The 72,089-nt window shown below is 35.1% G+C and overlaps 1 non-coding gene across 1 annotated transcript; it reads right to left on the reverse strand.

Annotated features, from left to right (window-relative positions):
- Nucleotides 1–9,747: 9,747 nt before the first annotated feature.
- On the reverse strand, nucleotides 9,748–9,854 carry LOC141722276 (small nucleolar RNA R71). The gene has a single exon (XR_012575295.1). It is a non-coding gene; the product is annotated as a small nucleolar RNA R71 (small nucleolar RNA).
- Between the last annotated feature and the right edge of the window lie 62,235 nt (nucleotides 9,855–72,089).

Genomic DNA, 72,089 nt, shown 5'->3' on the forward strand with positions numbered 1-72,089 from the left:
CATACATACGGAGCTAAATTACTCTTCCTGGTTATACACATATAAACATCTTATGAACTCTTTATACCCGTGGCGATAAAGCCAACTCATTCACAATCCTTGTACCTATCTTAGATCCAAACGTGAAAGTTTAAGTCCTCATTACAAGGAACAACCTCCAACAATTAGTTTTAGGAAATTACATCAATAACATATCTAAAACATGCCTCAAACTTTCCATTTTCTAACAGCCGATCATCTAATTGCTTCTGAGATGTATCCAGATTTCATATGCTTAATGAGAACTTACTATTGTCTCGACCAGATTTGAGGTCATTTTACCCGCTTCAACCCTAATGGATCCTTATCCGGGTTTGTCCCCCTCCTGACTCCAATTATCAAATCTATTATAAATAAATATTAATTTATATATGTATATTTGTTAAATAATTATGAATTATGAATCAATATAATGTATATGCATTCTTAAAACTTATTTTTTTATTAATTTTTTTATTATACAAATTTTCATAATAGAATATGATATAATAAAACAAATTCAATTTTATCTTTAATTATAAATACATTTAAATTTGAATTCATATTTATGATATGATGTTAAATTTAAAACATATTTATGTATTTTTAATTCTTAACAATCAACCAAAGTGATTTGTGAAAGGGTGGTTGAATACAAATCACAAATTTGTTTTTTCTTTTTTAATTTTTCTAATCTGCAAGAACATAATGCTTAAATACATAGATTAAAAATACAAATATTTAAAATTTTAGCTAGTTTGTTTGAGTTTACCACCCGAGATAAATATTGAAAAATAATTTGCGTAGATTACAAAGTAATTTCACAACTACTACCCCCGTCCCACTGAATTCTTTATATACTTTTTCTCATACTTGACACGCATTTTAAGACTACTATAAAATATAGTTCTATATTTTTTTTAGAATTTTCTTTTTCTTTTAAATAAAAAAACAAATATAGTTCTATAATTTTTTTTAGAATTTTCTTTCTCTTTATAAAAGTTTAAACATTGTTTTTTTATTTAAAAGAAAAAATTAATTAAAAATTATGTAAGGAATCCTGTTGCTAATATGTTGTAGACTTGATGATAACTTACCAAAACACTCTAAGTAGATAAGTTAAATGATTTTGTAGCTTTCAACGGATGACCACTTTATTTAACCGTTGAAAGAGTAGCTTATATGAATAAGTTTGTAGCACATTCAGTATACTACAATAGCTAGGGGATTTGGGAGTTTTAGTTATTTCCAAGTCATGTTGACTACTAGCAAGATATAAAAAATAGGAGGGTTAATTGTAAATATAAAATGCCTTGTAATTTTGTATAAGTGAAGAGTATCAATTGCTATGGAAACAACTTTAACTGCTAATCTACAAAGCTTCAATGGATGAGCTAGTCAAGTTCAACGGATGACATACGAAGATTCAACGGATAACTCCTACGAAGTCTCAACGGATGATCAACCAAAATAGCAGTTGAAATGGACTTGACAGTGACTTGACAGTCACATGGGTTGATTGTATGTAAAAGGAATGTGCCAGCCTTATTGTAGGTGTTAGAAAAAAATGAAGTATTTCCATTTTCATGCAAAATATGGACATTCAAAGATGCAATATCTAACTGAATTGCATTAGATAAAGAAATGAAGAAATATGTGATTGGACCTAGCTGATAGGTTTTATGTTTTGTCTTATTTAACATGTAACTTGGTGATATATAAACCAAGAGTAGCAAGTGTTTAGAAGTTAAGAATTACATTTTAATTTAGAACAAAAAGAGCAAGTAAGTTGTATTCTTAGACTCCTGAGTTCAAATTTGTAAACACTTGTAAGCAGCTGTGTGCTATTGGCATCACAGGGTTATCTTCACAATATATATCTCTGGTGGAAATATCAATCCACCAGAAAGTTTTTAAACACCTGTTTATTTACTCTGTGTTCTTGAATACTATTATTGTTTATCCGCACTTAAGCATATTCAAACACAGTTATATATTTTTGTAAGAAATTTCAAAGTTTCAAAAAAAAAATAGAATTCCATTTAACCCCCCTATTTTAATTCTGTTATTAGATTGTTAGGGAATAACAATTGGTATCAGCGCAAGCTCTTGACACACAAAGAGTTTAAAGATCAAGCAATCTAACAACATGAGTAGGAAGGACGTTGGTGCAAAGATTCCAATTCTGGACAAAGACAACTATCATCACTGGAAAGTGAAGATGCATCTTCATCTACTCTCTTAAGATGAAAGATATGTTGACTGCATAAAGAAAAGACATCATGTTCTTCATAGGACTGTAATATATGTTGAAGGATCTGTTGGAAATGAACAAACAGTCCCAAAGCCAAGGTCTGAATAGAGAGATGAAGATATTGAGAAAGTTCATAAAGACAAAAGGCCATAAACATTCTGTTTAATGGTCCTGATGGAGATATGTTTGATAATGTCATTAACTGCAGTACTGCTAAGAAAATTTGGGATCGAATTCAAGTGCTATGTGAGGGAACTGAGCAAGTTAGAGAAAACAAAATGTAACTTCTCATACAAGAATATGAACATTTTCACTATGAAGATGGTGAGTCACAAAGTGAAATTTTCAGTAGGTTTTAAAATCTACTTAATGGCTTAAAGTTATATGTGAGGGTCTACCAAATTAAAGATTCAAATATGCAATTCCTAAGGTCTATACCAAAAGAATGAAAGCCAATGACAGTCTCTCTCAGAAATTCTCAAGAGTATAAAGACTTTACTCTAGAGAGACTGTATGGTATCTTAAAAACCTATGAGCTCAAAATAGAGCAGGATGAGTAGTTAGAGAAAGGAAGAAAGAAGGGTGGATTTGTTGCATTGGTAGTTGAACAAGAGAGAGAAAAAAAGATGAAGGTTGAAGTTGTTGAATCTGCACCAAACACAAGTGTTTGTGAAGGCAAGGGCAAAGGGTTGATGACTGAAGATGAGTACTGCACAAGCGAGGATGAAATGGATAATATTGATGAGCATCTGGCCTTTCTGTCAAAAAGGTTTGCAAAACTCAAATTCAAGAGAAACTTTGGAGCTGAAAAATTCAACAGAAACATGGTTGATAAAGCTAAATTCAAATATTTCAAATGTGGCATGAATGGTCACTTTGACAATGAGTGCAGAAAGCCAAGTTCAGAAAAGAGGAAGTTTGAGCCTGTGGATTATAAGAAGAAATATTTGGATTGCTCAATCAAAAAGAAAAGGCTTTTATTACTTAACAAAGTGACTGGGCAGCTGATGGTGAGGATGCAGATGAAGATATGAATTATGTCAACCTAGTTCTAATGGCCAAGTCAGATTAAACATAAGTTAGTTCATCAAGAAATCAGGGAAATAGAAAGAATCTTTGGTATCTAGACAGTGGTTGCTCAAGGCACATGACTAGAGATTCTACCCTGCTCAATGAGTTTAAGGAGAGAGTTGGCCCAAGCATTACCTTCGGAGGTGACAGTAAAGGATATACTATGGGATATGGCTTGATTTCAAGAAAGAATGTCATCATTGAAGAATTTGCTCTAGTTGATGGACTCAAACAAAATCTTTTGAGTGTCAGTCAACAATGTGATAAAGGCAACTCTGTTACTTTCACAACTGAAGCCTGTGTTGTCACATGCAAGAAAAAAACAAAGTGGTCCTTATTGGAGTGAGGAAAGGAAATGTGTACCTAGCTGATTTTAACTCAATAAATGCAGATTCTATTACTTGTCTTTTCAGCAAAGCAAGTCAAGATGAAAGTTGGCTATGGAACAAGAAGCTGTCTCATTTGAACTTCAAGACCATGAATGAATTGGCCAGGAAAGACCTTGTTAAAGGCATTCCTCAAGTTGAGTTCTCAAAAGATGGACTGTGTGGTTCTTGTCAAAAAGGAAAATAACTGAAATCATCATTCAAAAGGAAGCTTAAATCAACAATTAATGAACCTCTACAACTGTTGCACATGGATTTGTTTGGATCAGTCAATGTATTGTCAATCTCAAATATGAAGTATTGTCTAGTGATTGTGGATGATTTTTCAAAGTACTCATGGACATATTTTCTTGGATCTAAAGATGAAGCTAGTGAAATAATTATCAATCATATAAGGCAAGTCAACAATCATCCTGATCTCAAAGTAAGAAGAATTAGGAGTGACAATGGAACTGAGTTTTAACATTCTACTATAAGGTTATTCTATGAAGAAAATAGAATCATGCATGAGTTCTCAGCTGCAATAATACCACAACAAAATGGAGTGGTTGAGAGAAAAAATAGATCATTGATTAAAGAAACTAGAACCATGCTATAAGAATCAAAGTTACCAACTTATTTTTGGGTTGAGGCTGTAAACACTACATGCTATACTAAGAATATTTCTTTGATTAATCAAGCCAAGTGCATGACTCCTTATCAATTGTTCAAGAATATGAACCCACCACTAAACTTTTTTCATGTTTTTGATGCAAATCCTATATTCTAAGAAATCAAACTGATCAACATGGAAAGTTTGATGCAAAAATGATGAAGTTATCTTTGTTGGATATATTGTTGGGAAAGCATATAGAGTCTACAATCTAAGAAAAATATTGTTATGGAATTTGTACATGTTGTGTTTGATGATAAAAAGATTGAAGGACTGATAGAAGAAGGTTTCCATAAAAGCCTCAATTTTGATAATATTGAGATATATTGTGATGATAGTGATGATGAAAGTGATCTAGAAGTAATGATAAAATAATATTCAAAGTTATCTACAAATGAAGGAACAACAGTTGATGTACAGAGTGCTGCATCTGTTGAAAGACAAAGTGCAACATCCGCTGAAATATAAGATACTGCATTTGTTGAAAGACAAAGTGCAACATTCATTGAGGGACACAGTGCATCATCCGTTGAAAGACATAATTCAGTATTTGTTGATAATAATTCTAAATCATTATTTGACAGAACCCCATCTTCAAATCAAATATCCACAAACTCAGGGGGAGTGTCATCTCTTCAACACTCAATTACACATCAAGACACTAATGAGGCCACTTCATCTAGAGCGACTCTACCACCTCAAAGGAAATGGACAAGAGATCACCCTTTTGAACTGATCATTGGTGAGGCAACATCTAGAGTGCAAACAAGGAAAGAAACTCAAGATGAATGTCTGTATAGTAGCTTTTTATCACAAGAAGAACCAAAGAAGATAAAATAAGCTTTGATAGATCCTGATTGGGTTTTAGATATGCAGGAAGAGCTAAACCAATTTGAAAGAAATAAAGTATGGAAGTTGGTACCCAAACCTAAAGGAAAGAATTCTATTGACACCAAATGGGTATTCATAAACAAGATGGATGAAAATGGAATAGTCATAAGAAATAAAGCTAGATTGTTTGCTAAGGGCTACTGTCAATAAGAATGAATAGATTTTGATGAAACATTTGCTCCAGTTACAAGACTTGAGGCAATCAGAATCTTTCTGACCTATGCAGCCCATGCCAATTTCAAAGTCTATCAAATGAATGTCAAAAGTGCATTTCTAAATGGAGATTTGGAGGAGGAAGTCTATGTCAGTCAACCTCCAGGTTTTGAAGACCCTAACTTTCTAAATTATGTTTACTATCTTTTGAAAGCACTTTATGGATTGAAGCAAACACCTAGAACCTGGTATGATACTTTGTCAAAGTTCCTTTTAGAAAATCATTTCACAAAAGGTACTGTTTACAAAAATCTTTTCTTTAGAAATGTTAATGGCTCTAGTATACTTGATTAGATTTATGTAGATGATATTATATTTGGCTCCACAGATGATAAACTTTGCAAAAAGTTTGCCAAATTGATGCAAAGTAAATATGAAATGAGCATGATGGGAGAACTAACTTACTTTTTTGGTTTACATGTTAAGCAAGTTAATAATGGAATATTCATTAGTCAAACTAAATATATTCTTGATCTTTTAAAGAAGTTTGACTTAATGGATTGCATATCAATAAAAACTCTCATGGCCACTGCCACTAAACTTGAATTGAACACTACTGAAAAGTCTGTGGACATTTCAAACTATAGGGGCATGGTTAGCTCACTTTTATATTTAACAGCTAGTAGGCCAGATATAATATTTGCTACTTGTCTTTGTGCTAGATTTCAGGTTGATCCTAGATAATCTCATTTAGTAGCTATTAAGATAATTTTCAGATATCTCAAGGGCACACCAAAACTTGGCATTTGGTACCCTAAAGATTCTGGCTTTGATCTAATTGGTTATTCAGATGCAGATTATGCAGGGTGCAAAATAGACAGAAAAAGAACAACTGACACATGTCAATTTCTAGGAAACAAGCTTGTGTCCTGGTTGAGTAAGAAACAAAATTCAGTATCTACTTCCACAGCTGAGGCTGAATATATTGATGCTGGTAACTGTTGTGCACATATTTTATGGATGAGAAATAAACTATTGGATTATGGTCTACATGTGGACAAGATTCCAATTTTCTGCGATAACACAAGTTCCATTGTTATCACTGAAAATCCTGTGCAATATTCAAGGACAAAGCACATTGACATCAAATACCACTTCATAAGAGAACATTTTATGAATGGTACCGTGGAACTTCATTTTGTTCCACGTGAGCAGCAACTTGCAGACATATTTACCAAACCACTTGATGAATCAACCTTCACTAGGTTGGTAAGAGAGTTAGGTATGTTAAAATATTCTTAAATTTCAATTATTGATGTCTATGCAATTTGTAAGGCAGCCAAAAATTAATTTGATTTTCTTGAAAGAGTTCAACTTTAGTTAAGTCAAAATTACTTTCTCAACGGATAATCTTTGTCCGTTGAAAGTCAAATATATTTCTGGACACATTATCCTTCAACGAATGATGATGTATTGGATATCCATTGAACAATCATAACCGTTTAATCTATATATTTATCCGTCGAAATATACTTACAGTCTGTAAGTATACGTTGATAGATTATTTTTAGAATTTCTACAGTTTACTTTAATTCTAAATGGTTATTTTTGGCAATTATAATTGGGTATTTATCTTTATTTTTAATCATTTGTTTGTCTTTTTCTAGGAAAGTATAAAATCCTATTTCAATTATAGATCTCACTTTTATCTTTCTCTAAATTCACAAGGCAAATTTACTCTCTTTGCCTCCAAAACTCCTTTTCTCTCTATAATTTCAAAAGCAAACAAAAATGGCACCTGTTGTGAAAATCATGTCTCAGAATGGGTACGTTTATGAGAAGAACAACATCACAGCACTGATGGACAAGAGTGTTGCACATGAGAACTACCACAAGATGATAAAGTTTATTAGCAACTGCAAACTCAAGTACTATATGCTCGAGTCACCAGTCATATATTGTGAAGTGGTGGAAGAAGTATGGATAACTGATGTGTTTGACTCCAAGAATATGACTATTAACTTTACTCTCAAAGTTACAAATTACTGTGTTAATTGTGATGCTATGCAGTCATGATTTAAATTGCCTGAAAATAACACAAATGCTCCATACACTGACACTGATGTGGTTAATATTCTCAATTCCAAGGTTTACTCTCTAGATACTTCTATTTTAGGTAGTATTAAGATGAGAGTGATAAGTGGCATTTTATACCACTTAGAACGTCTTAAAATGGCTTAAATTGGTGTCTTGAAATCAAGTATTTTGTGTATTTGATGCGTTTTTCTAGTGTTTATGCATTTCAGGGTATTAGTTACATTTCAGAGGAGGAATCATCAAGAATAAGCCTTGGCATGTGTTCACCATTGCGAGAGGAAAAAAACGGGCAGATTACGGCGAAGAAACGGAGCAAACCTGGAATTTTTCCAGTAGGGTCCTGCGCGCCCGCGCAGCAATACTGAGCGGCCGCGCAGCAGCCTTGCGCGCCCGCGCAGAAATGCTGAGCGGCCGCGCAGGGTCGGGGAAAAAGATGAATTATTTTAGACTTCTACTTCTGTTTGGCTTCCAACTTCTATGTAATCTGAGTTTTATGGGACTATTATATAAGTAGATTTGAGACGTTTTCATAGAGAATAAGAAGGAGATTGTGTTTTAGATTGTGTTTTGCATAAGAAGCGAAGGAGATAAGGAAGAAGACCGATTTAGCACACTGCAGCGAAGAGGAAGCATATATTCTTGTGATTCTTGTTTCGTTGTAACGTTGGATGCTAGTTTTCTTGCTTTGACTTATTTACTCTTGTGACGTACTCTGTTTTAATATAATTAGTTAGTTATTATTTTCTTGTGTTGTTTATCATGATTTCATATGAACCCATGATGGCGATAAGTTCTATTATGGGCTAATCGTGATCATGGGGTTGCAACGGATTTATTATGGAATTCTTTAGTTAATTGTTTAATACTGTAGTGTGTGATGATTGCATGATATCTAGTATTGGTTGTACGTCTTCGTCTTATGTGCGTCGCGAACATATAAGATAGGATGTTAATCTCTTGTGAAGCGACGGTGGATCTTGAGATTTAGAACTTGCCATGCTAGCATAGGTTCATGTAAGTTGTGCATGATTAGTGGGTAATTCTAACAGTTTTATTTGCCCTATGTAATCAAAAGGGATAACTTGTGCTTAAATCGTTGTGTTGTCAATTTCTATAGACATATAGGAACTCAACATAATTGATGACTATTCAACTTCTATCTTAATTGTGGATGCTTGGTAGAATGGTATTAGTACAATGAAAGTTGGCTTTTATCAGTTTCGTGTTATTCGATTAATGTCATCACTGTCACATGCTAAAGGTATTAACAATGGCTATAGAAGGAAGTAATAATGAAGTTGTGATCTCATGAGTGTTTTATTATTGATAAACTGAAGTGTTAGTTAAGTGGTTAGTTAAGTAGTTAATTATAGTTAATATTTAATCAACAATTTTAAGTGTTATTATCTTAACATTGAGAAGTAATCATACATTGGTGAGTGAGTTTAATTAGACAATAACTTAGTCTGAGTCTCTGAGGGAACGAACTAGAAAGTATTCTATATTACTTGCGAACGCGTATACTTGCGTGAATATTAGTGCATGTTTTCGCCCTAACAAGTTTTTGGCGCCGCTGTCGGGGACTCGGCGTATTTGTTTAGTTTATGTACTTACCATCATTGGTCATTAGGACTCAGTGATTAGGACGTAGTATTTAATTACTCTTTTCGGTTGTGTTTCAGGTACTTTAGCAAGTGTTTATGCAAACTCGTTCTTGTGCTCGCAAGAGGACCTTAGATACAGCTGAGGAGAAAGACGAAGTTCTTGATACTCCGGAGAAGTTAGATTTTGAGGATTCGGATTCAGGAACTGAGCAGAAAGAACCAGTAAACATGGGAGATCGCATTGTTCAAGCTGATCCAGCTCTTATGGATTTTTCTCGGCCTAAAATTGATGACATTCAGTCAAGCATCCTTCATCCGGCTATTCAAGCTAACACCTTTGAAATCAAGCCGGGCACTATTCAGATGGTGCAGAATTCTGTTTCTTTTGGAGGAGCGGCCACTGAAGACCCCAACATGCACATAAGGAATTTTGTCGAGATCTGTAGCACTTTTAAGTATAATGGCGTGACTGATGAGGCTATCAAGTTGAGGCTTTTCCCATTCTCACTGAGGGATAAGGCTAAAGACTGGTTACATTCTGAACCAGCTGGGTCCATCACTACGTGGCAAGATCTTGCGCAAAAGTTTCTGGTGAAGTTTTATCCAATGGCAAAGACTGCTGCTATGAGGAGTGCTCTTACTCAGTTTGCGCAGCAACCTACAGAATCTATGTGCGAGGCTTGGGAACGCTACAAGGAAATGTTGAGAAAATGTCCACATCATGGAATGCCGGATTGGATGGTAATCACTGGTTTTTATAATGGTTTGGGGGCCCAATCTCGGCCCATGCTCGATGCAGCAGCTGGAGGCGCCTTATGGGCTAAAAGCTATACTGAGGCGTATAATCTTATAGAGACAATGGCTGCAAACGAGCATCAAAACCTAACTCAGAGGATGACGTCAGGCAAGGTAGCAGGTATTCTGGAAGTTGATGCAGCCACCGCTATTGCAGCCCAGCTCCAAGCGCTATCAATGAAGGTTGATTCTTTGGCTACGTATGGAGTTAATCAAATAGCTATGGTTTGTGAGCTTTGTGCAGGTTCTCATGCTACGGATCAGTGTTCTCTTGTCAACGAATCTGTTCAGTATGTGAATAATTATCAGCGACAACAGCAGCCTGTGCCAGCGACCTATCATCCTAACAACAGAAATCATCCAAATTTCAGCTGGGGGAATAATCAGAATGCTATTCAGCCAACATATCAGCAAGGAGTAAGTAAACAGTTTAACCCACCTGGATTCCAGCAACCACAGCAGTATGCTACAAGGCAATCATATCCTCAACAGGGAAGTGCAGCTGCACCTACTAGTGCTGATTTTGAGGAACTTAAGCTGTTGTGCAAGAGTCAGGCGGTTTCTATCAAGACCTTGGAAAATCAAATCGGTCAATTAGCTAATGCAGTGCTCAATCGTCAACCTGGCACTCTTCCCAGTGACACGGAAGTACCAGGCAGGAAGGAAGCTAAAGAGCAAGTCAAGGCTATTACCTTAAGGTCTGGAAAAGTGGCTGATGCTGAAAAGGCAAAAGAAGTCAAAGCTGAAGTTAGAGATGAAGAATCTAAGCAAAAGGAGAAAGTGGCGGAACCAAGGAAGACTACTGTTGAACACACTCTGCCTGAGGCTAATACAGGGGAGAAACAGCTCTATCCTCCACCACCTTTTCCTAAGAGATTGCAGCAACAAAAGCTGGATAGATAGTTCGGGAAGTTTCTGGAGGTGTTCAAGAAACTTCACATCAATATACCTTTCGCTGAGGCGCTGGAACAAATGCCTAGTTATGCAAAGTTTATGAAGACTATTCTTTCAAGGAAGGTGAAACTGGATGACCTTGAAACCGTTGCTCTCACGGAAGAATGCAGCGCGGTTCTGCAACAAAAGTTACCACCAAAACTGAAAGATCCAGGAAGCTTCACCATTCTTTGCACCATTGGCAATCTAACTTTTGACAAGTGCCTTTGTGATTTGGGAGCAAGCATTAATCTGATGCCGTTGTCGATCTTTAAAAAGCTGGATCTGCCTGATCCAAAACCCACATACATGTCACTACAATTGGCGGACCGTTCCATTACTTACCCAAGGGGCATAGTTGAGGATGTGCTCGTCAAGGTGGATAAGCTCTTCTTTCCTGCTGATTTTGTTATTCTGGATTTTGAGGAAGATAAGAAGATTCCCATAATCTTGGGGAGGCCTTTCTTGGCTACTGGCCGTACCTTAATAGATGTGCAAAAAGGGGAACTTACTATGCGGGTCCAAGATCAGGATGCGACCTTCAACGTATTTAAGGCAATGAAATTCCCTACAGAAGATGAGGAGTGCTTAAAAGTAGATGTGATTGATTCTGCGGTTACTTCGGAACTCGATCACATGCTAATGTCTGATGCATTGGAAAAGGCCTTAGTGGGGGATTTTGACAGCGTTGATGAAGATAGCAATGAGCAATTACAATATCTGAATGCTTCTCCATGGAAGCGAAAGCTCGACATACCATTTGAATCTCTTGGTACTTCTGACCTTAAGAATGCTGAAGGGAAGCTCAAACCATCAATAGAGGAAGCACCTACCTTGGAGCTCAAACCATTACCTGAACACTTGAGGTATGCTTTTTTAGGTGATTCATCTACGTTACCTGTTATTATTTCAGCTGACCTTTCAGGTAGTGAGGAAGACAAGCTCTTAAGGATTTTGAGAGAATTCAAATCGGCTATAGGATGGACCATAGCAGATATCAAGGGGATAAGTCCTTCATATTGTATGCATAAAAATCTGTTAGAGGAAGGTAGTAAGCCAACTGTGGAACAGCAGCGAAGACTGAACCCGATCATGAAGGAGGTGGTGAAGAAAGAAATTCTGAAATGGCTAGATGCAGGCATCATTTATCCTATTTCCGACAGCTCGTGGGTGAGCCCCGTGCAATGTGTACCTAAGAAAGGAGGTATCACTGTGGTCGCAAATGAAAAGAATGAGCTCATCCCTACTCGAACAGTTACAGGATGGAGAGTATGCATGGATTATAGAAAATTGAACAAAGCCACAAGGAAGGATCACTTCCCTCTCCCATTCATTGATCAAATGCTCGACAGATTGGCGGGACATGAGTATTTTTGTCTTCTGGATGGTTATTCCGGGTATAATCAGATTTGTATTGCACCAAAGGATCAGGAAAAGACTACCTTCACTTGTCCATTTGGCACATTTGCTTTTCGAAGAGTTTCGTTTGGGTTATGTGGCGCCCCGGCCACCTTTCAGAGATGTATGATGGCTATATTCTCTGACATGATTGGAAATAACGTCGAAGTGTTCATGGATGACTTCTCCGTCTTTGGACACTCATATGATGAATGTTTGAATAATCTGCGCGCCGTACTCAAAAGATGCGTGGAAACTAATTTGGTGCTTAATTGGGAGAAATGTCATTTTATGGTGCGTGAAGGCATTATCCTTGGGCATAAGGTCTCTAGCAAAGGTCTGGAGGTGGACAAGGCCAAGGTGGGAGTCATTGAAAATCTTCCCCCACCCAATTCGGTGAAAGGAATCCGTAGTTTTCTCGGTCATGCGGGTTTTTATCGGCGATTCATCAAGGACTTTTCAAAGATATCTAAGCCGTTGTGCAATTTACTTGAGAAAGATGTGCCTTTTAAATTTGATGATGAATGTTTGGCAGCATTCGAGACTCTCAAGGAGAGCTTGATCACGGCACCAGTTATTACAGCACCAGAGTGGACAGAACCGTTTGAGATGATGTGTGATGCGAGTGACTATGCGGTAGGTGCAGTTCTGGGATAGCTCAAGAAAAATCTCTTCCATGTGGTCTACTATGCGAGTAAGACTTTAAATGGGGCCCAATTGAACTACACCACTACTGAAAAGGAGCTTTTGGCTATAGTCTTTGGCTTTGAGAAATTTCGATCTTATCTGCTTGGTACGAAAGTAACAGTATTCACTGATCATGCAGCTATTCGCTATCTGGTTTCTAAGAAGGATTCGAAGCCGAGACTCATTCGTTGGGTGCTTTTACTTCAAGAATTTGAGTTAGAGATCAAAGATAGAAAAGGTACTGAGAATCAAGTAGCTGGTCATCTCTCTAGGTTGGAGAATCCCGATTCTACTTCACAAGATAGGACGTTAATCAATGAATCTTTTCCGGATGAGCAGTTGTTTGCAATGCAGGAGGAAGAACCATGGTTTGCAGATATTGTAAACTATCTTGTCAGCAATATAATGCCGCCTAATTTGACATCCGCTCAAAAGAAGAAGTTTCTGCATGAGGTGAAGTGGTATATGTGGGATGAACCATATTTGTTTAGACAGGGAGCTGACCAGATCATCAGGAGATGTATCCCGTTCTGTGAGACGGAGGGGATATTACGAGACTGCCATTCCACAGTTTATGGTGGACACTATGGAGGTGAGAAGACGGCAGCTCGTATTCTGCAAGCAGGTTTTTTCTGGCCTACTTTGTTCAAGGATGCTCATCAGTTTGTTTTAAGGTGTGATCGTTGCCAAAGAGTGGGAAACTTGTCAAGGAAGGATGAGATGCCATTAAATGTGATGCTTGAAGTCGAGGTCTTTGATGTGTGGGGAATCGATTTCATGGGGCCTTTTATCTCATCTTGCAATAATCAGTACATCTTGCTAGCAGTCGATTATGTCTCAAAATGGGTCGAAGTTAAAGCTTTACCGACAAATGATGCAAAGGCAGTGCTAAATTTTCTTCATAAGCAAATTTTCACAAGGTTTGGGACGCCTCGGGTAATTATAAGTGATGAAGGATCGCATTTTTACAACCGTAAGTTCACTTCTATGATGCAGCGTTATAACGTGAATCATCGAGTAGCTACTGCCTATCATCCGCAAACAAATGGTCAAGCGGAAGTGTCTAACAGAGAGATAAAACGCATTCTAGAGAAGGTTGTTTGTCCGTCAAGGAAGGATTGGTCTTTAAAGCTCGATGAAGCTGTTTGGGCTTACAGAACAGCATTCAAAACTCCACTTGGGATGTCACCGTTTCAGTTGGTGTACGGTAAGGGATGTCATCTACCGGCGGAGCTTGAGCATAAGGCCTACTAGGCATTGAAGAAATTGAACCTGGATTTAGATGCAGCTGGTAAGAAAAGAATGCTTCAGCTTAATGAACTTGATGAATTTCGACTTCAAGCGTACGAGAAAAACAAAATGTATAAGGAAAAGGTGAAGAGGTGGCACGATAGGAAGCTACATCCTAAGTTGTTAGTGTCAGGGCAACAAGTTCTGTTATTCAACTCTCGGCTCCGACTTTTTCCTGGGAAGTTGAAATCAAGGTGGTCCGGACCTTTTATTGTCAAAACTGTGTTTCCACATGGAGCGGTGGAAATTTTTGAGAAGGATTCGGACCAAGCATTCAAGGTTAACGGTCAACGGTTAAAGCACTACTATGGGGACATGGCAAACCGAGAGGTGGTTAGTGCCATTTTGTTGACTACTTGAGAAAGGTACGGAACGTCAAGCTAATGACGAAAAAGAAGCGCTGCGTGGGAGGCAACCCATGAATTGTTGTTACAGGAACCTTTAGAAGTTAATAACCTATCCAAAAACACACAAAAAAATAAAAAAATAAAATAAAATAAAATAAAAAAATAAAATAAAAATAAAATAAAATAAATAATTTTTTTTTTTGCATAATTAATCAAGAGTGGGCTCTTTGGTATTCGAGTTATTAAGTTCTTAGGGGACTTTGTGCCTAGTGACCTAAGGCTTTTAGAGTCTGGGATCCGCTAACCTAACGCTCGTTACATGGATACCATTGTATAAGTCTTTTGTGGACCTCACTTATTGCACGGTCAAATAAGCATTTGAGTTGTAAATAAAAAGCACAATTCCGTAGTAAGCTCCAGAGTTCTTGTAGTGTTGTATATCACTTTGTGCCTAGAATTTTTATTCTTTGTATAATCGTAGGATTGCCTTGAGGATAGTCTAGTCATAGTAATTGGTCTAGTTCCAAAGCATATCTGTTAAGCATTTGCACACACCACGTTTCTGGCTGTATGTCTGTTTGCATGAGTTTATTGATCTTTAGTGTCTAACTGCATTCGTTGAGACGTGACAATTTGGTTGGTTAATTGTAGTAAGGGGGATCGTTGCATTTTCATATAGATTGCATTCATGCACATTTTTATTTGTTTTGAGTCTGTGACGCTTGAGGACAAGCATCGATTTAAGTTTGGGGGTGTGATAAGTGGCATTTTATACCACTTAGAACATCTTAAAATGGCTTAAATTGGTGTCTTGAAATCAAGTATTTTGTGTATTTGATGCGTTTTTCTAGTGTTTATGCATTTCAGGGTATTAGTTGCATTTCGGAGGAGGAATCATCAAGAATAAGCCTTGGCATGGGTTCACCATTGCGAGAGGAAAAGAACGGGCAGATTACGGCGAAGAAACGGAGCAAACCTGGAATTTTTCCAGTAGGGTCCTGCGCGCCCGCGCAGCAATGCTGAGCGGCCGCGCAGCAGCCTTGCGCGCCCGCGCAGAAATGCGGAGCGGCCGCGCAGGGTCGGGGAAAAAGATGAATTATTTTAGACTTCTACTTCTGTTTGGCTTCCAACTTCTATGTAATCTGAGTTTTATGGGACTATTATATAAGTAGATTTGAGACGTTTTTATAGAGAATAAGAAGGAGATTGTGTTTTAGATTGTGTTTTGCACAAGAAGCGAAGGAGATAAGGAAGAAGACCGATTTAGCACATTGCAGCGAAGAGGAAGCATATATTCTTGTGATTCTTGTTTCGTTGTAACGTTGGATGCTAGTTTTCTTGCTTTGACTTATTTACTCTTGTGACGTACTCTGTTTTAATATAATTAGTTAGTTATTATTTTCTTGTGTTGTTTATCATGATTTCATATGAACCCATGATGGCGATAAGTTCTATTATGGGCTAATCGTGATCATGGGGTTGCAACGGATTTATTATGGAATTCTTTAGTTAATTGTTTAATACTGTAGTGTGTGATGATTGCATGATATCTAGTATTGGTTGTGCGTCTTCGTCTTATGTGCGTCGCGAACATATAAGATAGGGTGTTAATCTCTTGTGAAGCGACGGTGGATCTTGAGATTTAGAACTTGCCATGCTAGCATAGGTTCATGTAAGTTGTGCATGATTAGTGGGTAATTCTAACAGTTTTATTTGCCCTATGTAATCAAAAGGGATAACTTGTGCTTAAATCGTTGTGTTGTCAATTTCTATAGACATATAGGAACTCAACATAATTGATGACTATTCAACTTCTATCTTAATTGTGGATGCTTGGTAGAATGGTATTAGTACAATGAAAGTTGGCTTTTATCAATTTCGTGTTATTCGATTAATGTCATCACTGTCACATGCTAAAGGTATTAACAATGGCTATAGAAGGAAGTAATAATGAAGTTGTGATCTCATGAGTGTTTTATTATTGATAAACTGAAGTGCTAGTTAAGTGGTTAGTTAAGTAGTTAATTATAGTTAATATTTAATCAACAATTTTAAGTGTTATTATCTTAACATTAAGAAGTAATCATACATTGGTGAGTGAGTTTAATTAGACAATAACTTAGTCTGAGTCTCTGAGGGAACGAACTAGAAAGTATTCTATATTACTTGCGAACGCGTATACTTGCGTGAATATTAGTGCATGTTTTCGCCCTAACAGAGAGGGCCTAGGAAAGAGTGGATTTATCTTTGTGATGTTTTTATTAAGGTATTTTATGGTAAAATTATCAATTTTGATGCCATTACTTCTTCCTTGTTTAACGTGCTCTACATGCTCTTATCTGATAAGTATTTCAATTTTAGCAACTATGTCATACTAGAAATAGGGTATAAGTTATGAGACATTCAGAAAAGGCCTAGGAATGTGTATTATGCTAGATTTTTAATGATGATAGCTAACCATGTTTCTGAGGATCTTGTGATTAAAAACCCAAACAACAAGCTTGATTGTTGGGTTCAAGAAAAGAGAGTTCTTGCAGATTTAAACAGGAACGACCTAAACAGTGAGTTGCCCCTCAACCATCTTCCAATAATTGAGGCACATTAGGTAAGAGGTAAATGTTTCTCTTCATATGTCTTCCCAACCTCCAGTTTCTTTGACTTCAACTATGGATATGACATATGTGTCAGTGACCAAATAGATGTTTACCCAAGTCACCAAACCAAAATCTTCAAAATCCAAGTCGACAAAACCAACTTCTAGTGTCTCTCAAAATACACCATTTGTAAAAACTACCACAACACTTGAGGGGAGTGTATAGGGTAGTGAGCATGGTGAGGGAAGAGGTGAAAATCAAAGAAGCCCCAAGGATAAGGGGTGTGAGGCAAGTGTTACCCAAACAATCCATACTGCAGTCTCCCAAAAGACCGTAATTGTTCGAAAAGAAATCGCCTTATTTCTAGCTGCATCCTCCCAAAAGGATGTAACTATTGAAACAAGCTTTAAACCAAGAGCACGGGACAATAGGGTAGGGACACTGACCAAACACAAACCTACATTAGAAAGAAGAAGGCTAAATCTATTGGGGAGTTACAGGGTGCACACACAGTGCCAACTGCAGTCAAAGACTCAGTTATTGCACCATCTCAAATTCAGCTTGATGTGGCTCTAATAAATGTGAAGTAACAGCCAAATTCTCTTATAATTAGAACACCACACACACAAAATTCTCCAACAAATTCTCTGGATGTGGATATGATCAACACATTAATTCCCGAATTTTCATCTCTCAGATTCATGGAGGAGCCGACTATTCATGCAAGTGATCATCATCTAATTGATGACTTGTTGGATCACTTTCCAATTCTTTCTCAAACTATTGAAGAGTCTGTGCATAAAAATCTAAAATCAATCTCGACAGACTCAATAATAGTTTTAACGTCTATTTCTTTTATTTCCACTTCCTCAACGGATATTCATCATCTGTTGATAAGTGATTGTCTTTCAACGGATATGCTTCACAAAAGTCATTCGTTGAACATCAAAACTGCTCTTTCAATAGATATTTCACATCCATTGAATTTCACTGCATAACTTGACCTCTCAAAATCTATGACAAGTGCAGATGACTTAGTAGTTGTCCAATCACTCTCAGGGTTGAGGGAATGGAGTGAACTGAGTGAGAGGTTGGGTTGCTTCCAAGCAAAAGGAAAGAAAAAGAGTGAAAATATGCATGATATTTCTTCTAGCATGGAAAAAGAGAGTAAAAGGAGTCCCACCTTAGATGGTGAAGGTAGGGGTGTGAGGGTGGTGAGCCAAGGGGAGCCTTTGATGCAAGCACATAGAGACAATGAGAGAAAAGTAAGTACTGAAGATATAAGAGTGATAGTCATTGTAAGTAAGTTAATGAATGTCAATGAGGTTGAAAGGAAAAGACAATATTAGAAAGAATACATAGCTGTTATAGTATCTATTTCCCTAGAAGCTGAGACATTTACTTACCTTATCACAGCCTATCAAACACTGATTTTGTTCAGGACAATGAGGAGGCATAAAGGACACTTAATCTAGTACACACACCATCATCAATGCAAAGAGCTAAAGATACTTTTTCCTCTCTACCTCCTACAGCTGATGATGTGGACTCAAATTTTGGAGGTAATACTGCTTATTAGTTTGAAGATGGCACCAACTTAGGGGAAGATGAGGGCCCTAGAGATGAAGGCCCTAATTTTTCTACAAAAACTCCATAATGGATGCTCAGTAAAGAATGCAGCTATCATCACTTTAATACCACTATGTTCAAAATAATCAACCAAACTCAGTTTGCCATTCAAGCCACTTCAAATACCAACACCAAATGTAGCGACTGAGACGTGATTAAGTGAATAAAGTATAATTTTATGTTGTAATTGTTAATTTATGTAAATAAATAAAAGGTTAAATGATTATGTTGACTAATTTTTATCATTGTATAATAGTAACTGGGAATGTTAAGTAACTAGTTTCAGTTTGATGAGTCAGCCAAAAGGCTAAGCTGTGTTGTCGGGCCGTCAAGTTGAATGAAACCCGTCTTAAAAAGGGATTAAGGTGTTTAAGCTTATGAATACAAATTATGTGTTAAATAGAAATGCTTAAATGAATATTATTTTCCAGTTTGACGTGTTAGCTAGTATAGAGAGTATGATTGTGAAGCGTAGTTGGAAATGCTCAGCGTCGGGCCGTCAGTCAGAACGCGACCCGTTACGCGAAAAGTGAATATAAATAAAAAGGGAAATCTTTATGCTTGAGTATGTTGCAAAATGAGTCGTGATATGTGAGTTTATGTTGTTGCCTGTTAATGTGCATGATTATGTGATCTGGAAATTTTCAATTGATTGTAAGGGATTTATTTGATTTAAATAAGGTTTATTAAACCTTTATATATTTTTATAAAATCATCTGAGTATGGTCAATGAATAAAATCTGTTTTATTATCTTCAAAATAGTCCTAGAGACTTTCTAAAAATGATAGATGAAATTATTTCGTGATCAGCGGATTTTAAAATAATTTTATTGGGTTGTATTTCTATTTTGAGCGTATCTTGTAAAATTCATATAAATAAACTGTACGCTCAATAATTATTTAAAAAATATGGATAGAAAGATAATTTCAAGATCTATATTTTAAATTTTTTATTCATATCATTTTCACCATTTATGAAAGAGATATATATTATCCAAATTCGTTTTTGAGTTTTTGAATAAAAGAAAAGAAGTTTCTAGAATGAGTTGGCAAAAGACCATTTTTCCCCTACACTCACTTATAAATACACCCACTCTTCCTTCCTCCCTCCTCACTTTATTCTTCCTCTTGTATCACTCTTTCTTTCTCTTTTCTTTTCTCTCTCTCTCTCTCCCGAATTCTGTATCTCTCTCTCACCCGAGTTCTCTCTCTCACCTACATGCAACACTAAATTCTACATGGAATATTATCATTCTTTAACTTGAATGTTGATCATTTCTAGTTAATAGATGATTTTTTGACTTGCATGTTGATGATTGGATTTTGGTTCGATTTTATGTAAAAGAAAAAGAGTTTAAAGGGTTTTTGTTAAGGATTAAGTGAAGGTAAGCTTTAAAGATAAAAAAAATGATTTTGTATGTTAATTTAAGTGTTGCATGTTATTTGTTTGATTAGGGCTGAATAAGGCTTGAATTTGTAAGAAAGAAATGAGTTTTAAACTACTTGATTGGTTGATGAAATTTGTGATTTGATAACTTGTTGCTTGAGACCTTGTTTTGATTCGAATTTTGTGGTATAAATGGATGATATGGAAAAATTTAATTAGTTTAAGTCCTAATAAAGCTAGGATAAAAATCTGGATTATGCATGATGACAATAAGTGGTTGCATGTTGATTTCTTGGCTTGGTTCCATTATTTTGGTTCGAATTTTTGAGTTAAAAAGAAAGGAATAAGTTGTTCGATTGTCGAGTTATTTGTTTGGTTTACTATGTGTTTTTTATTTGAATTTTGGGATTAAAAAGAAAAGGACGAGTCGATGAGTCGTTTCGATATAATGTTATATAAGTAAGGTTTGGAGTATTAAGGTATAGTATGTTATGTGATATCGTTGAGTCATACTATGTGATTCGATGATTAATTGTAAATTTGGAGTATATGAATATATCCTAATGCATGTTATGAGAATATGGTCGAGTACATGCTTTAAGGGTTATTGCGATAAGGGGTAGTCATTAGACGTTCTGAGAAACGTCGAGTATCGAATAGGTTGCTGATTAGGGATTCTGTTTTGAATTGTAGATTCAGATAGTAGAGGCATTCAAGATAGAAAAGGGAAAGGAATCTTAGGTGGTAGTAGTTCAGTTTCAGTAAAGAAGGAAAGCGATTTAAGGCAAGTAACTCTTCTTTCTCTTGTGAATTGTTTATAGAAATGAAAATATTGATGCCATGATTAACTAGAGGCTTTTTATTACAATTGTGATATACCTATTATTGATTCTGAGAGACCTTGATATTGTTCTTTTGACAATTTGATATCAGACCCTGTTCGATCCTTTTTAGTAACCCTGTTGATTCGTACCCTGAATATCGTATTGTTTCCTTTGTTATCTTATGATACCGTAAACCCTACAAGAACTTTCAGTATTATTCCTTACTTAATTTCTTGATCAATCCAAATTCTTCGTTGACCCGTGAACCCTGTCATGAATTGATTGTTGAAACTCTCTTGAATTGGTACTAGTTAACCCTGTTTATCATTTGATTCAGTTCCTTTGTATTGATCCCTGTTTATGCTTCATCCGTTCATTTTCCTTGAAATCATAAATTGAAGTTAAGAATGATTTTCAAATTGATTAATTCCAAATAATTTCACATTCTTGGTAATGTTAAAATGAATTTAGTCAACTCTTTTCCTTTTTTCCAATACAAGATTTTCCAAACGAATTCCTGATGGATTGAATAGAGACGTAAGAGACTAGTGGGAGTAGTCCAGTCATATAAGAGGCTAGCGGGGCTAGTCCAATATAAGGCTATAATGCCATAGGTCCATAACGACCAGATGGAGGTCGGTACGGGATGATCACCCGTATTCTAATTTAAAGATGGATATTCCAATCAAGGGTTCTCTTATACTCTATAAAGATGAAAATGTTTATATACTTAAAGCAGTTGCTCTTTATTCTTTAAAAGATGAAATAAAATGAAATGAAATGGAACAGCTCGAGTCTTCATTTTGATTGTAATATTGTGAACCCTGTCACTTTACATTGATGATAAGTTTCAAAGTCTGATTGATTATTTCCTTCTGTTGAGAAACACTTTGAAGTCCTGCTAATGATTTGAGATGAATGTCGGCTTTCACCCGATCCTGAGCCTTGATTCTTGAAAGCCCAAACCTTTCTTCATAACCTTTACATAGTCAAAGACAGAAATCTGCCACCTAGAGTTTAAAAAGTAGAATGCCGCAGAAACTGCCATTGCTAATGTTATGGAATTATAGAACTGTTTATATAGTTACTTGCTGAGCTTCTTTGCTCATATATTTTGCTAACCATGGAAGTTAAGAAAGAAAATGGCCAGATTTAGGTGTACTGCTCGCCAGAGTGTTCCTAGAGGTCCCTACCGTGTCGTAGGTTTTCAGATGCCAGAGCAGGTAGCTGTGTGTGTGTGAGCAAGCATTTGAGTTGGAAGCATTGTATAAGTTTAATTAAATATAATGGGTTATTCGTCAGTTCCATGTCAGAATCGAATGAATTTGAATTATTATTATTTTGGGTTGTAATATATTTATTCTGGTTGGTAGTTGATCTTGTCTCATACTCAATCCTGTTTAGATCCTGTTAGACTTAATCGGGGTTTATTATATCTGCTATTATGATATTAGTTTAATAGTGTGTGGGTTCTTATTTCTTTACCCCGAGATTGAGGGCGTCACATGTTGGTATTAGAGCAACATGATCTAGTCCCTGAGACAAGTTATGATAAAAGGGTATTTGGGTATATATATATTGTGAGAGTGTTTCGACTCATATAGAGTTGAGTTAGACTATTAGGTAAAGTCTAAGTAAAGTGAATAGGTCAAGGTAGCACCTAGAGTTAGGGTGTGGAGTCAGTTGAAGTCTTATTTAACCCTAATGCTGTATCTTGGCTGGTGTTTTATGTTTCATCTCAGGACCCCAATAGTGGTTATGATTTCGATTCAGAGATTAGTTTGACTGGTACCCCAGTGGACTCTATTCCGCCCTCTTCAGAGGAGCCTGTGTATGTTAGTTCAGACTCTGAGGAGGACCCATCTGAGAGTAGGGAGGCCCCTATGCATGTTTCTCCCCTGAGACCCATTCCAGAGATTCCATCCCCAGAGCGAGAGCCTTTTATGCCTTCTAGGACTGTGCCTACCCAGATTGGAGGCAAGTTAGCCCAGGATCGAGACTTTGTGTATTCCCGCATTCCTTAGTTGGGAGCTTTGGTGGATAGGCTGGCTCGAGAGTTTAGGCAGAGGAATTCAATTATGGATGATGAGTGGAGAGTCTGAATTTAGATGGTGGAGCAGGTTGCCCGTAGGAGATTGGACAAGGGACCATCTACTAGTGATGCAGAGGCTGAGGCCAGGAGGGTTCATAAGATCATTCATTGGATATAGACTGTGTTGAGAGAGATTTTAGATTCAGGTGATGAGTGAGTTGGTGATGAGCAAGCGGGACATCTGGTGGAGCCCGTAGTAGTTGTTATTTGTTTTTTCTTTTCAGCGCTGGTAGGCTTGGGATACTTGGTCAGATGTTGGGATCCTTTTTTCTTTTCATGTTGTATTCCAGAACTAGTGTTGGTTGCAGTAGTAGTAGTTAGGTAGAAGTTAGAGGTAGATGGGGGATATTTTCCAGTTTTTCCTCTGTTTACCCCTGTTATATTATTGAACCTTATCCCGGAACTTATTGTACTTGAACTTTTCTATTTATGCACTGTTGAAACCTTTCATCTCGCTTATATTTTGGACCCTGGAAATCTTTATAAACTGTTTTACATACCATGTCTCTAAATAACAGTGTTCAATACCTTGTAAGTCATACCCTGTATCATGTGAGAACCCTAACTGATAAGAGAACTACGTAGTAATAGTATTTCATGCGCAACTGGGTAATACTTAAAACCCGAAAAGCTATTTTTAAAGAAGTTTCTATTGATATGTATCTCATGCTATCGTATTGCTAAATAATTGCTCAATCAGGTTTGTAAGAAATGTCCATTCACCAAATCATCAAGAAGAAGAAACTCAAACCCAAGAATAAGAACAAAACCAAGATACACCTATGATGAACCGACTCTTTCAAATTTTTCAACAACCCTCAGTCCCTAAAGTCGGTAATTTCAAGCAATTTCAATGTGTACATCTCCTAGAGTTTGTAGGATTGCCTGACCCCGTTAAAGCTCAGTATTGGTTGAGGGAAATGGAGAAAGCTTTTGAGTTAGTAGGATTTAAGGATGATAAGAAGGCGCAATACGCGAGTTATTATCTTAGGGATGAGGCTAGTTATTGGTGGGAGTCCTCTAAGGCGTTGCTGGAAGAGAAAGTTATAACCTGGGAGAAGTTTATGGAGATGTTCTTAGAGAAGTATTTGCCAAGTTATATGCAAGACCAGTTGGAAATAAGATTTTTGAATCTGAGACAAGAAGATACGACCATGGCTGAATATGAAGTGAATTTTTCGGAGTTAGCAAGGTTTGCGCCAGAATATGTGAATACCGAAGCAAAAAAGTCCAAAAGTTTTCAGCAAGGGCTGAAATCAGGGATTCGAAGTCAGATGGCTCTTCTTGAAATAAGGAAATATGCCGCGTTAGTTCAGAAAGTGATGATTGTAGAAGGAGAAAAATAAGCAACTAAGAGGGAAAGTAAAGGAAAGAAGAGAAAGTTTGAGGAATCAGAATCAGATCAGGGAAGCTCTAAGTTTAGAGGAAAGTTTGGAAAGAATGGTGGAGGTCTAATCCAGGAGTTTCAGAAGTTCAAGCCCGGGAATGGAAACAAGAAGAATCATTTCCAGAAGACGGGACCAATGATAAAGGATAATAGACATCAGGCCCAGGAGTGCAAGGTTTGTGGAAAGCGACACACGGGGAGGTGTAACAAGCTGAACATGACTTGTTTTAGGTGTAATCAGAAAGGACACTACTCAATGGAATGCCCAAGCGGTACAAGGAAATTAGAGATGACATGTTTCAAATGTGGAAAGGTGAGCCACATAGCTAGGAACTGTAAGGAGCCTGTCTAGAAGGCGAATGTGCTTAGGATTGTAGGACCATCCCCAGCAACACCAGAAGCCCAACCGAGGGCAAGAAAATTTAAAATGACTATGAAAGATGTTGTGCAAGATGTGGATGTGGTAGCAGGTACGCTTGTTATAAACTCAGTAGAAGTTAAAGTGTTAATGGATTATGGAGCAACCAGATCCTTTATTGCTGAAAGTATCATTGATAGATTAAAGTGTGTCACGTACCCTTTCGAACCTAATTTGACTATAGAAGTATCAAATCAAGAAAGAGTTACTACCAATAGAATTTGTCCCAATTGTGATATGGTCATAGAAGGTTGGCACTTTTCTGCTGACTTAATACCTTTTAAGTTAGGAGAATTCGACGTTATATTAGGAATGGATTGGTTGTCAAACCATGATGTGCAAATCGAATGTAAAAGCAAGAAGGTGAAGTTAAAAACCAAGGATGGAGATGAGGTTATATTTAGAAGGAAGAAGCAAGAAAAGAAGTTTTTAACGGCTATCCAAATGAAGAGATTGTTGCGACAGGGATGCGAAGCGTATTTGGCTCATGTAAAGGATTTAGAGGCGGAGTCTTTAAGAATAGAGGATATTTCGGTAGTTAAAGATTTTCCCGATGTGTTTTCAGATGAATTACCTGGATTACCTCCGGATTGAAAGATCGAGTTCATGATTGATTTGGCTCCTGGAGCGGAACCAGTTTTGAAAGCTCCCTATCAAATGGCGCTTGTCGAGATAAAGGAATTAGCGATGCAATTACAGGAATTGTTGGACAAAGGAGTTATTCGCCCGAGTATATCCCCGTGGGGTGCATCAGTGCTATTTGTGAAGAAGAAAGATGGAAGTATGAGGCTGTATATCAATTATCGTGAGTTGAATAAGTTGACGATTAAGAATAAGTACCCTCTACCGTGAATCGATGATTTATTTGATCAGCTGAAAGGAACTACTTATTTCTCGAAGATTGATTTGAGATCTGGGTATCATCAACTAAATATTAAAGTGGAAGACATACCCAAGACGGCATTTCGAACAAGATATGGGCATTATGAATTCTTGGTAATGGCGTTCGGTTTGACGAATATTTATGGATCTCATGAATAGAGTGTTTAAACAATATTTGGACAAGTTCGTAATAGTGTTTATCGACGATATCTTGATATACTCCAAGATAGAAGCCGAATATATGGAACATCTGAGAATCTCTTTGGGAATTTTAAGAAAAGAGAAGTTATACGCGAAGTTTTCTAAGTGTGAATTTTGGCTAAAGGAAGTTCAATTTCGTGGACATGTAGTTAACAGTGAAGGTATTAAAGTTGATCCCGCAAAGATAGAAGCTGTGATGAATTTGGAGAGGCCAAAGACTCCTTCGGAAGTGAGAAGTTTTCTCGGATTAGCAGGATATTATAGAAGATTTGTGCAAGATTTTTCTAAGATTGCTGTCAAATTGACTAAGTTGAGAAGGAAGAACGAGAAGTTTGTTTGGACGGACAAGTGCGAGGAAAGTTTTCAAGAGCTAAAGAAAAGGTTAGTAACCGCACCAGTGTTGGTTCTACCTGATGAAAAAGACGAGTTTGTAATCTATAATGATGCTTCGTATAAAGGACTAGGTTGTGTGCTAATGCAACACGGAAAGGTAATAGCATATGCGTCAAGGCAGTTAAAGCCGCATGAACAAAAGTATCATACGCCTGATTTGGAATTAGCATCAATAGAGTTTGCTCTTAAGATTTGGAGGCACTATTTATACGGAGAAAAGTGTGTAATTTATACGGATCACAAGAGCTTAAAGTATATCTTTACGCAGAAATAACTAAACATGAGGCAAAGGAGATGGTTGGAAATGATCAAGGATTACGACTGTATGATAAGCCATCATCCCAGAAAAGTGAACGTTGTAGTGGATGCGTTGAGCCGCAAGGAAAGGTTGAATGTGGTGACTTCATCTAAAGAGTTGATCAAGGAATTTTAGAAATTGGAAATAGAAGTATGAGTCCCAGAAGTTACAAATAAAACAATGTATGCGATGGCATTTCATCCAGAAATCTTGGAAAAGATTCGATGTTGTCAAGAACAAGTAATGAACTACGAAAAGAGCAAATTGTCAGGAGAAGAAGTGAGAGCTCAAAAGAATGAAAAAGGAATATATCGTCTTGGCTCACGTATTTGGATTCCTAACGTTGTGGAATTAAAGCACGAGATTTTGCATGAAGCGCATAACTCGAAATTTTTGATTCACCCTGGAAGTATGAAAATGTACAAGGATTTGAAAGAAAGTTATTGGTGGCCAAATATGAAGAAGGAGATCGCGAAATGGATAAGTAAATGTTATACGTGGCGAAGAGTGAAAGCGGAACATCAGGGACCGAGTGGATTGCTTCAACCACTGGATATACCCGAATGGAAATGGGAGCATATCGTGATGGATTTTGTGGTAGGATTGCCAAAGACTAAGTCTAATCATGATGCGATTTGGGTAATAGTCGATCGACTGATAAAATTCGCGCATTTCTTGCCTATCAATGAAAGATTCTCATTGGAAAAGTTGGTGAAGCTGTACTTGGATGAAATCGTAATGCATTATGGAGTACCAGTGTCTATCGTGTCTGATAGAGATCTGAGATTTAACTCGAGATTTTGGCGATAATTTCATGATCATTTAGGAACGAAGTTGAAAATGAGCACCGCGTATCATCCGCAGACAGGCGAACAAAGCGAAAGGACTATTCAAACAATTGAGGATATGCTGAAAATGTGTGCATTGGATTTCAAAGGAAATTGAGACGATCATTTACCATTGATTGAGTTTTCCTACAACAACAGTTATCACGCGAGTATCGGCATGCCGCCCTATGAAGCATTGTATGGAAGAAAATGCGGATCCCCTATCTATTGGGATAAAGTTGGTGAGCGCAAGATGCTAGGCCCAGAATTAGTACAACAAATGAAAGAAAAAGTGGAAGTGATTCAAAAAAGGTTTATAGCTGCTCAAGATTGACAAAGAAAGTATGCGGACCAGAGCCAAAAGGATATGCTATTCGAACTCGGAGAGAAAGTGTTGCTAAAGATATCTCCATGGAAGGGTTTACCCAGATTCGGGAAGAAAGGAAAGTTGAGTTCTAGGTATATTGGACCTTTCGAAGTGCTAAGACAAGTTGGAAAAGTGGCATATGAGCTAGCGTTACCTCCGTACATGCAACATCTTCATAACGTGTTTCACGTTTCTCTTATGAAGAAATATAATACTGATGCCAGTCATGTGATCGAGTTGGAAACAATAGAAATTCAGCAAGATATGTCTTACGTCGAACAACTTGTTCAGAATTTAAATCAAAAAGAGAAGATGCTTAGAAATAAAGTTGTACCTCTAGTCAGAGTATTGTGGAGAAATCCTAAGACAGAGGAATCGACTTGGAAATTAGAAAGTGAATTGCGAGAGAAGTATCCACATTTTTTTGTTTAGACTGGATTCTGAGGACAGAATCCTTTTAAGGGGGGTAGATTGTAGCGACTGGGAATTTCGCGACGTGATTACGTGAATAAAGTATAATTTTGTGTTATAATTGTGAATTTACGTGAATTAATAAAAGGCTAAATGATTATGTGGATTAACAATTATCATTGTATAATAGTAACCGGGAACGTAAAGTAACTCGTTCCAGTTTGATGAGTCAGCTAAAAGGCTAAGCTATTTTGTCGGGCCGTCAACTTGAACGGAACCCCTCTTAAAAAGGAATAAGGTGTTTAATCATATGAATACGAATTATGTGTTAAATAGAAATGCTTAAATGAATATTATATTCCAGTTTGACGTGCCATCTAGTATAGAGAGTATGATTGTGAAGCATAGTTGAAAACGCTCAGCGTCGGGCCATCAGTCAGGACGCGACCCGTTACGTGAAAAGTGAATATCAATAAAAATGGAAATTTTTTATGCTTGATTATGTTGCAAAATGAGTCGTGATATGTGAGTTTATGTTGTTTCCTGTTAATGTGCATGATTATGTGATCTGGAAATTTTCAATTGATATTAAGGGACTTATTTGATTTATATAAGGTTTATTGAACCTTTATATATTTTTATAAAATTACCTGAGTATGGTCAAGGCGTGAAATTTGTTTTATTATCTTCAAAATAGTCCTGGAGACTTTATAAAAATGATAGATGAAATTATTTCTTGATCGGCGTATTTTAAAATGATTTTATTGGATTATATTTCTATTTTGAGCGTAATCTTGTAAAATTCATATAAAATAAACCGTATGCTCAAAAATTATTTTAAAAATATATCTATAAAGATAATTTCAAGATATATATTTTCAAATTGTTATTCATATCATTTTCTCTTTTTCTGAGAGAGCTATTTTTATCCATATTCATTTTTGAGTTTTTGAATAAAAGAAAAGAAGTTTCGAGAATTAGTTGGCAAAAGACCATTTTGCCCCTCCACTCACTATAAATACACCCACTCTTCCTTCCTTCCTCCCCACTCTCTTCTTCCTCTTGGATCACTCTTTTTTTCTCTTTTCTTCTCTCTCTATCTCTCTCTCTCTCTCTCTCTCTCTCTCTCTCTCTCCCTCACCCGAGTTCTCTCTCTCACCTACATGCAACACTAAATTTTATATGGAATTTAAAGATATTACCATTGATCTTCGTCATTTTCAATCCTCTATCTAAATACTATTTGCATGTAAGTGTTTAAGAAGGTTTTTGCATCAACATCTCATGGTCATATCTAAGAAAAACATAATTTCTTAGTGTGTGATCTTAAGAGAGTATAGTGCACTAAAATTATGTGCTTTTCTATGGTTTTTTTAGGATGGTTCAAATTTTGCTAGTAAAAAAAGGAGGGTCTAATTTTTATTCGAGTTTTACAAAGGGTTTTGGTTTAAAAATCCAATTTTTGGTTCCGTTTTTCTTTTAAATGATTTGCATGGATGAGTTATGGCTTGAACTAGTTTATGCTTAATTCTTGAACTTGCATATTGATCATTGTTAGTTAATAGTTAACTTTTGGAATTGCATGTTAATCATTGTTAGTTAATAGTTAATTTTTGGGCATGCATGTTGATCATTGCTAGTTAATAGATAATTTTTGGACTTGCATATTGATGATTGGATTTTTGTTCGATTTTATATAAAAGAGAAAGAGTTTAAAGGGTTTTCTTGTTAAGAATTGAGTGAAGATAAGCTTTAAAGATATAAAAATTGACTTTGCATGTTAATTTAAGAGTTGCATATTGTTTGTTTGAGTAGGACCGAATAAGGCTTGGATTTGTAAGAAAGAAATAAGTTTTAAACTACTCGATTGGTTGATGAAATTTATGATTTGATAACTAGTTGCTTGAGACCTTGTTTTGATTCGAATTTTGTGGTATGAATGGATGATATGGCAACATTTAATTAGTTTAAGTCCTAATAAACCTAGGATAAAAATCTAGATTATGGATGATGACAATAAGTGGTTGCATGTTAATTTCTTGGCTTGGTTCCATTATTTTGGTTCAAATTTTTGAGTTAAAAAAAGAATAAGTTATTTGGTTGTCGAGTTATTTGTTTGGTTTACTATGTGTTTTTTATTTGAATTTTAGGATTAGAAAGAAAAGGATGAGTCGTTTCGATATAAGGTCATATAAGTAAGGTTTGGAGTATTAAGGTATAATATGTTATGTGATATCGCTGAGTCGTACTATGTGATTCGATGATTAATTGTAAATTTAGAGTATACGAGTATATCGTAATGTATGCTATGAGAATATCGTCAAGTACATGCTTTAAGGGTTATTGCGATAAGGGGTAATCGTTAGACCTTCTGAGAAACGTCGAGTATCGAATAAGTTGTTGATTATGGATTCTTTTTTGGATTATAGATTCGGATAACAGAGGCATTGAGGCTAGAAAAGGGAAAGGAATCCTGGGTGGCAGTATTTCAGTTTCAGTAAAGTAGGATAGAGATTTAAGGTAAGTAACTCTGCATTCTCTTGTGAATTATTTATAGAGAGGAAATTATTGATGACATGATTAACTAGAGGCTTTTTATTGCAATTATGATATACCTATTATTGATTCTGTGAAACCCTAATATTATTCTTTTGACAATTTAATATCAGACCCTGTTCGATCCTTTGTAGTAACCCTGTTGATTCGTACCCTGAATATCGTATTATTTCCTTTGTTATCTTATGATACCGTAAACTTGTAACGCCCCCAAATCTAGGTCGTCACGACATCCTTCACTCATGTGTAACCTGTATTGATTCAATAATACAATAGACCCCAATCTCAAGCGCGCGCACACACCCAAGTTATAGTCTTGGAAATGATGTACAAAATGTAATCTTCTTTTATTACATTCAAATGTACTTTACAGGATCTTAAAAAATTATTTGTAAACTTTACATGAAGTTACAATAATAACTACTAACATCTTATACCTATTTGGATACTTTGGTCCACCTGAGACAAAGCTGTAAGGGATTCTCCCCACAATTTCAAGTGACTAAGTCCCACGCCGGCATACTGGTAATCTGTTGTGTTGTGACATTTAAAAGAAAGCAAGAGTGAGCAATAATGTTCATCTATAATAATCAACAGTATGAAAAGACTGTTAAAGAAATTATATTAATCTGTATAAGGATATGTATTTATTCAAAGTAGTTTTCTTGGTGATACACACCTCTTTTCAAAACAATTATTTGATTGACTTATTAGTCTGCAAACACCTTAATGGTAAACCCAGCACCTAGGCTTGGGTTACGGTATTGAATCTCAATTCCAATTGGAAGATTTTAGGACATTCACTGGAGCCACCGCTTACGATGATCAGTCGTAAGATGAAAATTTGTAATCTTTTCTACTAGTAGGAGGATGACTTCCAAACTTCTTGTTATCACCCTGGCCGCATACGGGCTATGTGTCCCATTTTGTGTATACACACACTTCGCATGTCCTTAGGTACACATAGTACCGTCTCCCACGTTACTGGCAGTCTCCCTAATACACGAAGTACTGAATCTCTACCCCTCCTTTGTCCTTTAAGAAATCCTATCATATCCAAAAACTCGTACTCCTCGAGTTTCCGAAGCTTTTAGCTTATTGATAGGCACAACTCATGTTGCTAGTATATATATGTACTTTCGAGAATTTTCAGAGGAAGTACTAAGATAATGTGAGTTGACCGTTGTCAACAGATAAATAAATGAGGGGGAGTTTCTTTTGAAATTATATTCAAAATATTTAAAATACGTCGAGATAATATTTTTCGACGATCTGAAAGTAGTGGAATGACTTTCTAAAACTAAGAAAGTATTTTAAAATAGGTGTTATGATTTTTAAATCATATTAAATTACTTAACAAATATTTAATAATTAAATAATAATAATTAAATAATTAAACCTTGAATAATTATATTTTTAAAAGAATTTTTGAATTAATATTCCTCAACTAATTTATGTTTAACTAAATAATTTAATCTTTATTAAATATAAAATAAGTGAGTTTTAAAAATAAACAACCGTTGGAGAATACCTCTCCTATATTAAGTGAATATCTGAAATAATATTCATTGTTTGAGTAATTAAATATAGTTGAAGGAATAAAATAAGCGAGTTTTAAATAAACAACCGTTGGAAATCATTTTAAATAAATTCGAGGTATTTAATACTTCGCAAGTGGACATCGAGTCCCTCGAAATAAAATAATTACGGACTTTTAATCGTCCAAAATATCTCCGGGATGATTCCCGGGTTTATACTTTATAAAAACTGACCGACTCTCGGTCTTACAACATATACATCACTATCTACTATAGCGTTAATATTATTATATAAAACACCTCCGAAATGCTTCCGGGGTTTTATCAATTTATACTGACCGATCCTCGGTCTAAAATATACTCCTCATATATACAACGCTACTCTCTAGCGTTATCGATTGAAATTCGGTAATATTCATATACCAAAATCATTAACATATCGTATGATATTATATATCACAATTCGTAAAATATCATAAGACAACATCATGTATATATAATTTATTTGAAAACAAACAAAACACAACAGTTTTAAAATGTAGGGTTTGAAAATTTGCCTGAAGTCTAAGATACGTTTCCCGACTTCCTCTCGTTCCGGGTTTTCTAATCAACAAATATCATAATCTTAATTAGTATGCCTAATCCCATCACCAACTTATATTTCTAATAAGTACAATACTTCATAATTTTCAATATTCGACCGACTCGAAATAAGTATCAATCCTTAGTCGAAACGGACGGTCAAAGTAGTCTTCTAGAGTTGACTTTGCTAAATGTTACTATTACGTGACTTGCACTCTAACATTTTTAATAAATCAAAAAATTAATATTTTAATACGAAACCACCTCGAGCAGCTTCTTGAGTGCTTTTAATATTTATCATAAAAGTTTCACTTTGATAAAATGAATTTAATTAGGTGAAAAGCATTTCAAAAGTTCGGTCAACTACGGAGTTTCAATATTCAAACTGTTTTCACTAAAATGTTGATATCTCTCAAACCGTTAACTCAATTAATGCATCGTTTTTGCATGCGCGATCTAGAAAAATTTTAGAACAGATTAACTGAAAAAGGTTTTCAGGAAGATGGTTAAAATCTTGAAGAAGCAGTTTCTAACATGAGCTTATTTTTTATATTCGTACTCCGCGCGACCTCGACTCCGATATTTTTATAATATCTAAATATTCATATTTTTACTTGAAATTTTTATGGAAGTTAATAAACTCTATTTATTACTCTCTGTTAAAATGTCATGATTTTTGAATATTTTTAAGTCGGGCATTTCTATTTATAAATTTCGTAATTTTTAGTAGTTTTTTGTCGCATAAATAATTTTTACTAAAACGGTCATAATTTTTTATCTGTAAATTGAAATCAAGCGATTCAAGCTCCTAAATGATTCTCATAACATTTCATATTATAATCAAGTTTTATTCTTCAAGAATCTGTAGTTTATACATTCTGTATTTCTGCAGAAACTTATAATTACATTTTGTTCATTTTAACGACATTACGATTACGATCCGAGTTTCGTTTACGTTCTAAATCATCAACAAACTATCAACAATCACCATACCATCATCTCAACATTAAATCCTCTCAAGAACATCATATTATTGAGGGAAAAATCATCAACCTTAATACTAACTAACTAAACATCAAGAAAATAACAAATCAAGTACCAAAACTAGGTTTATAACTAAAATCCTAAAGTTTCTTGAAACTTAAACCATAAATAAGGTTTGATCAATGATTTATAACTTTATTTAAATCTTGAACTATGTTATTCTTGATGGATGAACTTTGGGAAGGCTTGGTTGTGATATCCCGTATTTTCAGAATTATTATTATTAATATTTGAATATGTTTATGTGATTTTCTGATTTAGAAAGAATAAAATGGTGGATATTTTATTCCTATTTGACGAGTTTGTGTTATTAATTGGTAATGTGCTAATTGTTGAGTGTTATATCGGTCCTTGTTAATCTCTAAAAATATTTCCTTAAATGTATTAATTTCAAAAGTTTATTTGAAAACCGATCATTTATTGATATCGATAAATTGAGTTCGTTTAGTAATATTAGGGATTGGATGGATATTATGTCTGCTATGTGTTGTATGTAATATTAATTGTGTGTGACTTAGTTGTGATTGAGGATTATTTGTATTATTAATTACTGAGTCGTATCGTTTTGTTTTTGTCTTTAAAAGTGATTTTATTGAAAATCTAATTTCATAAATATTTAAATTATATTTCAAAAATATTTTTATGACTTTATAATTACAATAATTATTTTTGGGATTTTATAAAATTTAGAAATCATTATTTCATCAATTATTTAGCCCTGTGTGATTTTCTGATTTCATTTATTTGTAAAATTCGTATTTAATTCCAAAATTCATCAAAAATTATGAAACTCATAATTATTTAAGTTTGGAATATTCTGAGAATTTTAAAATTATTTTGGAAATTTTTGGGATTAATTTCACTGGCGCATTGATTCGTTTAATTGCTAAAAGCGGGTATAAATTACGTTTCAAAAATTATTTTAAAATTTCGAAATTTATGTTTTTATAAACTTCGGGATATTTGTAATATTTTAAGACTATTTTTGTAATTTTCTGAATTTCTTTCAAGTGCAGCTCGGTTCATTAAATTGTGTAATGCGGGTATAACGCGCAAGTCAAAAATACTTTAAAAATTATAAAAATTTTATTTTATTAGTTTTTAATTATTCTGAGAATTTTAGAATTTGTTTGGTAATTTTCTGATTTTATTTACCGGGGCGTTTATTCGATAAGTTGAGAAATGCGGGGCAAAACAAAATTTTCAGATATAAATAAGGATATGTTGCTGTGATCTGTTGAAAAAAAAAAACAAAAAAAAAACAAAAGAGAAAACGTGGCAGGCACCTGCCACCCGTGAACAAAACAAACCCCCCCATTTCCTTTTACCAAAAAGTTTCTCCCCCCTCTGTCTCTCTGTCTCTCTGTCTCTCTCTCTGTTTATATACTTTTAATTTTCAAAAATTTATATCTTCTCAACCGTATATCCAAATTTCAATTGGTATATATATAAACGATCAGCGCTTCGATACCTACGCATAGGTATATATTGCAAGGTTTTGAGAAGAAAAATTGCGGGGCATATTTCCGTTATATTTCCGTTTTAATTTATTTTCGGGGCGTAGAAAAAGAGTTTGGAGGTGGTGATTACTCCACATGGTATCTCAGCGTGTATATGTCTATGACCATTAATTTCGGATTTTTCTGGAGATATTTTTCGGACATCAGATTTTCTCTTCGGGTTGATCAGAATTTATTTTGGGTAACGATTCCGAAATTCCGCCTTCGTACTTGTGTATATTATAGCATGTTAGTGTTTATATATTTATTTCATAATTTTTAGAAATTGTTGGAGAAGTCACTTTTGGTCCGAGTTTTGGTTCAGGTGGCCGTGTTATTCATTTCTGGAGTGTTTATATGCGTAAATATAAATTATTGTGTTGATTGTTGTTGGTTGTGTCGATATGATATCGACTGGCAGTCCGAGAAATAGAGGAGGTGCTGTCCAATTTCCAAGAAAATATTATTTTAAATTATTTTACAGGCTCAATAATTCTTATAAAATTATTTCGAGTGTTCGAGCACTATTATTTAGTTATAAATGATTCGGAGACTTGTTTTAATTCCGAAAAATGTTCAAAAATTCATATTAAATAAACCGTTCGTCCGTTTAATACGAAACGAACGCGTACAGACTCAGAAAAATATTCCGCTTTCATTAAAAATACTTTCGAGACCCAAATCCTTTTTGTTTCGAAAGGTCGTTTGTTTTACAAGTTATTCTGAGTCGATTATTGATCGAAAAATCATATTTTTGACCTGATTTCAGTTTTAAACATATCGAGTCGACCCTTTTGACGAACTGAGTCATATGTGATATGAATTAAGTGATACATGAGTTATGTGCTTATGTGCTATGTGAATTATGTGTGTGTGTGGATTAAGAGTCCTGTGTTTGTCTGTTATATTTATATGTGGGCTATCGTATGGGTAGACGATAGGGTTTTGACGCGCCGTTCGTCAAGTAATTATCATTTAGACAATTAAAGTTGTATCTTTTAATTATAGACGCGGATCAGTCGAGTTGATCAGGACAAGACGTTGGATAAAGAATGAGATGGAATGGTATTGGGCATCTGGCTTCTAGCAATCGCAGGAGCAGCATATCAGTCAAGTGTTGAAAAGAAGGACGGTGATGTTTTAAGACATAATTTCAGAATAGATGCGTGTTTGCGAGTGTGACTAACTACTAAAAACCCAAAGGCAAGTACCCCTGATTTCACTTATTGTTCAAGTGATGTTTATTTCGAATCACAGTATGCAAGTATCCCTATCATCACTTATTGTTCAAGTGATATTTATTTTAAATCTTTTGATGCAAGTATTGCTTTCCCTATTCTCAGTTTAGAATCGATAAATGTTTTACATATCGCTGAATTAAATAATTCTATTTATGCAAATATTCTTCCGTTATTCTATATTCAGAGTAGCTAAGTGATTTTACTTATCCAATTATCGGATTTACAAATATTTTGGATTTTGAGAAAAGTGATTTGGTTGCGAATATTCCTACCCAAGAATTGGGGGAATAAAATTATTTCGGGTGTCGAGTATCATGACCCCATTTCAATAAAAGGTTTTAAGATTGGATCATAATTGCGTAAGTGACCGGGATGGACGGTCCAGCGGAGGGCTATTTCTAAGTGCCATATGATTATTATGACACCATTTTGCCACAGGCTAGTTATGCCTTTTTGTTTGAGTACTCGTGTTTTTGGGGTCACGTTTCTATGAATCATGACCTTGTGCTATCACACGGGCTGATCAGCATGTGATAGTACGTCCGTCGGAGAATGATCCTAATCTAAATTATCATATCATTTTTGATATTCATAGAATAAATAATTTATCAACTGATTCTTTTTGGATTAAAAGTACTGATTCTGTTTTGGATTAAAAGTGAATTGTGGCTTTGATTCAGTTTCTGATTTTGTGGATACTTACGTTGTTGTTAAATATCAAAGGTGGTATTAGTATAGATGATTGATGTTGACTTCAGTATGGGTGTTGTGAGCATCAAAGTTCGTATTGATATCTAATTTGATATGACAACAAAATAAGTATTAATATTAAGAGTTGAGTTTTGAGTAAAGTTTATGATTCAATCCATAATCATTGTTTCATGTTATTGTGGTTTACGATATTTCCGTAAACATTGTTTTACGAGTTTTATTCTCGTCAAGATTCAAAGTATTGCTGAAGCCTTTCGCTTGAAAATATCAAAAAGAGTTTATAATTCAGCAATTATGATTTTAAATGTTCTGCTCTAATGCAGATATCGGTTTTATATCAAAAGACCCTATATATGCTATAATGATCTTGCTGAGCATTTCTTCCGCTCATACTTGCCTGTTTTTAAATTTAACCTCCAGTGAGGATTAGCTTGCGCTACTTAGCTGCGAAATTCGAGGAAGTAAAGAAGAAGCTCTTGGAAGGTGGTTGGTCCAGGGTTTGCGGACTAGTGTAAGTTTTATTGTGTAAAGTTATTTATATTAGATTATATTATAGTTGTATAATTTATTTGGGCCTAGTATACTTCATTTCGAAGTTATACTAGTGGGTTTAATTGTGAGTTGGAATTTATTGAAAAGAGTTTTAAAAGAAAGTGAGAAAAATTTATTTGTGGAATTTGGATATCTTGTTTCTAGAACTGTAACCTTAAAAGATCTTGGATTAGTTTGGGGTCATTTATGATAAATATCTTCCGCTGGCATTTATTATTTGATTTAACAGGTTATTTTGGATTGAGGTTTCATCGTGACGACCAAATCCCCTGACCCCGGATTTGGGGGCGTTACAGGTTGGTATCAGAGCTGAGGTTATAGTAAACTAGAAACGAGAGTGTGTAGGAGTGTGTATAGCTATGTGAGGACGTTTGAGCTCATATCGAGTTCCTGTTGGACTATTGAATATAGTACCAACGAATAAGTTAAGATAAGGCGTATTTGTTTGAGATGATTGTGCTGAACTGGATGGAACTCCGGGAAGCTGCAAATTTCTATTGTGGAATCTTCCGAGACTACGATTCGACGACGATGGATATTATCGATATCCTTAGAATATGAAGAAGTATCTAGAATCGGATGACGAGTCAACAGAAGAGTTCAAATTCAAGATAAATATTAAGACTTTGGCAATACCTTCTCTTTCTATAATTTCTTTTGGCTTCTCTCAAAAAGGGATATCTGTTAGAGGATATATTCCCTACCACTCATTTTCAATCATAACTATGTTTTAAATGTGCCAGAGGTTGTCATGAAGCCTATTTTTCAGGTTTTGATAGCTCTGCTAAGTTATGAATATTTAACTTCCACTTTTCTTATTTGGTGGATAGTTTCTTGGTGATGTGACACCACTTGCTCATTTTGGTGCCAGAATTTTGTTCTCTGGATTTCATTTCCTTCAGAAATATCAGTTTTGAAATCTTTTCAGTTTTATTCATTTGATTTTGAATTCTTTGATATTTTTATTCCGACTGAGATGAACAACCCTAATTATAGGGGAAACAAGGTATACCTGTCTGTGTGATAGGAGTTGGATGGGACGCCATCACTTGTGTGTATTGTGAATACATGAAGGTTAACAACCTTTAGTAGTGTCTTAATTTGGACATGCAATACCAAGTTCGTTTGATCATATTGATCTCTCAGTTATTCTTTTATTTCAACAATACTTTTTCTCAAATTCAGATTTTGGTTCCGTTATGGTATCAAATTCTTTTCTTTTTGAAATTCCATGATTTTGTCATCCCAAACATTCGAAGGTATGCCAATCAAGTTAAGCTGAGTTATCCTGGTCAAGTCAAAGCAGGGTTATGTGATGGGATTATCAAGAGCAACACTGGATTGCAATGCGATTAAAATATCAGGGGTGTATAGCAAAGTCAATCTGTTTCTTTATTTCTCTATCACTCTCTTTCTTTTCTTCCCTCTATCTTTCTCTCTATTCTTCTTTCTCGCAATCAGTAAAGCGATTCTATTGAGGAATTGGTCAAAAGAAGTGAATGGAACAGTGGTGCACGGTGAAGCTCCTATAAAAGTTTTATTATATAAAGAATACAAGATTTATTTGAGATTATGGAAAATTGAGTTTATTTGGAAATGGAAAGTTGGTTAGAAAACCCTAAGTGCTGTCTTCTGCTGATTCCGAGGACGGAATCCTTATAAGGAGGGTAGATTGTGATATCCCGTATTTTCAGAATTATTATTATTAATATTTGAATATGTTTATGTGATTTTCTGATTTAGAAAGAATAAAATGGAGGATATTTTATTCCTATTTGACGAGTTTGTGTTATTAATTGGTAATGTGCTAATTGTTGAGTGTTATATCGGTCCTTGTTAATATCTAAAAATATTTCCTTAAATGTATTAATTTCAAAAGTTTATTTGAAAACCGATCATTTATTGATATCGGTAAATTGAGTTCGTTTAGTAATATTAGGGATTGGATGGATATTATGTCTGCTATGTGTTGTATGTAATATTAATTGTGTGTGACTTAGTTGTGATTGAGGATTATTTGTATTATTAATTACTGAGTCGTATCGTTTTGTTTTTGTCTTTAAAAGTGATTTTATTGAAAATCTAATTTCATAAATATTTAAATTATCTTTCAAAAATATTTTTATGACTTTATAATTACAATAATTATTTTTGGGATTTTATAAAATTTAGAAATCATTATTTCATCAATTATTTAGCCCTGTGTGATTTTCTGATTTCATTTATTTGTAAAATTCGTATTTAATTCCAAAATTCATCAAAAATTATGAAACTCATATTTATTTAAGTTTGGAATATTCTGAGAATTTTAAAATTATTTTGGAAATTTTTGGGATTAATTTCACTGGCGCATTGATTCGTTTAATTGCTAAAAGCGGGTATAAATTGCGTTTCAAAAATTATTTTAAAATTTCGAAATTTATGTTTTTATAAACTTCGGGATATTTGTAATATTTTAAGACTATTTTTGTAATTTTCTGAATTTGTTTCAAGTGCAGCTCGGTTCATTAAATTGTGTAATGCGGGTATAACGCGCAAGTCAAAAATACTTTAAAAATTATAAAAATTTTATTTTATTAGTTTTTAATTATTCTGAGAATTTTAGAATTTGTTTGGCAATTTTCTGATTTTATTTACCGGCGCGTTTATTCGATAAATTGAGAAATGCGGGGCAAAACAAAATTTTCAGATATAAATAAGGATATGTTTCTGTGATCTGTTGAAAAAAAAACAAAAAAAAAACAAAAAAAAAAACAAAAGAGAAAACGTGGCAGGAGGCCACCACCCCACCTGCCACCCGTGAACAAAACAAACCCCCCCCCAATTTCCTTTTACCAAAAAGTTTCTCCCCCCTCTGTCTCTCTGTCTCTCTCTCTGTTTATATACTTTTAATTTTCAAAAATTTATATCTTCTCAACCGTATATCCAAATTTCAATTGGTATATATATAAACGATCAGCGCTTCGATACCTACGCATAGGTATATATATTGCAAGGTTTTGAGAAGAAAAATTGCGGGGCATATTTCCGTTATATTTCCGTTTTAATTTATTTTCGGGGCGTAGAAAAAGAGTTTGGAGGTGGTGATTACTCCACATGGTATCTCAGCGTGTATATGTCTATGACCATTAATTTCGGATTTTTCTGGAGATATTTTCCGGACATCAGATTTTCTCTTCGGGTTGATCAGAATTTATTTTGGGTAACGATTCCGAAATTCCGCCTTCGTACTTGTGTATATTATAGCATGTTAGTGTTTATATATTTATTTCATAATTTTTAGAAATTGTTGGAGAAGTCACTTTTGGTCCGAGTTTTGGTTCAGGTGGCCGTGTTATTCATTTCTGGAGTGTTTATATGCGTAAATATAAATTATTGTGTTGATTGTTGTTGGTTGTGTCGATATGATATCGACTGGCAGTCCGAGAAATAGAGGAGGTGCTGTCCAATTTCCAAGAAAATATTATTTTAAATTATTTTACAGGCTCAATAATTCTTATAAAATTATTTCGAGTGTTCGAGCACTATTATTTAGTTATAAATGATTCGGAGACTTGTTTTAATTCCGAAAAATGTTCAAAAATTCATATTAAATAAACCGTTCGTCCGTTTAATACGAAACGAACGCGTACAGACTCAGAAAAATATTCCGCTTTCATTAAAAATACTTTCGAGACCCAAATCCTTTTTGTTTCGAAAGGTCGTTTGTTTTACAAGTTATTCTGAGTCGATTATTGATCGAAAAATCATATTTTTGACCTGATTTCAGTTTTAAACATATCGAGTCGACCCTTTTGACGAACTGAGTCATATGTGATATGAATTAAGTGATACATGAGTTATGTGCTTATGTGCTATGTGAATTATGTGTGTGTGTGGATTAAGAGTCCTGTGTTTGTCTGTTATATTTATATGTGGGCTATCGTATGGGTAGACGATAGGGTTTTGACGCGCCGTTCGTCAAGTAATTATCATTTAGACAATTAAAGTTGTATCTTTTAATTATAGATGCGGATCAGTCGAGTTGATCAGGACAAGACGTTGGATAAAGAATGAGATGGAATGGTATTGGGCATCTGGCTTCTAGCAATCGCAGGAGCAGCATATCAGTCAAGTGTTGAAAAGAAGGACGGTGATGTTTTAAGACATAATTTCAGAATAGATGCGTGTTTGCGAGTGTGACTAACTACTAAAAACCCAAAGGCAAGTACCCCTGATTTCACTTATTGTTCAAGTGATGTTTATTTCGAATCACAGTATGCAAGTATCCCTATCATCACTTATTGTTCAAGTGATATTTATTTTAAATCTTTTGATGCAAGTATTGCTTTCCCTATTCTCAGTTTAGAATCGATAAATGTTTTACATATCGCTGAATTAAATAATTCTATTTATGCAAATATTCTTCCGTTATTCTATATTCAGAGTAGCTAAGTGATTTTACTTATCCAATTATCGGATTTACAAATATTTTGGATTTTGAGAAAAGTGATTTGGTTGCGAATATTCCTACCCAAGAATTGGGGGAATAAAATTATTTCGGGTGTCGAGTATCATGACCCCATTTCAATAAAAGGTTTTAAGATTGGATCATAATTGCGTAAGTGACCGGGATGGACGGTCCAGCGGAGGGCTATTTCTAAGTGCCATATGATTATTATGACACCATTTTTCCACAGGCTAGTTATGCCTTTTTGTTTGAGTACTCGTGTTTTTGGGGTCACGTTTCTATGAATCATGACCTTGTGCTATCACACGGGCTGATCAGCATGTGATAGTACGTCCGTCGGAGAATGATCCTAATCTAAATTATCATATCATTTTTGATATTCATAGAATAAATAATTTATCAACTGATTCTTTTTGGATTAAAAGTACTGATTCTGTTTTGGATTAAAAGTGAATTGTGGCTTTGATTCAGTTTCTGATTTTGTGGATACTTACGTTGTTGTTAAATATCAAAGGTGGTATTAGTATAGATGATTGATGTTGACTTCAGTATGGGTGTTGTGAGCATCAAAGTTCGTATTGATATCTAATTTGATATGACAACAAAATAAGTATTAATATTAAGAGTTGAGTTTTGAGTAAAGTTTATGATTCAATCCATAATCATTGTTTCATGTTATTGTGGTTTACGATATTTCCGTAAACATTGTTTTACGAGTTTTATTCTCGTCAAGATTCAAAGTATTGCTGAAGCCTTTCGCTTGAAAATATCAAAAAGAGTTTATAATTCAGCAATTATGATTTTAAATGTTCTGCTCTAATGCAGATATCGGTTTTATATCAAAAGACCCTATATATGCTATAATGATCTTGCTGAGCATTTCTTCCGCTCATACTTGCCTGTTTTTAAATTTAACCTCCAGTGAGGATTAGCTTGCGCTACTTAGCTGCGAAATTCGAGGAAGCAAAGAAGAAGCTCTTGGAAGGTGGTTGGTCCAGGGTTTGCGGACTAGTGTAAGTTTTATTGTGTAAAGTTATTTATATTAGATTATATTATAGTTGTATATTTTATTTGGGCCTAGTATACTTTATTTCGAAGTTATACTAGTGGGTTTAATTGTGAGTTGGAATTTATTGAAAAGAGTTTTAAAAGAAAGTGAGAAAAATTTATTTGTGGAATTTGGATATCTTGTTTCTAGAACTGTAACCTTAAAAGATCTTGGATTAGTTTGGGTTATTTATGATAAATATCTTCCGCTGGCATTTATTATTTGATTTAACAGGTTATTTTGGATTGAGGTTTCATCGTGACGACCAAATCCCCTGACCCCGGATTTGGGGGCGTTACATTGGTTGTGCTTAAGAAACCTAGATCATGCCATGAAAATCAAGAAAAAAAATAGATTTTCGGAGTTACTATTCATCACCAACTTTGAGCAATGATTTGACTATGCTATACTAATCCAATGGCCATGAACTTTTGAACGTACCTTGCACGTGATATGAGAAAGTTTTGGTTAAAATTAGGTGATTTTTGAATGAGTAGAACATAAGATATGAATTTTTCATTCCTCGGTGTTCTTAAAAATCAGCATGGTGTTTTTGAAGAGAGAATGAGTTGTTTGGCTTGGATTCCTTTGGAAGTATTGAGTGATATATTTGATATATATTATTTATATATCCTAGACAATAAAATCTTCATCATATCTTGCTAGCTTGGCTATTTTCCGAAGCTAGTTACTAGCTAAGTACCACATTATTCATGGCACTATTTGCTTAACTAGGTTACTATGCACTAGCTTGGTTACTATTTGGTTATTAACCATGGTTACTTTCTTACCTTAGTTAGCTTGTATGGTTATCTTGGATCGATATGTTTATTTATTCGCTTACGCGCTCGCTCGGTCGCTTATTCGTTTACGTAATAAACCCTCGTAAAAGATTCGTGGTGTAAATCATTTCTTATATGTTCTTCACGTTTTAAAGTCTCGTACTTGGATTTGAACTTGTAGGATTTTAAATTTGTAATTATATTGTGATTCTCGTAATCCTTGGTGGTTCGTAGATACGGTCATTTTTCAAAGTTCATTTTCTTCGAAAACTAGTAGTGTTTACATACACTTATTTGGTACGTATAATCACAATATCAACTCGGAATCTTAAATTAAAAACTCGTATATGGTGTGGTCACAAAAGTTTTTATTAAAATGCAATGTATCTTTTTGTAAGAGTCTTTTACCGATGTCAAAAATTTGGGGTTTTACAGTCTTCCCCCTTAAAAGGATTTTGTACCGGAATCAGGTTGGAAACAGGCGGGGATACGTTTTACTCATAACAACCTCGAGTTCTCATGTTGACTTCACATTATTTGATCTCTTCATAAAATTTCCACTCGTCTGTCAAATATATTTCCGGTACTCGTTCTTGTAGACCTATGACCTTTACACGTTACCCCACATATGATAAGTCTGGCTGCAAGTTTATTAGCTTATTTTCAATCATATGTTTGGCGTTGATGGTTAAATTTCCTAACCTTGATTCGTGGTACTCTTTATACACGTGGCGACCGTTCGATAATGGTGCTAATTTATAAGCTAACTTTCTTAGTCCTTTAAAGATTTCAACTGGTCCAATAAACCTTGGGTTCAACATTTCTTTCCCTTTAGAATCTCATCACTCCCTCCCCGGGGGCACTTTCAACAATACTTGGTCTGTTACTCCGTGCTTTCTGTCTTTATAATTCTGGTCTGCATATCTTTATTGTTCATCCTGGGCTACCACTAGTTAGGTTCTAATAAGTTCTAGAAATTTCTTTGGTCTATTGACTCAACTATGGTCCAATATCCTCCGCTTACCAATTTCTTCCCAACCCAAAGAAGAACATTTCTTTCTTCTATACAATACTTTGTTGCCGTCCCATGCCCCCATGATAATTCGTTATTATCGATAATTTGATTAACATCAAATGGTCACTTCATCTTCCTTAAAAATCTATAATATATACGATTTGCACATCTTCTAGTGTTTGGAATGTCCTTCAACTTATTCGTTTTCCCTTCATCACTCTTATTAGTGCTAGAGTTTCGTTCCTTGACATTTGCTCATTTCGGCGCATCATCTATGTCGATTTTTTTATGTAAGAAGTTCTCGTTGCGTTTTTACACGCTCTTCTCCTGTTACACGCTTAGATCCAGATTTAACATTTTTTCTTGTAGTAATGTAAGACACATAGTGGTCCTGTTTCCATCGTGAAGGAAGCACCATTTTATACGCAATTGATTGATACGTTTTAGAATCATGGAATGCTCATATTTCGTTATCGATCAGACTTCTTTAATCATTCCCCGTATAATATTTATAGTACTATGATACCTTCCGGGTCGTATTCATTATTCTTACTACCACATTAGACGTATTCACGTTTATTGGGAACTGCTACTAGTGGCCTTTAAAAGGGCATGTACGATCTCCTTTGCCTTCTATCAGCTCTAGCAATGACATCCTTCGTTCTTCCACATTGTCCTTCGTAAGGGATATCAGCAGTTATTTTCCTTATGCTAGAGTGTTTAGTATATCTACACGAATTTTTTGTCAACGATAGGTGATTCTCCTAATCGTTCCAAATAAAAGGCAGGACGCTAGACGTATCTTCAACGGTCTGGATAGTTCTCTCGCCCTTCTTATCGATTTGAGAATTCTAAGTCGTGTCTATGTTCGTTATTTTTCACAAAATAATTTGGAAAATAATCCAGTTATGAAATTAAATCTTGCGTCCTTGCATGGCGCAATTATCACGGGGTCTCTCTGTCACCCATTATCTCTTTTGCGTTCGTAACAATTTTGTAGAGTGGAGATCTATCGTTTGTTAAAATAAAATAAGCAGTCTTATTTAATCTATCACTCAAAATCCTCAAATAGCACGATGGCTAACTTGGTTCTTGATAATCCTCCTTCAAACTTTATTATAATAAACTCTTCCCATTTTGGTCATTTACAAGCCATAATCACCAAAATTTTAATCCTCATCATTCCGTTTTCATTTTCAACCATGTCAATGACATCCCTTTTCATATTTGGTTATGACTAACATCCTCTTTAAGTTTCTAGACATCATTAATTCTTCCCGTTATGTAATAAGGGTTCTCTTCACATTGTCTCAACTTCAAAATTCATTCATTCGATCCTTCTCATCAGTTGTTCTGAAATTTGTCATCCTCGATATATCTTTTCCTACTTAAAGTGCCGGCCACCACATTGGCCTTTCCTTGATGATAATAGATTTCTCAATCATAGCCCTTGATCAATTTGACTATAGCCTCTATCTCGTGTTCAGTGTAAAAAAAAATCTAAAATTTACTCATAAGTTAAACTCTTTGCCCCTTTCAGTGCGAACCTTATCGTGATTATTCTAGATCATTATTAGGACGCCTTATGTCACGGTCCTTAAGTGGCGTAGACGTATCATTATATTGCACACAAAATCAGCCTTTTTTTATCGTCGAGTATTTATAACAAGAGGTTGTACTAATCTTACCTTCACTTTTTAAAAATCTTATTCCTCGAATTGATTCATGCTTGATCTTTCCCGAATTCATTAGTACCTATCCCGATAATGTTTCATAGAAGCGTAACTCATTAATCACGTCGGTATCTTTATTATCGAATATCTGAAGAAATAATGAGCTATGAATAAAAAAGTCACAACACTCAAAAGATTTATAACTTGGAAGAAAGAATACACCAAGGATTATCCTTCCATGTCCTTAAAATTTTATACTATGATATTATAGAGAATATCCCTTGAAAATAATGATTGCTGAATAATAACATCATACGAATAATACTTGTAAGATTTCCCCATGGAAAGAATACTTTTCTTTTCGAATAATTAAAGGAATTTTGAATAATATCCCCCAACCAAAGATTAACCGTGGAGGTTTCAAAAAGATGCTATTTTGAAAGAAGGAATTTTATTCAGTGATTAATAAATAAGGAAATATATTATTCTTCAATCATTTTATGATTTTAATTTGATATTCGTTATATAAACGAAAGAAAGAACATTTCATGAACAAAATATTTCATAAAACTGAATATGAATTTTTGTTTGAGTGGGCGACCTAGCTAGGTCTCAATTAAATCATTCATTGAAAATTTCATCAATGATTAAACTTGCATATATAATGCATTGTGTAAAAAATTGGAAGTGGAACTAGAAAAATAATAACTAGTCCATATCAAGCAATATTATCAACCGGCTAAGAAAATGGCAAGCTCAATCGGTTTGGCCCATAGCAACTAACTAGGACGATTAGCTAGGATTTCATCGTATTAATTAAAATTTTGACTAGTTAGGACATTAACTAGTCGTTGATGAAAACATATACAACTAAGCATATTTCAGTTTGTTTGAAAAAGAAAATCTCAATATCGTAACCACTAAAGAATTTGTGGCTACCTGGATGACAATTTCAAAATAAACAGTTTTCAAATTTGGGCCGAGAAAGGCAATTATAACTCTGAATCGAGTGGTCTTGGTATGGGAACAATTAATAGCCCCTCATCAAATATTTCCTACAATTAAAATGGTACACTCAGAGGTGCCCTCGTTCACATACTTTATCAGATTCTCATATAAAATTGAATTCGGAATACCAATATCAAATTGATACCCTTACTAAGATTTCAAAGTTCAATATCCAATCTTATTCCGAATAGAAGAAAATGATTCCCGAGGAATCCATGGATATTAGATCATCCATGTTTTTAACAATTTGTTAGATATTTACAATCTCATCTGAGAAGCATAAGTATGAAAGAAGAATCAAATGAAGATATTCATTATGAATATTCGTCGATGAATTAAGGAAAATTTATTAAAAAAAATCATTAAATAATTGATATAAAGTATAAATAGCTCTGAGCCGAACGAGAAGATCATAATCTATGAATGAAAGTTCATGGATTAACTAAAGGAATTGAACAAGTCCTGATACGGAGAAAGACTATTCAAGATGGTCACATCAAAAGTTCAAAGTAGAGAACTAAAAGGATTGCCTGATATGACTTATCAAGGTAATACGAATGATCAACAGTTTGGAGGGAGTAGCGTGATAGTGAGTAGGTGCCAAAATATTTCACTGATTATCCTAACTCTCGTCATTATCAGTATAAGGATGATACCTCCTCTTCGTCTTTGTAATTCCATGTTTCATCCAGTATCTCTTTCAACATCATTTTAAAATCGCTTACTAACTTGACTTTCACACGTATATCTATCATTCCGGTGTTTTACCTCGAAGACCTTAATCAGAAATATTCCAAAATCATCTGTTAAGCCGATATGGGCCTGCTACACGCATCCGTTACTAATTACAAGTGGCCAGTTCCCCTTGGGAACAGATCAAAGAGATTTCTTAGGGATCTCAATGCAGTCCATAAGTTCGGTGGCATGTGTGTGTAAGTGAACATACTTTACCGAATATATTAGAGATCTACGAGTATATATAAGTAGTCTCTAACATCATTTCTATCGAAGAATTCTGCTCTAGACTCATTGGTTTATCCTTTTAGAAGGTTCTAAGATCAAATTATCGCTCGTTACAATCGTACGCCATTTAATTATAGACACATCATCAATTCTCGATGCTCTTGATCTTTAAGCTAAACCATCATAACCTTACATGTTAAGCACACTAATAATATCATTTAGTGTAGTCGTCTTACGATAACATTCTTATATTACATTCAAATCTTCCTTAATAGAAAAATATCCTAAATGGTATATTGGACACTATCTCTGGTGAATTCGTGATTAATACGATATTCACATCCTCATTGGTTAAATGACACCTTCAACTAGTTTGGGTCAATAACCTCAACTGTATATTAGTAATTAGACTTCATGGTTCCCACATGTGATGCCCCCTCATGGGCAACCTATAAAGAACTACGAGTAACAAGGCTCGTGTTATCAAAATGAACATATGGTGTTGGTAATATCGTCTTTACCCAAATGCCCTAGAGACTTAGCTCCGAGTTCTACAACTACATACTTTCCAAATCATATATGATTCTAATTTTTCTTCTCATCATTTTGATAATCTCCAATAGTTCTATTAGTCACACTTTAATATCTCAAATATACACTTATCCTAACCTATGTCCAACGATGAACTCTATATGAGCTCTTACGAAATCTCGCATCTAGACAAACTCCTAATACTCTCGTCTCTAAGAACTATAACTTAATGCTCTGATACCATTTCTGTAACGCCCCCAAATCCTGGGTTAGGAATCTGGGTCGTCACGCCATCCTTCACTCATGTATAACCTGTATTGATTCAATAATCCAACAGACCCCAATCGCGCACACACACACACAAGTTATAGCCTTATAAACGATGTACAAAATGTAATATTCTTTTATTACACTCAATGTACTTTACAAGATCTTAAACAATTATTCGTAACATCTACATGAAGTTACAATAATTACTACTAACATCTTATACCTATCTGGATACTCTGGTCCACCTGAGACAAAGCTGTAAGGGATTCCCCCCACGATTTCAAGTGACTAAGTCCCACGCCAGCATACTGGTAATCTGTTGTGTTGTGATATTTAAAAGAAAGCAAGAGTGAGCAATAATGCTCAGCCATAATAATCAACAGTATGAAAAGACTGTTAAAGAAATTATATTAATCCATACAAGGATATGTATTTATTCAAAGTAGTTTTCTTGGTAATACACACCTCTATTCAAAACAATTCTTTGATTGGCTTATTAGTCTACAAACACCTTAATGTTAAACCCAGCACCTAGGCTTGGGTTACGGTATTTCATCTCAATTCCAATTGGAATATTTTAGGACATTGACTGGAGCCACCGCTTACGATGATTTTTCGTAAGACGGAAATTTATAATATTTTCTACTAGTAGGAGGATGACTTCCAAACTCCTTGTTATCACCCCGACCGCATACAGGCTATGTGTCCCATTTTGAGTATACACAAACTTCACAGGTCCTTAGGTACACATAGTACCGTCTCCCACTGTACCGGCAGTCTCCCCAATACACAAAATACTGGATCTCTACCCCTCCCTTTTCCTTTAAGAAATCCTATTATATCCCAAAACTCGTACTCCTCGAGTTCCCAAAGCTTTTAGCTTATTGATAGGCACAACTCATGTTGCTAGCATATAAATTTAATTCCGAGAATTTTTGGAGGAAGTACTAAGATAATGTGAGTTGACTGTTGTCTACAGATAAATAAATGAGGGGGAGTTTCTTTAGAAACTATATTCAAAATATTTAGAATACATCGAGCTAATATTTTTCGACGATCTGGAAAGTATTCGAATGACTTTCTGAAACTCATAAAGTATTTTAAAACAGGTTTTATGATTTTTAAATAATTTTAAATTATTTAACAAATATTTTATAATTAAATAATAATTATTAAATAATTAAACCTTGAATAATTATATTTTTAAAAGAATATTTGAATTAATATTCCTCAACTAATTTATGTTTAAATAAATAATTTAATCTTTAATAAATATAAAAAGTGAGTTTTAAATAAACAACCGTTGGAGAATACCTCTCCTATATTAAGTGAATATCTGAAATAATATTCATTGTTTGAGTAATTAAATATAGTTGAAGGAATACGATCTTTGGAAATTGTTTTAAATAAATTCGAGCTATTTAATACTTCACAAGTGGACATCGAGTCCCTTGAAATAAAATAAGTACGGACTTTTAATCGTCCAAAATATCTTCGGCATGATTCCCGGGTTTATACTTTATTAAAACTGACCGACTCTCGGTCTTACAACATATACATCACGCTCTACTATAACGTTAATATTCTTAAATAAAACACCTCCGGAATGCTTCTGGGTTTTCATCAATTTATACTGACTGTCTAGCAGTCTAAAATATACTCCTCATATATACAACGCTACTCTCTAGCGTTAGCGATTGAAATTCGGTAATATTCATATACCAAAATCATTAATATATCGTATGATATTATATATCAGAATTCGTAAAATATCATAAGACAACATCATATATATAACATTTATTTGAAAACAAACACAACACAACACTTTTAAAATGTAGGGTTTGAAAACTTGCCTGAAGTCCAAGATACGTTTCCCGACTTCATCTCGTTCCGGGTTTTCTAATCTACAAATATCATAATCTTAATTAGTACTCCTAATCCCATCACCAACTTATACTTCTAATAAGTACAATACTTCATAATTTTCAATATTCGACCGACTCGAAACAAGTATCAATCCTTGGTCAAAACGGACGGTCAAAGTAGTCTTCTAGAGTTGACTTTATCGAATGTTACTACTACCTGACTCGCACCCTAACATTTTTAATAAATCAAAAATTTAATATTTTAATACGAAACCACCTCGAGGAGCTTCTTGAGTGCTTTTAATATTTATCACAAAAGTTTCATTTTGATAAAATGTATTTAATTAGGTGAAAAGCATTTCAAAAGTTCGGTCAACTACGGAGTTTTACTATTCAAACCGCTTTCACTAAAACATTGATATCTCTCAGACCGTTAACTCAATTAATGCACCAAAACGGTATGCAATCTAGACAAATTTTAGAAAATATTATCTGAAATTAGTTTTCTAGAAGAGGGTTAAAATCCCGAAGAAGCAGTTTCTGACAGGGGGTTGTTTTTTATATTCGTACTCCGGGCGACCTTGGCTCTGACATTTTTATAAAATCTAAATATTCATATTTTTATTGAAATGTTTATGGAAGTTAATAAACTATATTTATTACTCTCTGTTAAAATTTCATGATTTTTAAATATTTTTAAGACGGTCATTTCTATTTACAAAGTTCGTAATTTGTAACAGTTTTTTGTCGCGCAAATCGTTTTTACTAAAACGGTTATAAGTTTTGATCAGTATATTGAAATTAAGAGATTCAAGCGCCTAAACAATCCTCATAACATTTTATATTATAATCAAGTTTTATTATTCAAGAATCTGAAGTTTATACATTCTGTATTTCTGCAGAAACTTTTGGTTACGTTTTGTTCATATTAACGACGTTACGATTGCGAACCGAGTTTCGTTTACGTTCGAAATCATCAACCAACTATCAAAAATCACCATAACATCATCTCAACACTAAATCCTCACAAGAAAATCATGTTCTTGAGGCAACAATCATCAACCTTAATACTAACTAACTAAACATCAAGAAAATAACAAATTAAGTACCAAAACTAGGTTTATAACTAAGATCCTAAAGTTTCTTGAAACTTAAACCATAAATAAGGTTTGATCAAGGATTTATACCTTTATTTAAATCTTGAACTATGTTCTTCTTGATGTATGAACCTTGGGAAGGCTTGGTTGTGCTTAAGAAACCTAGATCATGCCATGAAAATCAAGAAAACAAAAATAGATTTTCGGAGTTACTATTAATCACCAAATTTGAGCAAGGATTTGACTACGCTATACTAATCCAATAGCCATGAAATTTTGAAAGTACCTTGTACATGATATGTGGAATATTCGGTTAAAATTTGGTGATTTTTGAATGAGTAGAACATGATATATGAATTTGTCTTTACTTGGTGTTCTTGAAAATCTGTATGGTGTTTTTGAAGAGAGAGAGAGAATGAGTTGTTGGGCTTGGCTTCCTTTGGAACTATTGAGTAATATATTTGATATGTATTGTGTATATATCCTAGACAAGAAAATCTTCATCATATCTTTCTAGCTTGGCTATTTTCCAAAGCTAGTTACTAGCTAAGTACCACATTCACTATTCATGGCACTATTTGCTTAACTTGGTTACTATGCACTAGCTTGGTTACTATTTGGTTGTTAACCATGGTTACTTTATTACCTTAGTTAGCTTTTATAGTTAGATTGGCTCGATAAGTTTATTTATTCGCTTACGCGCTAGCTCGGTCGCTTATTCGTTTACGTAATAAACCCTCGTAAACGATTCGCGGTGTAAATCCTTTCTTATACGTTCTTCACGTTTTGAAGTCTCATAATTGGAATTGAATTTGTAGGATTTAAAATTTTTAATTATATTATGATTCCCGTAAACCTTGGTTGTTCGTAGATACGGTCGCTTTTCAAATTTCATTTTCTTTGAAAACTAATAGCGTTTACATACACTTATTTGGTACGTATAATCACAATATCAACTCAGAATCTTAAATTAAAAACTCGTATATGGTGTGGTTGCAAAAGTTTTGATTAAACTGCAAGGTTACTATTTGTAAGGGTCTTTTACCGATGTCAAAAATTTTGGGTTTTACAAAACCCTACAAGAACTTTCACATTCTTACTTAATGTCTTGATCAATCCAAATTCTCCGTTGACCCGCGAACCCTGTCATGAATTGATTGTTGAAACTCTCTTGAATTGGAACTAGTTAACCCTGTTTATCATTTGATTAAGTTCCTTTGTATTGATCCCTGTTTACGCTTCATCCGTTCAATTTCCTTGATATCATGAATTGAATTTAAGAATGATTTTTGACTTGATTGAGTCCAAATGATTTCACATTCTTGGTAATGTTAAAATGAGTTAAGTCAACTCTTTTCCTTTTTCCAATACAAGGTTTTCCAAACGAATTCCTGATGGATTGGATAGAGATGTAAGAGGCTGGTGGGACTAGTCAAGTCACATAAGTGGCTAGCGGGGCTAGTCCAACATAAGGCTATAATACCATAGGTACCATAATGACCAGATGGAGGTCGGTACGGGCTGATCACCCGTATTTTTAATTTAAAGATGGATATTCCAATCAAGGGTTCTCTTATACTCTATAAAGATGAAATGTTTATATACTTGGAGCAGTTGCTCTTTATTCTTTAAAAGATGAAATAGAACAACTCGAGTCTTCATTTTGATTGTAATATTGTGAACCCTGTCACTTTATATTGATGATAAGTTTCAAAGTCTGATCGATTATTTCCTTCTGTTGAGAAACACTTTGAAGTCCCTCTAATGATTTGAGATGAACGTCGACTTTCACCCTATGCTGAGCCTTGATTCTTGAAAGCCCAAACCTTTCTTCATAACCTTTACATAGTCAAAGACATAAATGCGCCACCTAGAGTTTAAAAGTAGAATGCCTCAGAAACTGCTATTGCTAATGTTATTGAATTATAGAACTGTTTATATAGTTACTTGCTGAGCTTCTTTGCTCATATATTTTGCTAACCATGGCAGTTAAGAAAGAAGATGGCCAGACTTAGACACACCGCTCGCCAGAACATTCCTGGAGGTCCCTACCGTGTCGTAGGTTTCCAGATGCCAGAGTAGGTAGTTGTGTGTGTGTGAGCAAGCATTTGAGTTGGAAGGATTTTATAAGTTGGATCAGATACAATGGGTTATTTGTCGGTTCCATGTTGGAATCGAATGAATTTGAATTATTATTATATTGGGTTGTAATATATTTATTCTGGTTAGTAGTGGTAATCTTGTCTCATAATTAATCGTGTTTAGATTCTGTTAGAGTTAATCGGGGTTTATTATATCTGCTGTTAACATATTAGTTTAATGGTGTGTGGGTCCTCATTTCCTAACCCCGAGATCGAGGGCGTCACACCAAATCTCTACTTGAAGCCCATCTTGAGTCTCTACAGCTGCATAAAATTCAAACTCTTAAGCAGAATCAAGATGTGGATGATATGAAGAACTCTATTGAGGGAGTGAAGAAAAGTCTGTATGAGAATATTGAGGAAAAACTTCCAGAAGCAACAATGAGGGAAGTACGGCTCAAGTTGAGAAAAGAAAGTTATTTGGCAAGAAAGGTTAAGGCCCTCACTGACAGACTATCTAAAGTTGAAAACTCTGTGGCCAAGATACTGGAAGGTCAAGACTAACAGACTTAAATCCTTCAACAGTTGGTGGCTGCTCAAAATTCAAACCATGCTCTACTTGATGCTAACAAAAAGAGGGAGAAGAATGTTCATACACAAGTAAGTAAAGCAATAGTTCCAGAATCTCAAAGCCACCAGTCTTGGACAGTACTGATCTTATAAATCTTGCAGCAGCTGAGCTTAAGTTGAAAGAACAAAGAAAATAGATTGATGAAAAGATAGCACAAGTATTTGGTTCAACTACTACTCAAGCAAAATCTGTGAGGCATTCCATACAGTTGAAACCAATTACTTTGGAAGAAATAAAGCTAGGAAATTGTGAAAGGGGACAAACTTCTATGAAAAAGCAACAATAGTCCATTGTGGTTTTGAAGCGTAAAAATCATTCCTCCAAATTCTCAAGTAAAAACCCAATGGACCAAGCCTATTCACCTCCTATATCTGATGAAATGAAGCTGTTGGGAAAGCTTCAAACATACCAAAGACTCCACACTAAAGAAAAGGATGGCAAGGATCTACATACATGGAAGTTTGATCTGTGTGATGAGTGGTCACCCTCAGTTTGGAGAAGCAAAAAAAGAAGAGAAGCTAAGACTAAAATCTAAGAAAAAGTAGGCTGCTAAAGAAGCTCAACGGAGAAGTGAGAAGCCTGTTACCACAATTGAAAGGAAGCAATTGAATGAAGAAAAACCCAAGCCAGAGTGGGCTAAAGAAAACCGAGTAAAGGCCAAAGCAAAAAAGCCAAGTAATACTACAGAAATGGAAACTAAGCCAATTCAATCTACCACTACAAGTCAACCAACTGTGCCCACTATAGAACCAGTTGAATTCAAGGTTCATCCAAGTGTCAATTTTTATAATGAGCCAAATGTACCTAAGGATGAACCCATAGATTGGGATAATTTACCTATACCTGAGCTAAATCTACCACTACAGTCAAGAAGAAGACTCCATTAAGGAAACATGTAATATCTGGGATATAACATGTAATTATTTTTATCAATAAATAAATATTCTGTGATTATTATGTGAATTTTGGTGAATTATCTGTTGAGTGGTATTTGTGTTTGAATGTTAAAATGTGGTAAAATTTGAGTATTTCAATTTTTATATATTTAAAATAAAGTATAGATAATTTTGATATTTTCTATTAATTATATGTTGTTATATGATCTTATAAAGGATTTATGGATTTGAGATATTATTTTTTTTAGTAATTATAAATTATTTAGTATAATCGGGAATCGTCCAACTTCAACCGTTTTTATGTTTTTACACCCCGAAAGTCTCGCGAAAACTCCTTTCTAACTTAATATGTTTATTCCGAGCATTTTCCATGTTTTGACTTTTTCGATCCGGAGTACGATTTTACCCGTGCGGTTCCCGGTGAAAAATTTAATGATATAATATTCATTTCGGTAAATTGATAAAACCCGTATTTTCGAGAAACGAGATATTTTGAATAAACTATTATATTATCTTTTCTTAATTCGTGTAACCAAAGTGCTACGACCAAGACTGTATGTACAAAAAAAGTCCGATTTTGATAATTATCCTAAAACCGGTACCGAATTGGATTAGTTTTATTAATACTTAAAGATTACGTATTCTATATTTATATTCGATATGATCCAACGGGGTACCAATATTCCGTAAATATAAATAACCAATACAGTATCTTATTTTGTACAGATAATCATAAACAAACAGTAAAATCTTATAATTATCCAGAGAAAATACATAAATTCATCGCGTTCTTCATAATCAAACGAGGATTCGAAGGCGTTATCGAACTCCGATTTGGGCGTGCAAGTAGTTGAATCGAAGCTATCAACGAGTAGATTCAAGTTCTTCAATCCTTATACCTGCAGAGTCAATAGGTTATATTATAATTATTTATTTGAATTAAATTAAGGTTAAATTAGGATTTTTTAATCTTGAAGTTGTTGATGTTTTTTGATGCTTGCATGTTGCAGATCATGAGATTCTAGTCAAATTGATATACTATATGGCTAAATTTGAGTTCCATATCAACGAGAAATCATTGTTTGATTCTCAAATTAATTAAATTAGGGTTTATATACTTTGAATGTTTTTGATTGAGATTTAGGCGTTTTTGATTCGAGGGTTATTGGTATAATTGGATGATACCAGTTTATAGAGCATTTAAAATAGAATCAATTGATGGTTGTTTGAAGTACAAAGGATTCCTGGTTTGTGCTCACTTGAAAAAAATCGAGTTCGCCGATTTCTTAGTTGATTTGGCCGGATTTTGAATTCCAGAGATTGTTTGTGTTATTTGTTGCTTGAATTGTGACAGCTACACAATGCGAGCTATTCCACCCCCTGGTATGAGGCCACCTATTCGAGGACCCCCACCTGCTGGTTCTGACTCTATTTGGCACTCAGTTGTGGGTTCATCTTTCCATTTTACTCCACGCCCTATTCCATATTATCGGTATGAGGCTCTTCTTTTGGAGCGAGAGGCCCTATTAGCATAGATTCAGGAGCTACATCACATTGTGAGGACCATAGATATTGACAGGAGTGCGAGGCAGCTTCGAGATGAGATTCATGTGACCCGGAGGGTACTTGAGGCTAGATTGCATGGAGCTACTTGTGTGTATACGGCCCCATGTGCTGTTATGGGGTGGGCCAGAGAGGTGTTAGAGGATGTTGTAAGGCTTGGTGGACCAGAGTTTCCCTGGAGCTAGACGAGAAAGATGTTGTGACAGCTGTTATATGTATATTAGTGTGTAGTGTGTATCAGCAGACTTTTGGCTTGTAAATGTAGACTAGACTTGCTGACTAGTGTGTAGGCCTGTTATACCTTCTGTTTTTTGAAGCGTTTTCACGCTTTTACTACCAAACCTTTATATATATATCAGTACATTTTCATTTCCAGCATTGTCATTTACATTACTGCACCTGTTTTATCTTACTTTATTTACTGCACTAGTTATAAACTCTTGTGATAACATGTACCATATCCCCTTGATTGATTATATTTTGTAAAGAAGCATGAAATTTACTTAGTTCAACAATTACAAATGTTTTCAAAAAGAGATATTTCTGTTTTACAAAAACTTTTCATAAAAAGGATTTGATTTAAAGGCTAAATTAGTTGTTTGATTCTTTACAGAAAATGCCTCCCGGAAGAAATACCCTTTCTACCAACCAGAATGAAGAAACCAACAACAACAACCAAGACAACAATAACCAGAATGTTAATCCAGGTCCCATAGACCCAACTGTAGCCCAGATTCTCTAGTTCTTGGCTCAACAAACAATCAACCTGACTCAACAACAACAGAGACTGGCCAATCCTCGGGTAACTTTTAAGAATTTTTGGGCAGTGAATCCACCAGAATTCAAAGGTTCTTTAGATCCAAATGAAGCGAGAGTTTGGTTAAAAGAGATAGAGAAGTCATTTACTTTAGTCAAGATGAGAGAAGAGCAGAAAACTGAGTTTGCAAGTTACTATTTGAAGAATAAAGCCCCCTACTGGTGGGAAACTGTTAGGACATTTGAAGGTACAGACATTATTGCTTGGGATAGATTCAAGGAACTGTTTCTAGAAAAGTATTTTCCTCAGTTTATTCGGGATCAAATAGAATTGAAGTTTCTGGAGCTAAAACTGGGAAATATGGCAGTAGCAGATTACGAAAGTAAGTTTGAAAAATTGTCCAGGTTTGTACCATCATATGTGGATACTGATAGGAAGAAAGTTAAGAGATTCCAGCAAGGTCTTAAGCAATGGATCAGAGGGAAAATAGCTATATTTGGGTTGGACACGTATGCAGGAGTTGTACAGAAGGCTATGACTACGGAGAGAGAAAGTAAAATATCACAGAAGGAGAAGGAAAGTAAAAAGAGAAAGTTTGAAGGAAATGAAGGACAAACACAAGTAGGGAAGTTTCTAAATTTTAATCAGAAGAAAGGCAAGTTTCATCGAGGAAGGAATTTTTAATTTCAGAAAGCAAAATGCAGGCAACGGAGGACAAGGCAACCGTCCATCCACTGGGAATCAGCCAAATCAGTAGAGGCCAGCTTTACCAGAATGCCAGGTATGTGGAAAGAAACATGGAGCAGTTTGTACCAAGTTAAATATGGTTTGTTATAGATGTAACCAAAAAGGGCACTATTCAAGGGTGTGCCAGAGAGCCAGCAAACAAGGATCAACCTACCAGGACTCAAGCAGGCAAGGTTCCAGCAATTGGGTTTACATGCTTCAAGTGTGGAAAGCCAGGACACATAGCAAGGGATTGTAAGACACCAGTTCCAGTCAGTAATACATTGAGAATTATGGGATCTACTCCAGTAGTGAATGATTCTCCTAGAGCTAGAGTTTATGATATGTCTGTGAAGGATGCTATTCAGGACACAGATATTGTGGAAGACACGCTTACTGTGAATTCTTTATGTGCCAAAGTGTTAGTAGATTCATGAGCAACTCGATCATTTATTTCTCAAGATTTTGTTGATAAGTTAAATTGTCCAGTTGAATTCTGAAATGAGATTATGACTGTAGAATTAGCCAATCAAGAGCGTGTATCTGTTAACCAAGTGTGTTCGGATTGTGAGTTTGAGATTTCTGGCAATAAGTTATATGTTGATTTGATACCATTTAAGTTAAAAGAATTTGACGTTATTCTGGGAATGGACTGGCTATCTACACATGATGCTAAGATAGACTGTCATAACAGGAAGGTAATTTTAAAGACACCGGACGAGAAAGATGTGACATTTAAAGGTCAGAAACAAGCAAAGAAGTTCTAAATGATGATTTAAGCTAAGAAGTTACTGAGACAAGGATGTGACCATTTCATTACTTATCTGATAGATAGAAATCAGGAGCCAGCAAAACTTGAAGATATTCCACTAGTCAATGAGTTTCCAGACGTGTTGTAACGACTAAGAAATTACGACTGTATTATATCATAATAAAGGTGAACTATGTGTTTTATTATATCATTAAGTATGTTTAATTGTAAAACCTTAGCTGTTATATGCTATATGTATTTCATATAGTTAGAATATTTTTCGGGTAATTATCGGGTATTTTATTTTTTGGTAATGGCTTTAGAATCAAAAGTTATACGACCCAAACATTGTTTTAATAGCTGATATTTCATATAAAATAATTGACATTATTTTTCCTAGGATGGCTTGTACCATATCGGTATTCTGAATATCCAGTTAATTTAGGAATTTTCTCGTTTCGCAAAAATGACTTTTTCGGGCCCCTTCGGGTGCTAAAAAACCCACAAAAATCATATTTTTATTTTTATAAAATCATGGGACTTTCAAATACTCCATTTCTTTGCATTTTTGAATTATTCACAATTTTGGGAAATTTTGGCATATGTTTTGTATATATTTAATATTAAAATTTTAAAAATTATTACTCAAAAATTGTTAATTAAGGGCCAATTAATTTTATTAAGAGTTATAATTAGGGCCTTAATTTTAATTAGGATTATTATTTTTATTAATGTAAATAGCCTAATTTTTATTAATAAATTATAATTAAATCAATAAAAATTCTGAAAAATATAAAAATTCTCTGAAATTTGGGTCGGGATTCCGGATTCGGGTTGAACAATTAAACCTTGATTTTGATCGATTTTGAGCACCAAATATGACCATGTAATTACTCCAATCGATGCTCTAGATCTGTTCTATCAGTTTCTTGCATCAATTTCATGGTTTAATTCGTATATTTTTAATTTTAATTTCTACGATTTATGTTCGAATTAGGAATTTTTGATTCTAGGGTTATTAGGTTGCTTTGATGATTGGTATAGCTTTTTATGATGATTTGCAGACGATTTATGCTATTAATTTCATCAAACGATTCATGTATATGTGAATTCGATTATTAGGGTTTATGTGCAATTTTTGATTTAATAATTTTTGAGTTTAAGCAATCTGAGGTTAGTTTGATGATAGGGCTTTGATTATACAGTTAGTGAGCTTTGATTTAAGTTATAGAACGTGAAGTTTCATATACGAAATAGCCATATTGATGTTTGGCCAGTTTTTTGGTTCAATTTCGCCGAAGTTGCATATTACGGGATGATTTTGGTTAACTTTGGCCGGAGTTAGATTGCTGTAGTTATTTAGAATTATAACCCTGTGAAAAACACACCAAATGGTGTTGTTTTTTGCCTGAAAAATGGCCTGGAAAACACACCAAATGTTAACCGAAAAAGGTACACCAAAAGGTGTTATTTTTTCCCTTTTCTAAATCCTGAATGGTGAATTGCTTTACTTTACTCAATTCTCAACTCGATAAACATTGATAATTTTTGTTCATAAACACTGATACACAATTACTATTCCTTTGATTATATTCTCACTTTGATTCCTGATTTCTCTTAATATGTTGAATATCCTATTCATATTCCAATAGATTACACATTATATATATCCTGATATATTTTGATGTTGGGATACATCAAAGCATACCGATTGTTCCAGATGCTCATCTGTGGACTGGATGGTGATGATAAGGACCCAGGTATAAAATGGATCCTATGGGCCGGGAATTGACCGGATCCCTACTTTGGGCTATAAAGCCTGGGTACCCGAACAAATCTATATAGGTAGGTATAGATCTGCACTGTATCCTGACTGAATAGTTGATAGCAGCCGTCATTATTCCTTGCAGAAATACATAGCTGCATATACAATCGGATTACCGTTTCATTTATCTTTCCTATAATACTTTATTTATATTGTGGATTTGCTGAGCAACTATGGCCCACCCCTATTCTTTTTATTCATTAGTTTTTCATTTAAGGCATATAATGAAACCCATTCGTACCTGAGTGGTAAAGAAGCGAGTCAAGAAGCGGGACCCGCTGGTACCAAGGGTGCTAATCCCGATAAAAGAAGTGAGCTTTGAGCTTCCTATGTAATGGAATAAAATGAATTTAGTTTAAAACATGTTTAGATAGTTGGTTTGAATAAAGAGAACTTTGCGGGACTTTGAATATGGATTTGTAATAAAGATTGTGTTTGTTCGTGTTTCCTTAAAGATCCTGGATAAAATATAAAATGGTCGGATATATGTTTGTATAATTATTAAACAGGTTTATATTATGTTAGTGTTTGGAAAATAACCCCCCATATCTAAACCCTGGATTTGCAGGGCATTATAGTTTGTCATCAGGGTTGTAGGTTTTGGTTCCTGAAACAAGAACATTAGGATTAAGATAAGATAGAAAGATCACATAAGATAGGAATAGGATTTTTAGGGTTTGGTTAGCTTCTAATATTAGGAATTTGTAAGTTCTAGGAATGTTAAGTTGACCTTTTTTTCTTGTATTTTGGTTATATTACTAGATGGAGACATCGTCATAGAGGAGACGTCAAGAGAGGTCAGCTGCGGGACCGTCTGCACCAGTAGTACCCCCGGTATCTATAGAGCCTCCGATGCAGTTACCACATGAGCCATTACCACCAGAGCAGGTAGTACCACCCCTAGTGCAGTTTCCAGACCCAGTAGAGATGTTTGATCATATGGTGTTCTTTGAGCCTTTTCTACCACTCCCATTACCACCTCAGTATCAGTTCCTACCAGAGGTCGAGCCAGAGATTCATCCTGTAGTAGCACCAGTTCTATTACCTGTATATGCCCCTGACCCAGAGATTTTTTTGATGGCACTTGTAGAGGGTATATGAGATCATGATATAGATCTGGAGTTGGGTATGCCACAGGTTCCTGCTGGGATTAATAAAGTTCCATCCAGAGAGTCGGTAGGGGAGGTTAGGGAGCCCCGCACAGTACCAAATCATGAGTTCAGCAGTATGCAGGATGAGATGCAGTACTAGAGATCTCAGTGTCATGAGATATTGGGAGTATTTGAGGAGAGAGAAAGAGAGAGGACCATTGACAGCACTCCAGCCTGACTATCTTCTGAGAGAGACTTAAGCGGACATACCATGCAGCCACTTGTAAGCTGAATGAGTTACTTCATGAGGATAGACATACATATGCAGAGTTTCACAGAGCTACCTGACTTATCCAATCTGTTCTAGAGACCCTCCGGCATGAGATGGACTGTATTCCACCGGGTTTTCGAGGAAGGACAGTTAGGCAGGGATATTGTATTATATGTGATATATGTACATAGAGGCAACTATAACTATAGTGAGACTAGATATATGTAGTTCACAGTTTTGATGTGTATCAGCAACAGTTATGACAACACTTTTTGTATGAAGCATTAACACCTGATACTGGTGTTTGTTTTATAAAATAAACCTTTTTCAACCTCTTTTCTTTTATTTATTTAATTTTCAATCTTTACAACATTTACATTTACTTTATTATTTTACAGTCTTTCCATATTTTTAATTTCTGTTTAATTTTGAGAAAATAAATGCAATGTTTAAAATGATATTGTTCTGACTATGTATTTAAAATTTTTAGATTATTTTAAATGATTTGTTTAAAATTTTAAATTCTTTAAATTTCCTGTTTCAATACAAGTCAAATTATTTCCCTATCTACTCTTAAATGTTTAACAAAATTATTAAAAGAACTGTTTGTCACCAAAAAGAAAGACCAGAACTGAGACTTCAAATAGCAATTATGAGGAACAGAATAATAACATTATGTACAAAATGTTCCATCTGATGCAACAACAAATGGAAACAGATGCAGCAACAACAACAACTACAGTTCCAGCAATAAATGTTACAGCAGCCACCCCGTCCTGAGCCACAAGTACCACTAGTTATGCCTGCAGTCACTTTTAAACAGTTTGAATCAGTAAAGCCTCCATAATTTGAGGGCACAACGGATCCTACTAAGGCTAGAGCGTGGTTGAAAAAGATAGAAATAGCGTTCGCGCTAGTGAAAGTGGAACCGGATCAGAAGACCGATTTCTCTAGTTATTTTCTGAAGAGAGAAGCTAATTACTGGTGGGAATCCAAGAAAGTTTTAGAAGGTGACGGTATGCTGACTTGGGATAGGTTCACCGAGCTGTTTCTGGAAAAGTACTTTCCTCGATATATGAAGAATCAAATGGAAATTAAATTCTAGGAGCTGAAACAGGGGAATATGTCAGTAACCGACTATGAAGCCAAATTTACTAAGTTGACTAGGTTTGTTCCAGAACAAGTGGACACTGAGGAAAAGCGGGCCAAGAGATTCCAGCAAGGACTGAAACCATGGATTCACAGCGGAGTGGCAGTATTTGAACTGACGACATACACGGTCGTGGTTCAGAAGGCCATGATTATTGAGGGGGAAAGTGAAATGTCCCATAAAGAAAAGGGACAAGGAAATTTTCAGAACCGCTTCAACCGAAAGCCAGGATTTCAAGCCCGGACAAATATAAATTTCAAAAGGTCAGAGCAAGGCAATCAGAGGATGGGTAATCATTTCCAAGCCCCAAACCAGCAAAGAATTACCAGACCGCTACTGCCATATTGTAAGACATGTGGTTAGAAACATATGGGCATCTGCAATAAGGCAAATGTAAAATGCTTCAGGTGTAAACAGAAAGGGTACTACTCCAATGAATGCCCAACAGGGAAGATAGATGTTACATGTTTCCAGTGCGGGAAGAAAGGGCATGTTGCCAGGGATTGTAGAGGACCAACGATGGCAGCCAGTGTTCCGGGAGTATTGGGACTACCTCCACCACCACAACAGAATCAGCCTAAAGCGAGAACTTTTAATATGACAATGAAGGATGCTGTGCAGAATCCAAGTGTGGTTGCAGGTATACTTTCTGTGAATTCTGTAGATGCAAAACTATTTATTGACTTTGGAGCAATAAGATCTTTTATTTCTGAATAATTTATCAATACGATATACTGTGAAATTCAACGGTTGGGCGAAATGTTAATTATAAAGTTATCAAATAACGACTAAGTTCCCGTAGATCGGGTGTGTCCAGAGTGCGATATCGAAATAGCAGGGCGTCTCTTCTCTGTCGACTTGATACCTTTCAAGTTAGGAGAATTTGATGTTATCTTAGGAATGGATTGGTTGGCCGGTCATAATGCTCAAATCGAATGTGCGAATAAGAAAGTAAAATTATGAACTACAGATAATGCAACGGTAATATTCTGAGGTGAGAAACAGGGAAAAAGGTTCCTGACGATGATGCAGACTAAACGATAGCTATGTCAAGGATGTAAAGCTTATTTAGCCTATGTATTAGATACTGAAAAGGAAAGTCCAAGAATTGAAGACATCCCCGTGGTGTGTGAGTTTCGTGGTATCTTTCCAGATGAACTTCCGGGATTACCGATGGATCGAGAAATCGAGTTTACTATTGAGTTGGCGCCAGGCACGGAACCAGTTTCGAAATATCCGTATCGAATGGCATCAGTTGAGATGAAATAACTAGCGACGCAATTACAAGATCTTCCGGACAAAGGAATTATAAGACCTAGTGTATTTCTATGGGGTGCACCGGTACTGTTTATTAAGAAGAAGGCGGTAGTATGCGACTATGTATCCATTATCGTGATTTGAATAAGTTAACTATCAAGAATAAGTATTTTTTACCAAGAATTGATGATTTGTTTGATCAGCTAAAAGGAGTAGCATGGTTTTCTAAGATTGATTTGAGGTCACTTTAACATCAATTGAAGATCAAGGCCGAAGATATTCCCAAAACTGCTTTCCGTACCAAATATGGACACTATGAGTTCCTCATAATGGCATTCGGTTTGACTAATGCACCAGCAACATTCATGGATTTGATGAACAGAGTTTTCAAGAAATACTTGGACAAATTCGTGATTATATTTATTGATGACATCTTGATTTACTCAAAGACCGAAGAAGAACATGCGGAACATCTAAGAACTGCTTTGGAGATCTTGAGAAAATAACAGTTTTTTACACGAAATTTTCAAAATGCGAATTCTGGTTACGAGAAGTGCAATTTCTAGGACATATAATCAGTTTTGAAGAAATTCAAGTCGATCCAGCAAAGATTGAAGCCATTTTCAATTGAGAAAGACCAAAGACACTGACAGAGGTGTAAGTCATATGTCATAGCCTATTTGTATATTCGAGGATTCAACTCAACTCAAATAAGAATATAATAAGTAAATAGTGGATCGACCGTCAGAGAGATCTCGCAAAGTAATATCTGTCAAAGGATTCAGAAACAAGGTTCATCTACAGACTTGAGGAGTTAATTCACTGGAAGAAGTTCAAGAATTTGATCATGCCTCAGTGATATAAATCAAGATCGTGGATTTAATCAAGTGACAGAGATCTCGTCAGGGTATCATTAATTACAAGGATTTAATCTGAAGAAAATCAAAGCGTCAAAGTCAAGACATGAAGAAACGTCACGGAAGTTAGTCACTCATGAACCAGACAGTACATCGAGTGTCAACGTTGAAGTGGCGGAATTGATTCATAATTCTCAGTGATTTTCAGAAGATATTCAGAAGAATGGATGTTGCTCAGGGTTAGTATTAATTCTCTATTAATTAATTAAGTCATATAATTTAATTAAGTAAATAAATTATATCTGCAAGGATTAATTTATTGATTAATTAAATTAATTGATTAATTAATTCAGAATTAATTTTAGGAATTTTCAGAATTTTAATTGGATTAAAATCTGCATTAAATCAGCAAGACAATTGAAAATGAACTAGCATGACAATCAGGATTGTCATACCGATTGTCATGCTAGGCCATTTTCAATAGTCTCACCAAAAGTTACACTGAGAGGCAGATTGTCTTGCTAGTTCAATGAGATAGTCTTGCTAGTTCATTTGATAGTCATACTAGCTCAACTGATTGTCTCACCGAAAGTCTTGCTAGTTCAAAAGGATTGTCATGCCAGCTCTATTCTATTCGGTTGATTACAAAAAGACAGAAGCAGCAATACATTCACTATCAAGAATATCCATCCAGAAAAATAGAAGCCAAGAACAAACAGAAAGAAAAAGCAGCCGCCTCTAAAACATTCAATTTTTATCTGCTTAATTCAAGATCAATTTCTAGATTGCAAAGTTAAATCCAATCAACTAGAAATCATTCTCTTGTTCTTGTGTAACAATCTAGCGGATCAAAATCCCTAGAACTTAATCTCAAATTGCATTTAGCATTTGAATCTTTTTATTACAAAAATAGAAAAAGTTCATGTCGAATTTATTCTAGATTTGTGATAATTAATTTGAGATTAATTCCTTGTAATCGATACAGTTGTTGTAACACCTTTCAAGTTTAATAATATTTTTATTTAACTTGAATTTTGTTTCACATTTTTTTTATTCCGCATTTAATTCGATTATTCGGTGCTGTTTGTATTCAACCCCCCCTTCTACAAACACATTGGGACCTAACAATTGGTATCAGAGCCTTCTGATTAACGAACAAATCAAGATCCTAGACTTTTGTGATTTTTCAACACCTTGAATTTTTATTTATTCAAAAATTCATAATGACTTCACATAAAGTTGGAACCGTTAAAATTCCACAATTTGATAAAGAGAATTATATCATGTGGAAGAAGAAGATGCTATTATTCTTACAAGTTACAAATCCCAAATATTCAAACTTGTTAAAGAAGGGTATAAAAACTCCGATGGTTATTGAACTGGAGGTAATAATAGATGGTGTGGTGACTACTGAAGCTAGAACCTATCCAAAAGAGCCTGAAGATTTTACTCCTGCTGAGAAGGAAGAAGCCTCCTTGGATGCCAGCCTTCAATTAATATTAATTGATTCCCTTGATCCCTTGATGAACAGACATGTGATGAACTGTAAAAATTCTAATCACATGTGGGAAACTATTGAGGTAATTAATGAAGGCACAGAGGAAGTTAGGGAGAACAAGTTGGAAATCCTAACCTCTGAATATGAACATTTCAAATCAAATCCAGGAGAAGGAATTACTGAAGTGTTTGAGAGGTACAATGCGTTGATCAACAACCTGAACATCAATGGAAAGTATTATTCAATCAGGGAGGTCAACAAAAAGTTCCTTTTAACACTGCCAGCTCATCTTGAACATAGAATCACTGCCATTAGAGAAGCTAGAGATCTGAGTGAGATTTCTTTGGACAGGCTCTATGGAGTGTTAAAAACCTATGAGTTGGAGCAGATTCAACAGAAGGAAGTCTACGGGAAGGATAGAATGGTCAGCACATCTACTGCACTTGTAGCTGAAGGTCAACAACAACAACAATCTCAACAGGTAGAAAGAATGGTACAGTTTTCCAAGGGTGAGGAAAATGAGTTAGTAGCAGAATATGATCCTCCTACTACAAATCAATCAAGTGATGATTTTTATTCCTTGGAAGAGCTGGAGCAATTGGAAGATGAATCAATGGCCCAAATTGTCAAGAGATTCTCCCATGTTAGATTCAGGAGGAATCCCAAGCTTAAGTACAAGTCCAACTACAACAAATTCCAGAAAGGTGGATCTTCATCCTCTAACACCAGCAGTGGTGGGTACAAAACAGGGATGGTTGATCGAAGCACCATTAGATACTATAACTGCAATGAGTTGGGACACTTTGCCACAGAATGTAGGAAGCCAAAGCAAGTAAGAAAGAACTCTGAAAGGGCTTATCTGGAAAAGGGAAGAAGCTGGGATGATACTGACAGTGAAGATGAAGATGAAGGAAATCTTGCTCTTATGGCTGTTGATGGAAAAGCTTCATCGTCAAGAATAGAGGTAAAACTTTCTGATGCTGAAATGGTTTATCATCTAAGAGGTAACTTAGATTGTGCACGTCGTGATAATGAACTGTTAAGTTTACAGATCACAGACCTTGAGAAAGAGGTCAATGAATTAAGACTTGTGCACATTAATCAAGACAAATTAAAAGAACAGGTATCTTTTCTAGAGAATAGAGTTGACTGTTATAGAAAACTCGAAACTATTCTCAAAGACAAGATCACCGGTCTTGAGACTAAGGTTAGAGCCTACTTCAATTCTTGTTCGAAGGCTAAAGAGTTCTACAGTAAGCAAGTTGTTAATCAAACATCTGGAATAGGTTATGATTACAATACTGCTATTGGAGAATTAGGCATAAACTCCCCTCCTCATGTCTGTGCTAAAGGGAGGGAAGTACCACATGTGCTTAAGGGTGTTGATGAACCCCTCTATAAAGCATCAATTGCTGAACCATTTGATGCGACCTCTTCTGTTATTCAAGAAGAAATACGTGCTGAGGATCATGCTAATGAGAAGATTGTTTCCAAGTCAAGTGAGTCGAAAGTTCCAGTCAAAGTTGTGAAAGCAACTGAGACTAACTCAGACACACATGAGTTGGATAACAATAATGCCATGTCTACCATGCATAAATTGCCTGCTGTTAATCACTCTCATAAAGCATGTGGTGTTTCTAATTGTATGTCTTGTGCTTTTAATATGATGTATGCTTATTTTAATGGTAAGCATGTGTCTAATGATAAGACTACTCCTCGTCAGCATGTGAATAACAAGAAGCATGATAGGTCTAAGACTGCTAGTCCTTCTAAGGCTAGAAAGGAGACATTTGTGCCTAAGCTTAAACAGAAATTTGTTAAGGCTGTTTACAAGGTCAAATGTTCAGTCATTGATTAAGTTGAGACAATTAAAATTAAAAATGTTGTTTTGCCTGACAAAGGACAGTTCTACAAGTATGCCGGGCCCAACCAAGTTTGGGTTCCGAAGAAAGTCTAATCCATTTGAAGTGCAGGGCATTAAACAGGTGTAACCGGTAGTGTGGATTCTTGATAGTGGATCATCAAGACATATGACCAGAGATAGAGCCCTGCTATCAAATGCGGATTGAGAAAGCTGGCCCCCTGGTTACCTTTGGAGATAACAGCAAAGGTTTATCCGAGGGATATGGTTGTTTGCAAGCTGGGAATGTTATCATTGAAAATTTTGTATAGTGTGCTAGGTTATTATCAGGAAGCATCATCTAACATATAGCACCAGTGACGAGACTTGAGAATATTACGACATATCAAGCACCTGCTGCACATTACACTTGGAATTGTACTCTAGTAAGATGTGTACAAGTGTACTCCTGGTTGGTAAGTCAAAAGAGGAAGTCAATGCACCACAGTTCATGGACTTTGCAGCTGCAGATCTATTGGACTATGCAATCTCTTCTTCACAATCTCACTTCAGGTTGGTATGAACTAGTGTACTACTCAAGCAATCGTCAAGAACATGGTATGGCACTCTAACTGAAGTTATTGTTTAATATGAACTAGTAGAGTCGTCATATTTTTAACTCTCTTATCACTAAGCACAATCATATTGTTTTATATGTGCAGTGGTATATTGATAATGCAACATAACAATTAGTATCTAAAGTACTTGACAAGTATCGGTCAATGATATCTTGTTAACATTATGTTGCAGATATTTGTAAGCTTTTGACATGAATGAGAATTACTTAGACTTTACCCTAAGTGATCAATGTTTTATCAAAAACTCATTCATATTGAAAAACAAAATCAAACTTCTTTCTACATTAGTGATTTCTTATTTCATGTAAAATATTTTGAAATCACTATTGTAAATCATTTTCTCTCTATTACCATATGTTTTGTGTTACAGGTTCAGTCTCCAATGACTTTCTTTCATTGACAGTCATGAGGTTGAAAACCCACAACGTCTATCCCAGACTGTAAAGACAAACACAAAAAAAACAGAACCAACCAACACTCTCTTACCACTAAATGTAGTATGAATGAGCGTGAGGGAGATAGTGCCTAGTGCACCACATAAGGAAGGTTCTGTAGTCAACCCAGTAGCTCTGTCTCCTACATAGATGAGTAGTATTTAAACCGAGACAACTGCTAGCCCCCATACATCTTCTCAAAAAGATGTAATGGCTGAAAAGGCACAAAAACAGTTACTAGATTCATTCTCTCAACAGGGTGAGTCTATTGAATTTTGCCTGTCGGCCAAGGTATCCGATGTAGTGTCACCACTTCAAACATAAACAATTCTTGATGCACAAGGAGAGGTTACATACACAAAGGATGAGTTGACGGAAACAAGAGTTTCGACCATTTTAAGGTCAGATTCGATTGTTCAAGGTTCGTTAGTGGACCAATTGCCTTTACAGGTGTTAGGAGAGGATACTGATCCAAAAGCCATATGTCAGTGGTCAGTGTCTACCTCCCCAGGCTTAAATCCCCTGGATGCATCTGCGGATAGTGGATCTGACATAGGCGCAGATCGGCAACTTGTTGACAATGATTCAGATATTACCTGATGAGTCACAAGGAAATGTCTTCACAGACATTAGAAGGGAACTTTGATCTTTATGCTAAATTCGTTGGATCATTGTTTACCTTCCCAGAATTCAAATCTGGAACCCTAAAAGGGAAACTAGCAACTTGTAGATTATGACTCAGATTCATCTGACGAGTTTAACAAGGATGGGGATTTGCGAACTCCCATTGCACCACCTGTGACCTCCTTAAGGATGGCTAAGGTGATTTTCCTTGCAGGTACAGCTGGATTATGGAGCTATGAGAAGAGTGATACACTTGTGAGAATGAGTGTAAACACGAGTGGAGAGAAGAGTGAAACTCATGTGAGGTACACTAAACAGAATCACACACTCACAGTGAGGAAGAAAGAGAAACTACTTGTTATTTCTTTTCCAACCAAGTGAAATATGAGAACTCCTTCAGACGACGGCATACATTCTTTCTTTAAGGGGGAGATAAAAGCTTAAGTAATAGTTTGGAGGATTCCTCAACTAAGGGGGAGAAATAG

Source organism: Apium graveolens, chromosome 4, assembly GCF_009905375.1.
Source record: "Apium graveolens cultivar Ventura chromosome 4, ASM990537v1, whole genome shotgun sequence".
In the NCBI taxonomy this organism is placed as follows: Eukaryota; Viridiplantae; Streptophyta; class Magnoliopsida; order Apiales; family Apiaceae; genus Apium; species Apium graveolens.